Source organism: Loxodonta africana, unplaced genomic scaffold (genome assembly GCF_030014295.1).
Source record: "Loxodonta africana isolate mLoxAfr1 unplaced genomic scaffold, mLoxAfr1.hap2 scaffold_181, whole genome shotgun sequence".
NCBI lineage: Eukaryota > Metazoa > Chordata > Mammalia > Proboscidea > Elephantidae > Loxodonta > Loxodonta africana.
Window position 1 is genome coordinate 75,205 of NW_026974925.1, and position 72,089 is coordinate 147,293.

At 42.7% G+C, this 72,089-nt stretch overlaps 1 long non-coding RNA gene across 1 annotated transcript; it reads left to right on the plus strand.

Moving 5' to 3' along the window:
- The first annotated feature begins 2,306 nt into the window (after window positions 1-2,306).
- On the plus strand, window positions 2,307-57,995 carry LOC135229299 (uncharacterized). The gene is made up of 2 exons (XR_010320083.1): window positions 2,307-2,996; window positions 57,014-57,995. It is a non-coding gene; the product is annotated as an uncharacterized LOC135229299 (long non-coding RNA).
- Window positions 57,996-72,089: the final 14,094 nt, after the last annotated feature.

Consider the following 72,089-nt stretch of genomic DNA (forward strand, 5'->3'; position numbering starts at 1 on the left):
GATGGCTGCTTTCTAATGTTTAAGACGCCAGACGCCAGTCTTCAAATTGGGAAAGCATCCTTATTTTAATGCTAATTAATTTTAAAGAGAATGTCCCACATTTTCCCATGAACTATCATGCCAGTTGTATTTTTCCAACTTAAGGAACTCCTTTTCTGGTCCATGATTGCTCAGAGTCCTTATCTCTCAGTGTGATTGGATTTTATCAACTGCTTTGTCCCCATCTCTTGAGGTGAGCATGTCTTTTCTTCTTCCATCTATGCTTATGGTGAATTAAATTATTCAATCTTTAATGTTCACTCAAGCTTGCATGCTGACGATAACCCCCCTTGATGATGGCGTATTACCTGGTTTATACTTTGCTGGATTTCCTTTGCCAGTATTTTATGTAGGTTTTTGCATCTCAGTTACTTGGTGTGCTTGCCCTGTAACTCTTCTTCTACGATCCTTGTCTAATTTGGTGTCAATATTAAACTAGCCTTAGGGATGAAGTAGAGGAGCATCTCATCTTTTTCTCTTCTTTTCTGACTTTGCACAAGATTAAAATGCTCTGTTTCTTGCCTGTTTGCTGCAACCTGAATGAAAGTGGTCTCGGCCTCCTATTTTCTTAGGGAGATCTTGAACTACTGACCCATTTTGTGTAGTGATTAAAGGTCTTTTCTGGTGCTACTTAGAAAAATTTCCACTGCATGTTCTAGGCTGCTAGGATTTCATCTTTAAATGTTATGTTGTTATCACGATTTTCAGTCTCATCCACGTCAATTAATCAATCCCAGATTTTCCCTCATTTTTCCAAACTCAGACTCTACATCTATTCCTGGCAGCAATTCCCTTATCTAAGACTTGTTTGCAAACAAAAATACAACCCAGCATCTTTGAGTCCATGATGTGAGAATATAGTCCCATATAACTTTTTTGTAACTGTTGTTAAGTGTTTCTCCTTTTTTTTTTTTTTTTTTGTTCATTTCCCACCTATCTAGCAGTTTCAAAGTTGTGCACTTAAGGTTGAGGTCATTAGCTGGATTGACTCCGTGCAGGGCCATGGGGTGCTAGTTGCAAATGGGCATCAAAAGAGCACTCCTCTAGAACTAGGAGGCAGGAGGAGGTGGTTGGGCGGTTGCGGGAGGGGGGAGGGAACTGGGCAGGGCTGTGTGGAGAGGGACGCCCAGGGGAGGTGCCAGGTCGGAGGCTGCCCCACCACAATGCCCCACCACAATCTCACGTGCATCAGGAAGGAGCTGGCTGCAGGAGCCTTTCGCGAGAGTCCCAGCCCACCCAGCCTTGCCCTGAACTCAGATCCGCTAGGCTCACAGGTCCCACCAGAACTAGGGGGACCTGTGAGCTACCGATGTCAAGTCCCAGGGTACACCCCTGAGCCCAGTCACAGTGCTTATGCTGGGATAGTAGGGCAGAGGAGGCGTATGGGGACTTGGGTCCAGAGGGTGACCCAGAAAGGGTGGGAGAGTTGTGGTCACTCTAGGACTCTGGCTCCGCACGTGAAGGGCCCCAGGTTGCACTTCCAGGAGGAGAAGGCGAAGCCACAGAGGCCACACTGCTCACACAGCAATCCCCCACCCCCCTCTGCCCTTTCTCCAGGCGGGACGCCCCTCCTGTGCTGTCCTCAGAAGGGCTCTTCAGGGACCACACCCCTAGTTTGTGAAGCAGCAGAGCCTGCCCCAGTCTGGACCAGGGACTTTATTTCTTCCACTCTCACCACTGGCTGAAGGCAGACTCCTGTCTCCACAGACTAAAGAGGAATTATCAAAATGAGCTCGAAACTCTAGATTTGAGTTAAGGATCATAAATTAACACAGAAAAATACAACTTTAACAACAAAGACCTGTTTGGAGCCCCAGTTGGAATTAAAAAAAAAAAAAACTTGAACAGAGGGAGTGATAAAGTCTTCCTTCTTTTGCCACCCTCTCTCGGTGGTCCCAAGCTTTCTCATCTCCTACCTCACAAGACTCTATCAACTGCTTTGAGACTTTTAGAATAAAGATCCCCAGGCATATCACTGCTGTTACCCTGTGAGGATTTCCCCAGTGCTGGGTTAGACTAAGACAGAATCCTTCCAAGGCTTCCAGGGCCTGTGTACTGGACAGTCAACACAAGGAGCCTCAGAGCCCACTTCGTTTTTCCTGTAGTTGGGCATGACCCCAGGGACATGACCCTTGAGAGTGCTGACACTTCCTGAAGCCAGTGACCCTCCCCCTGGGCTTCTCTCTGCCTGGGTCTCAGAATCTCTGAGGCCAACTTGTACCCTCGGAAGTGTTTCTGCTGAAGGACATGTAAACAGCAGTGTGGATTTGTGTCCTGCAGTCTGCAAAACTGCCTCCCCTGAGTGGGGTGAGGAGCTACTGAAATACTGAAATCATTGAAACTAGCAGAAGCCACAGCTCATGGTGCTGGGAGAAAACTGGGAAGGACGGAGAGGTGAAGAGGCTATAAAGGCCCAGTCATGAAGGCGACCATGGGCCAGGATGTCCTGAAGTCGCAAAGCTGACCAATGCTGAGTGCCCTAAAACCTGCCACTCCTGTGCACATCTTTTCTTTCAATGGACAAAGTCTTCCCCTGCTCTTATGTGCCTGGGCTGGAAGGGCCTTTGACTTATAACATGAAGCAGCCTCCAGAGCCTCTTGGGGCAAGTGATGGTCAAGGAGGCTCTGCCTAACCCCACCCTGCCCTTCCCACTTGTCAGAGGACCAGGAATTTCAGTCTTCCAGCTCCTGGGCTGATCTAGTGACTTGTAACAGGATTTCGCTGGAACTGGAAGGTGTTGAAGACAGGAAGTACTCCTGGGTTTCTTCACCCAGCTGAATGCCTAGTTCCTGGTCTTATTACACGGCTTACATTCAGGATAAGAAGAGGCATTTGGAGCTTTACGCATGACCTCTTAGCAGAGGTTTCTGTTCAGGAGCGAAGAGGTAAAAAGAAAGCAGTGTCTACTAAGTCCTTTTCCAAGAGTCTCAGGAAATTCTCACGAAGACCTTCTCAGGTAAGGACTGACGGGAAATGCCTTGGTTTAATATTAAACTTTGCCCTTGACACATTTTGTTTATGGAGGGCATATACAAGGTTGTCCGCTCAAGGAAGCACTGTAGTTCTTATCTAGACTTTATGTAGAATGAGTATATATAAAACCTAAACTTGGTCCTTAAGCAAGGGGTTACCTCTCAGAGAAGGCCTATGGGAAGGTTTCTACCAAATTCTGTGGTGCTGCCATTGCTCCAAGGATCCCAGGTGGTGCCAAGTTTGAGCACTCGGCTGTTAACCGAAGGTTAGTTTTTTGAACCCACCAAAAGGCTCTAAGGAGTAAAGACCTGGCGAACTGCTTACGTTAAGATTACAAACCAGGAAACCCTATCGGGGAAGTTCTCCTTTTACACTAGGCCACAATGACTCAGAAACCCACTCGATGGCACCTAGCAATATCAACAGGAAGTCGTTGCCCCCCATGTGCTTGAACTGCCTCTCTGGGGAAGGTTGGCCTTCAGAGCCAGCTCATGGCCACACGGGAACTGAGGCTCATGTTTTGTTACCACACCTTAGTTTCAGTCAGTAAATTTATTTTCCAGTTTATTCACTAGACTTGACTACAGACATATCTCAGGTATTGTCAAAATTAATTCCATTCTCTAATAATGATTTGCCAGGATGTATTTCCAAGCGTTTCCAAGAGACTGGAAAAACTTTCCAAAGAGGCTTGTTCAGCGCCATGTTGTGCAGTAACTACAGTGTTGACATAGTATATTTATCCACATAGTTTCCACGTTTTCTGCTTTCCATAAATACAACTGAAATTCCAAGTCTACCACCTGAAGTACTTCCTTTAGTGTTTCACTTAGAAGTCTGGTGGTGATGAATTCTCTCAGTTTTCTTTCCCCTAAGAATGGCATTACTTGTGCTTTACTCCTGAAGGTAATGATTGGACATAGAATTCTGGGTTAATATTTCCATCTTTCAGGGTTGAAAAAATGATGTTTCACAATCTTTTTTTTTTTGGCTTCTATGGCTTCTGATAGTGAATACAGAGTCATTCAAATTATTTTTCTCAGGTGAAATGTGTTGTTTTCTCTCTACCTCCTTCCTGAGTATTTTCTTGACCTTTGTTATTCTGCAGTTGATTATGATGTATGGTATTTTTATGCAAGTAACCCATGTTCTATATATATATATGTGTGTCAACTGTTTTTCCCCTCCCGGGTATGTCTGTGAGTACAGTATACTGTTTTTTTTCTTTTTACATGCTGCTGTTAAAAAAAAAAAAAAATTAGAGTAATGTACTTACAAATATATTTGGGATGTGGGGTAAGGCCCACTGGGTTGGCAAAAAACCCATAACCCGCAGAATATTTTTGTGAAAATTCGGTATTGGGGCATGGAATTATTTAACTTGCTGTGGTTTGCTGAACTTCTTGAATCTGTAAGTTTATGTCTTTCACCACATTTGGAAAGTGTTCAGCCAGTATTTTTTCAAATACTATTTTCTTCACCACACGTTTTGTCCACTTCTTCTGGAGTTCCAATAAATAAGCTTTTTGTCTAGTTCTTGAGGCACTGTCCATTTTTTTCCATATTTTCCTCTCAGTTTGCAGAATGGATATTTTCTACTGATCTATTTCAAGTATTTAGTTTTTTTCTCTGTCATCACCATTCTGCTATTGTGAAAATATCAACTGAAATTTTGATTTCTACGATTGTACTTTTAACATGTAAAATTTTCATTTGCAAATAGCACCTATTATCTTTCCATTTATTTAAAAAGTGTCCCTGTTATTTCTTGGATTAGAATAGCATTTTAAAATCTGTTTCTTATGATTTTGAGAGTACAAGTCCTGCTTAAATTTTATGGAGAATTTTTTTGTTTTTAGCAGTCAATTGACCCAGTTATGTTCAGGCTCCAAGTTCTGTCCCATCTTCTGTATTCTATGGTTCAAATGTTAGTTCAATTTTTGAAGGCTTTGCAGGTGTATTTAGGTCTAATCTATGTGAGCGCCACTCAGTATGGAACCTCGATGGCATTCTAACCCATAGTGCGGGTCTTAAAGGATTTGATAATGCTTCTTAGGGTCAGGGCAATGGATACGCACCTGGGGGGTGAACCAGGAGTTCATAGCAAGTCTGCAGAATCTCTTTCTTGCACAGCCTCCTCTTTCTCTTTCTCTTCTGCTCTCTGAGTTCAGAAGGAGTGCTTTCCTGGCCCACTGGCGGGAATGCTGGGGCTTTAATCTCCTCATTCTGTTGTGCACATCAGTGACTGGTTCTGCCTATGGGGCCAAAGCACTGGACAACCAGCCAAAAGGCTGGCACTTTGAACGTGTCAAGAAGCGCCTCAGAAGACAAGCCTGGTGATCTGCTTTTGAAAAGTCTCACCCTTTGAGGCAGAATTGACTAGGTGCCAGTTAACAGCAGAGAGAGAGAAAATGTAATGGAGCTTTCTCTACAATATTTGGTTCTTCCATACTCTGGTCAGAGAGAAGGATTCTCCTCTGCCAGAGTTTCAGGCGTGTGCCCACCTGCCCAGCTGCTTGTCTCTCTCCTTTACGGACCTTCTATCCCATTTATATGAGAGAGGGCTTCTCTCGGGCCTGTTTCTGTCCACAACGGGCGTGCAGCTGTGAGATTTGGGCTCATTTAATTTCAGCCTCTGGAATGTTCATACTTTATGTTCTCTTCCCACCCCGCCCCCATCCACCTTCAACACTTTCCTTTGCAGAGTCCTGAGATAGTGTCCCATGCATTTGTCCAGATACTTAGTTGTCAGATACCAGCATAGCCACCGGGGGCAGTGCTGTTGTGGTTGAGGGGGGAGGGACTGTACACTGAAGGAGCTGCAAGACCTGGCTGCCTTGTGTGAGCAGGACGGGGGTGTGCTGAGGAGTGGGTGCTGAAGGTGCTGAGTCAAGGGGAGTTTAATATAAAGTTGGGTCAAGGATAGTTTGTTGACAAGGATTTATTGCCGTAGCAAGGGTTCTGGAAATGGGTTTAATATGCTGTGGGATTGCTTTTGGAAGCTTAGAAAAGGCAATGGCCCACATTCTCTGAAATGGAAATGCCAGACCTGCTAGGTCAGATGTTGGAAGAGGGATTAAAAGCCTCCAATATGTGGGCATGTCTGAGTTAGTCTTCTATAAGACCATTTTTTGGAGGTCCTGAAGGATACCCATTTCATCAAAAGAATAAGGAATGCGGAGATGAGGGGAGCACCAGCAACATAGAGCTTACCAATATGTATACTTTGTAGGGAGTCCCTGGACGCCACAAACAGTTAAGTGCTTGACTATTATCTGAAAGTCTGGCAGTTTGAACATACTCAGAGGGTCCTTGGAAGACAGTCCTGGCCATCAACTACTAAAGGATGAAAGCCTTAAAAACACTATTGAACAGTTAGTTCTACTATGCCCACATGGGGTGGTCATGAGTCAGAAATGACTTGATGACAACTAACAGCAACAATCGTCTATAGGCTCAGGTTGTTAGTGGGAGCTGGGCTGCCTAGTAGCAATGCAAATCATGGGATCCCAGCTCCACAGAGGCCAGGTGGAAGTACTTAACCGTTAGAAACAAGTTGTGTGTGATTCCAATAATGGTCAGCAGGTCAGAGTAGTAGTTATCTATTGGGGCATAATAGATTCTCCCCAAACTTAGCAGGTGTGAGATAAATGGAAAATTAATATTCAACTCATTCTGATAAATTTGGAACTAGACAAAAATTTTGGCATCACTCAACATAGTTTTCAGGTGAAGGAATAAACTAGAAAATTTAAATAACTAGTATAATAAGAGATTTTTCAAATAATGATGATATAATTGCATACCTGAATAAAAGACGAATACATCAAAATCAATGGTTTGTCTCCAGTATAGACACGAGGGTCTCAAATTGGCAAGGGTGAGAAGGGCAGACCCTTCTCTTTCCCCTACTACTTGACTGGATCAAACTGTGTTCAAAACTGTAAAATATTTAGGAAAACATTGTTTTGACCAGAGCATCAAAGGACCTCTATGATGAAAACTAATGTACTAAAAATACATAAAATGAAACCTGAATGTATGCAAAAAATATGCCATATTTTCAAATGAGAAGTCTTGTCAATCAAATGGAGGTCCCTAAAACTAATATATAAGTGGAATGTATTTCCAGTCGGAATATTAAGATAGTTGTTTTTGAATTGTATACAGTGATCATACGCTACAAATAGTACAGTAGATAGCAGAGGATGTTGCTGGTGTTAGGAGACTTGGAGTCCATTTCTGACTCATAGTGATCCCATTTCACTGCCCCATAGGGTTTTCTAGGCTGTGATCATTATGGGAGCAGAACAACAGGTCTTTCCCCTCAGTGCCCCCTGGTGGGTTCGACCTGCCAAACCTTCTTTGGATTAGCAGATGAGCACTTAATCACTGCAACACTACGGCTGCTTTAAAAGGTATAGAGAAGAAAAACATGAAAAAGCAGGATACTGACAGGTGTCTACCTCTTCAGGTAACAGAACAAATTGATATTACATAGCATAGAAACTGACAAGTCGACCAATGAAACAAAATCTGCTAAGAAGTCACAATAACCATTGATATAAAGGCGGTATTTTGAGAAAATTATATTTATTTAATAAACGGTGCTGACTCAAGTGACCGTTCTGGGGGACAAAGCTTGCAAAAATGTGATACACAAATGATAGATTTGGAAAATCATGTGAAATGGAGATGACAAGACTTAATAACAATTTCCATTTTACACAGAAGGATAAAAGTTAAGCACTTGAAAAATGAGCAGTGAATTCAAAAAGATCGTTCACAGGAAATCCACATGCCCAATAAACATAGTCCAAGTTGCTCAAAAACACTGGTAGTTAAGAAAATATCAAAGTCCCAGTGAAACTGGCACAATTTAAAAATCAACACCATCTATGACTGGCTGGGCTGTGGGGAGAAGGATACCCTGAGACATGGCTGGAAGGGTGCTTTAGGACAGCCTCTAGGGGAAAGACATGGCCATGGCTCTGTACTTTTAAAACATACTTTGAGCTGGAAATCTCACTCTATGGAGTCTATTGCACAGAAACAGATCCTGTAGTACACAAAGGATAGTTATTATTAGTGTTGACCAAACGTTGACTGTACATTGATGGTTGAATGATAGATAACTTATGGTAAAGCTACATCATCAATAAATGAGTTGTAGTAGTTGAGTGGGAAAAATATCTGTGAGGTATTATTGAAGTATTACTGAAAAAATCTAGTTGCAGAGAAGTGTATATAAAATGAGCACATCTGGGTTAAACAATATCAATTGTTTGAATATGCTTGGATACCTGTTTATGTTTATGAGTGTGTATAAGTCTGTGTCCTTGTTTAAGCAAGGATAAGAGAGACTACTTACCACATTGTTAACCTGAATTATCTTGGATTCACTTGCAGGAAAGAACAGGGGGAGGAGAGGTAGAACACGCAGGAAGAGTGGACTTAAAAAGCATGGATGATAATGTTTCCATTTTAGTAGTGTTATGTATGGACGAACAAATCTGTCTTAAAGGGAGAAAGCCAGAATATTCCTTAGAAGCAAGGATGGCTTTGGCCATGTTATCAAGAGGGAGGGACCAGTCCCTGGAAAAGGACATCATGCTTGGTAAAGGAGAGGTCCAGTGAAAAAGAGGAAGACCCTCAATGAGATTGATACAGTGGCTGCAACAGTGTGCTCAAATATAGCAAAGATTATTAGGATTGCACATGACCGGGTGGTGTTTTGTTCTGTGGTGCAAAGGGCCACTGTGAGTCAGAACTGACTTGATAGCTTCTGACAAGAACATGTAAAAGTCCAGATAAAGTGTACTGAATTGATATCATCTATTTAAATTATTCATGTAAGTTAAAAGATCAAAAAATATAGTGTCAGTGCCATATCTAATGACTTACAGAGAATCAAGGTAGAATATCAAGTGAAATAAGGGGCGAGAGCAATGTGGGTGGAGTGTGACCAGGCTTTCATAAAAGTAAACACCCCAGCAGATATACCTGTGTACCTGTGACTGTGTATATGTGTCCCTGCAGAGAGGTGTAGGGAAGGTTACACATGTGTCTATTAACATTGGATACCCTGGGGGAGCAGGACCAAATTACATATGAGGGTGGGACCCTGACATAAATTTTTTTGTCATACAAATCTGTGATCTTGCAAATGTGATAAAAAACAATTTCAGAGCTTTGGAAATTCATAAACATCATAGATATATGTATATTTTAACGTGTTTTGTTAGATGTTTAAAATAGGTGAAAATCCTCCAGAATGACAGACAAAAGATTTGAATCACTGGCAGGAGAGCACACCGCAGAAAGTAATAATCAGATCCAGTGGATTTCTTGTTGTTCTTGGAGCCAGTGAGTTCCTCTGGTCTCTATAACTGGAAATGACCAAAAATAATTTTGGGAAGTCAGTAGAGTTACCCCTCAAACACGTCTTGCAAGCACACGTCTACAGCTAAATGTAGAAGGCTGGACGCCATGTGCAATTCACTAGGTAACTCATGCGCCTCTAGAAGATTCTCTTTCCTGGATATGCTGCTTCCACCTCCTCCCTGCCTAGCCCCACTGGATAACCCACCTTTGTGCATTTTAGGCCCCATTCAGGTCTGAGCATAGATCATAGAGGACATCAACTGGGAAGGTAGCTTTTAAGAAGAAAGATGTTGATGAAAAGATTTCAGAAAGCAGCACCTCCCCAGCCAGCCTCTCCCCAGCCTGGGAATACCAACCCCTCCCACCCTGATACCTCTGAGAATCTCTGAGTTTTCGTTTTGGATTCTTAGGAGACTGCAGAATTTACCTGGTCTGAACACCTTGGTTCTTTTCTGCCTGTGACCCTCTGCCTCGCAGGAGCCGTCTCTGTCACTCTGAGGAATACACACAGGACAGACTGTGGACGGAGATGCCCATCCTAGAGGCCCTGCCCTCCATTCCTCTGCCCCTGGGGGTTCCCTGTGATACTTGTGGTCTCATTTCCTAGAGAGATGGATACACCCCTGTCATGTCCAGGGCTTCCCCAGACTTGGGATTTGATGTTGTGACTGAGACTGGGGCTTTGTTGTCCACTGTTGAGTCTGGGCCTGAATCTGCCCCTTCCCACCATTACCTCTGATCACCTGTGTTCTCGCTGTTCTCCCCGGGTTTGAAGCCTGTCCTCTCTTTTGGTTCTTTCACCTCAGAGGGCCTTTTTCTTCCAGTTCTTTGACCTCGGGACAGGTCAGATCGACCACAGGAAAACAAAAAAAAAATTAGCATGTTTGTTTGACATGTCAAGAACCGGAATGTACAGCTTGATTTAGGAGAAGAAAAAGTTCCAAAGCTCTACCCCTTCCCCTAGGACATGCTCTACAGGAAATATCCTGCAAGCCCTGGATCAACTCTTATCCAGAAATGGTTAACACCCAGGGGGATTTTTCTACACCACCTCCCACTTACATTCCCCTAATGTGGCAAAAAGGATGCATCCCAATCATAAACCCAAATTCACCCTAGGAGACCAGAAGACATGGATGGGGTGAGTTCATTTTCCTTCCACCTGCCCTCCTCTCCTCCTACCAAGCCCTGTCTCTTTCTCTGCCTCTATACTGCTGGGAAGGGACCCAGAGTTGTTTGTTTAGGGCTTTATGTCCACTGCTCACCTGCAGACATGTTTCCCAACAGCCTGCCATCTCTCTGATTCCTTCTCCTCCAAAGAACTCAGTGACACCCCCTTCACCATCACACCTCAGCAGGGCCCCCCCCAATCCTCCCAAGTCCCCCGAAATCCCATTTCCCTTTCCCTATTTATGCTGCGCTCATCCTTAGGGTCCCAAGATCTCACCACCCAGATGAGGCCTGTCCTGTCCTCTCCTGGGCCAGGGGAGCCTCTGAGGGGACCTGGTGTCTGCGGTCAGCTATCTGGGACTTCTTCCATCCAGATCCCCCTTAGGGCTGGAGTTCTCTGTGCACTTGGGTTGGGAGGGTTGGGGTCACAGGGGGAAGGACGGTATGATCTTCCAGGGGAGCTGGGTTAAACGAACCTGAATGGAGGTCTCTCCTGAAGGGCCCACGTGTCCAGCCCAAAGGCCCTGCTCCTCCTAGTCCCGGGGTTCTAGCTCGTCTTCAGGCGCTTCCCCCTCTGGCCTCGGTGGTGCGCCTGCGCCTTCTGCAGCCTGGTCTCCTGCCTCTGCAGCCTGTCCAGCTGGTGCCTCAGCCTCTTCAGTTCTTCTCTCTGCTTCTCCAGCTGCTCCTCGAGGAGTCTGCAGACCGCTCTCTTCTCCCTCACCTCCCTCTTCTTGGCGGCCATCAGGCAACGCCTGGCCAGCTGGTGGCAGCGTCTGGGCCTGCGCTGCACTGAGCGTGGCAGCTGCCTCTCCAGCAGCTTTTCAAAGAAGACCCGGCAGCTGAAGCCCTGAGTCACACCATGCTCCGCGTGCGCAACCAGGGCCTCCCGGGACTCGAACACGCGGCAGCAGGCCACGCAGCGGAAGCCGTGCTTACGGGTCACCAGCCACTCCGGGGTGGTTGCGCGGGGTCTCTCCCCATGCTCCTCCCCTTGGTCGGTGGGCTCCTGGGTACAGGTCTGGGGCCCCTCCTGCCAGGGCTCCAGGTTGCTGACCAGGGACTCAGTATTGGCCAGACTTGGGGCAGAGCCGATGGTGCTCTCCTCAGAGAGCTCGGCTTCAAAGACCTGGGGCATCTTGCCCACAGGGGCAAAGGAGGTTTTGGTCTGCCAGGAGACCGCCACCCCCTTGACCGTGCGCACCTTGGTGAAATATGCACACCTGACCCATGGCTTTCCTGGGGCAGCCCCGTAGCTGGAGGAGTGAGAGGTCTGCTCCGTGAAAGATGACAGAAAAGAGTTCTCAGATTGTTTTGGAATCTTCCTGGGCCTGGAGCTTCGACTTTTTTCATGGGATGTTGTTGACTGTTGTGCATTTTCCTCTTGGATAGAGACCTCTGAGAATAGAGAGTTAATTTCCTTGAGCTTTCAGGGTCCTTATTCTCACCTGTGACCCCAAAGCTTTGGTCATAGGGACCCCTGGAGGCCTCTCCATCACCACATCCTCCACCTCTGCAGACCCCATGCTTTCTTTCTTCTTCCCCAGAGACCCACCACCCTTTGGGGGCACTGCTGTGGAAGACAAAGTCTCCATTGTAAAGTGGCACTGTTTATGGTAGTTCATTTTTTAAGAAGTTATTTTTCTTTAATTCCACATTTATTGAATTCCAATGAATTTGTTCCTTTGGAACTTAGAAATGACCTCATTCCCATGAAGCTTCATAATAAATGTGTGACTTGATGTTTTGTATGCGGGTGATATTCTTAGTAAATTTGGAGGGTAAACACTCCAGAGCAATGGTCACCTCTTTTCATCCTCTTTTTACTGAAAGGCTTTTTATAGAGGAGTTATACGTAAAGAGAAGAATGTGTATATTTAGTTATGATTCTTACATGTGTACCTCTTCCTTGCACCCTTCTTAACCCAGCCACAGTAGAAGATGAAAATTGTTTTTCTCAGAATAGAAGCCCAGTCCTTAGTAGATGAAGTGAGGCAGAAAGAGATGGCCGTATCTGAGAACCTTGATGCAAGAACTTCAGAGAGAGAACACACAGCCTCCTCCGCTGTGTATGTCTCAGTGGGTTGTCTGTGTCAACCTAAAGGTCTGTGTATGTTTCTGAATCTGTGGGAAGGACTGCAGAGTTCAGGATGCAGAAAGAGATGGAGCTCGGTCGGGTGCGTTGGATGGAGGGAAAGCTCGAGAGAGAGACAAGATTCAGAGATGGAACATGCCAGCAGTTGGTTAGAAGGATACAGAGATCAAGGAGGGGGCAGAAAGCAGGGCTCAGCCACTGAAGGGCAGAATGGGGCAGCAACCAAGAAGACAAAGGGGGGGCAGACTAGTCGGAGAAAGAATGGATAACTAAGAATGATAGCAGAAACTGAGGTTAGCTATAGTTGGAATTTTAAAATTCTTTCCTGCTAGACTTTGAAAACATCATGCTAAATGGAATAAGTTAGTATTTGCCCTAAGTATAGGGCAAATACTGTACGATCTGACTTACATGAAATAAGCAAATATATAGAAAGCAAGGATTATTGGTCGTTGCCAGGTGTGGGCAGGGGGAAGGGGAAGTTTTTCCACTGGGGCATTGAGGTTGTGTTAATGGTTGTAGAAAAGTTTGGAGAAGGATATTGAGAATGGTTACACGACTTGAAGAATGTAATGAGTATCACTGACTCATACATTAGAAATCATTCAGTTATGTTTTATGTATATTTTCAACACAATTTAAAAAAATAAAACTTTGCAATTACAGGAGAAAAAAAAAAACAATCTATACTATAGCTGTCTTTACCTAGAAGAAATGTTAAACCCTTAGGTAAAGATGGTCAGGAGACCTTGGAGGAGAAGGGAAATCCCTAGAGCTAGAGGGGCAGGGCCTTCCTGGACCTTCTTCCGCCTGAGTCCAGGCTGAGGACTGTGGCAGCTTACATTGACTGGGAACTCTGAATGAATGTGTCGTACTGTGCTCCATCACACCACCCACTCCCAAAACCTCCTGATAAATTTGATATATTTTTTTAATTCGCATGATATATTAATTCATTCTCTTGAAAAAATTAAGTACAAGTCTCTGTAACCACCCTTCTCCCTGGTTCTATACCCACTGCCCCAGTTGCCCACCTGCGTTCTTTCCACTAACAAAGCAGGAGAGTTCACAAATCTGACTTGTCTGCTACTGTTATGGAAGCCCCTCAGATGACAGTAGAATTCTATACTTCACTCACTTATTTATTCCTTCATTTATTTATTCACACTATAATTTCTTACTGTTTACTAATAGACAGGAAGTTTTTTCAGGTGAAAGCCTCGGTGATCCCTTGTGGTCCTTGTCTCCGGGGTGAATCAAACCCCTTGCTGCCCAGCACCCATCACACAGACTGAATTTTCCTCCCACCCTTACCTCGGGCCTTGGAGAAAGGCCTCTTCCTCATGTATTGCCGCTCCATTCTGGCTGGGTGAAGATGAACCACGAAGGATGGTCAACGGCAAGATGTTTCTTCTCCTCCCACGTAGAGATGATGTCCCAAACTCTCACAAGTTGGGGACCTTGATTTAGGCAGAACCGTTTGTAATTTGGTATCCAAAGTCGCTCTCCCACAGGAGACCTCAGACCCACAAAGAGCAGTTGGGATCTGAGTGAGCACCAAGGTTTCCAGTAACTCTTGTGTGACATCATCGCTGACATCGCTCAGTTCCAAGGGCCCAGTTTGAATCTAAACAGCGCACTAGGAAAAAATATGGCAACTGTTGTGGGAGAGGCTAGGAGGCTGGGAGGAGGGAAATTATATCTTAAAAATGAATTGAAATGTTCACTTAAAGAAGTCAACATCTAAGAGGAAGGAAACTGTGAGTTGAGGAAATAGAAGAGTATAATGAGTCGCTATTTCTCCCAAACCTCTTCTCTGGCCCTGAATCAAATCTCTCCAGCCCTAGAAACACAATGTCCACTCTGAACACCTCTCAGGCCTCCTTTGCCACTTAGGCTTCACACAGGCTGTTCCCTCTGACTAGTAGACGTTCTCTCCCTTCCTGTTGACTGGTTCCTCCTCCAAGGTACCCAGTCTGTGCTTCTGGTTTATGTATTCAGAGGACCTAGTAATCTTTTAGTAATCCTCCATCATAGCACTGAGTCATAGGAGATGCTCAATTTCCAATTTGTGTCTTCCAAATGTGTTGTAAATAACTTGGGCACAAAGACGAGGTCTGCCTCATATTTGGCAGTCCCAGAAACTGAGACAGAACCCCACCCATAGGAGATACCCAATATATATCTATTGATTAAATAAAAGAAAACTCTTCCAAAAGACTCACCCTTCGTAGCCATCCGTGCAGAATGGAGTTTTTGGTCTGTTGCCTGGAGGTACCATCACTCAGTGGTGGTGTCTAGGCCACTCTCTCTTGACCTCCTGACTCTCAACCCTGTGAAGCCTCTTGGCCTGTCCACATGCTTCTCCCTTGGGGCCACTAAAAAGGGTAGGATTACATCGTCACAGAAAAGCACTGAGACTCCGGACGACGTCTATGGTCAACCTGCCTGGGAGGCTTAGGAGAGCCCTCGGGGAAAGGTCCACTGTCCTCTGCTTGATCTCCTTTTTTGTCCAGGGGGCAATTAGAAAAGGAAGAAGCAAATTGTTGAAACATTTTAAGGCAGGGTTTGGGAAGTTGTGCTTGGTAGGTAGAGGAGAGCCTGAGGATTTGAAGGAAAAATAAAGATGTCAACATGGGAGCAGAGGGCTCGCTTTGTGTGACGACAGATGGTAGAATGTGGGCAAGTGGTTGGAAATATAAAAAAAAAGAAAATCTCCTAACCATCCACTCGTATTTCACAATTTAGGTCAAGCATCACTTCCTGGTGGAAGCCTTTCCAACCCTACACCTGGTAGAATTTCCCACCCTGCTCCACACTCTATTGTATTTAAGAAACGCTTCTGCCACAACTAGGGACAAACTTGATTGCATTTACATGTTGTGATGGATAGCAAAAATGGCCACATGTTCTAATATGTATGTATCCATACATATTATATGACCTACAGCTCCCTTTCTCAAGAGCAAGATTCTTCCTCCAGTCCTTGAATTTGGACTGATCTATGATTGCTTTGGCCTTTGGGACAGTGTAAAGACCAATAGAAGCAGAGACCGAATATAATTAGACACATCGTGACTTGCTCTCTTACCAAAAACGAAACCCATCACTCTCAAGTATATTCTAACTCATAGTGACCCTGAAGGACAGAGTAGAACTGCCCCATAGGGTTTCCAAGGCTGTAATCTTTACAGAAGGAGAGTGCCATGTCTTTCTTCTGCAGAGCAGCTGGTGGGTACAAACTGATTACCTTTCCTTTAGCAACTGAGCCCTTAATCACTGCACCACCAGGGCTCCTCCTTGCCCTCTTGCTGCTCTTCAAACACTGAGAACCCATGGGAACATCCCAGGGCACCCTCATAAATGACAAGAGACCATTAGAAAGAGAATCCAGCAGAGAAGATTTCAGGCCCTCTGCCTGCCAGCTGACATGGTGGCTGATTCCCGATACATGAGGGAGCCCAGCCGAGAGCGGCTGAGTCTGCCCCAGACCAGAAGAACCCCAAACTGCCAACCCGGAAACCTGTGAGCGAAGTAACTGCTTGTTCTTTTAAGGCACTTCATTTTTGGGTCATTTCTTATACAGCAATTGATAACTGATTTGTTAACTGGGCTGTTTCTCTCACCAGACTGCAAGGAATCTTTTCTTAGTCATTTCTGTATCTGGCAGAGGGTTGTTCATGTAGTCATTAGACAGTAGAAATTTCTTCATTTACATCATTTAAAAGTTTCTAACATTATGTTTTAACTTTCTTTTATAAATAAGATATGGGTGGATTTGCAAGTCTAACCTGAGTGTACATGTTTTTTCCTTAGGTATTAATCCCTTTTTCTTGCTATTACTCATACATTTAGACATAATTCCAATATTATACTTCATATTCACTGTTCTTTTTTTTATTATTATTATTCTGCTTTTCCTGTTTCTTTTTTTATTGGAATGATGAAATTTCTCTTACTTTCTTTTTCCTTCTAGAGATTTGAAAGTTGTATTTTCAATTCCTATTCTTTTATAGTAAACATGAGATCTTTGAACATTTTAATATTTGGTATATTGTATCAAGTTCATATCTCAGTTCTCCTCTCAAACAGTAATTTTTTGCTAGCTGCCATTGAGGTGACTCCGACTAATGGTGAACTTAGGTACCACAGAACTAAAGGTTGCCAGGTCCTGTGTCATCCTCACAAGTGCCAGCAATTTAGATTCCATCATTATGGCTAATGTGCCAGTCCATGTCACCAAGGGTCTCCTACAGCCTTGTTGGCCTTCTTCTTCACCAACCATGATATTCTCCTCTAGGACTGATTAATCTGTCCTGATGACATGTCCAAAGCAAGTGAATTGGACAGTATTCTCTTGTGATCTGTAAGGGTTTAATTGTCCAATTTTCAGAAGTAAATCTCCAGGTCTTTCTTCCTAGTGTGTCTTAGTCTTGAAGCTCCACTGAAACCTGTCCACCATGGATAACCCTGTTGGTATTTAAAATACTGGTGGCCTAGCTTCCAGCATCATAGCAACATCCAAACCACCACAGTACAGCAAACTAAGAGACAGGCAGTGAGCCGAACAGGGTATTGTTGTTGTTAGGTGTCATCAGGTCAGTTCTAATTTATCGTGACCCTATATACAGCAGAACAAAACACTGGCCAGTCTTGTGCCATCCTCACACTTGTTATTATGCTAGAGCCCATTGTTGCAGCCACTGTGTCAATCCATCTCACTGAGGGTCTTCCTCTTTTTCACTTTCTACTTTACCAAGCATAATGTCCTTCTCCAGGGCCTGGTCTCCCCTGATAACATGTCCAAAGTATGTGAGACAAACACTCACCATCTGTGCTTGTAAGGAATATTCTGGCTGTACTTCTTCCAAGACAGATTTGTTTATTCTTCTGGCAGTCTATGGTATATTCAATATTGTTCACCAACACCATAATTCAAAGGCAGCACTTCTCTTCGGTTTCCCTTATTCATTGTCCAGCTTTCACATACGTATGAGGCGTTTGAAAATGTCATGGCTTGTGTCAGGCACACCTTAGCCTTCCGAGTGACATCTGTGCTTGTCACCAGCTTAAAGAGTTCTTTTGCAGCAGATTTGCAATACATCATTTGATTCCTTGATTGCTGCTTCCATGAGCATGGACTGGGGAACCGAATAAAATGAGATCCTTGATAACTTCAATCTTTTCTCTGTTTATCATGATGTTGCTTATTGGTCCAGTTGTGAAGATTTTTGTTTTCTTTATGTTGAGATGCAACCCATACTGAAGGTTGTAGTCTTTGATATTCACCACTAAGTGCTTCAGGTCCTCTTCACTTTCACCAAGTTTGTGTTATCTGCATATCGTAGGTTGTTAATGAATCTTCCTCTAAACCTAATGCCACATTCTTCTTCATAGAGTGCAGCTTTTTGGATTATTTGCTCAGCATACAGATTGAATAAATGTGATGAAAGGATAGAACCCTGACACAAACTATTCCTGATTTTAAACCACATAGTGCCCCTTGTTCTCTCTGAAAAACTGCCTCGTGGTCTATGTACAGGTTTCAAATGAGCAAACTTAAGTGTTCTAGAATTTCCGTTCTTTGAAGTGTTACCCATAGTTTGTTATGATTCACACAGTATAATGCGATTTCATAGTCAATAAAATGCATGGAAACATCTTTCTGGTATTCTGGTATTCTCTGCTTTCAGCCCAGATCCATCAGACATCAGTAATGATATTCCTGATTCCATATCCTCTTCTGAATCTGACTTGAATTTCTGTTGCAACTTCTTTTTAATGATCTTCAGCAAAATTGTACTGGGTTTTGATATTAATGATATTGTTTGATAGTTTCTGAATTTTGTTGAATCACTTTCTTTGGAATGTGCACAAACATGGATCTCTTCCAGTCGGTTGGCTAAATTATTCAGCCAGTGCTGCATCTGTTTGTTGAAACATCTCAATTGGTACCTGTCAGTTCTTGGAGTCTTGTTTTGTGCCAATGCCTTCAGTGAAGCTCGGAGTTCTTCCTTCAATACCATCAGTTCTTGATGACATGCTGCCTCCTGAAATGGTTGAACATCGACCCATGCTTTTGTGTGTGTGTGTATGTCTGTGCCGTGACCCTGTGTATTCTTTCCATCTTATTTTGATGCTTCCTTGTTGTTCAATATTTTGCCCGTACAATCCTTCACTACTGCATCTCGAGGCTTGGATTTTTTTCTTCAGTTCCTTTAGCTTGAGAGATGCCAAGCATGTTCTTCCCGTTTGTTTTTCTAACGCCAAGTCTTTGCACATGTCATTATCATACTTTGTCTTCTCGAGCCGCCCTTTGTAAATCTTCTCTTCAGCTCTTCTACTTCATCATTTCTTTCATTTCCTTTAGCTACTTTGCGTTCAAGAGCAAGTTTCAGAGTATCTCTGACATTCATATTGGTCTTTTCTTTCAGTATAAGGGCTGTATTTGAGGGTACCATCATTTTTATAACTTGCTAGTATCCTCTGTCAGGGCAGTTATTGACTGTAGCTGCACGCCACCTAGTTCTTCTGGTTTCAGGCTGATGGCGTCTCTGGTTTATGTGGCCATTAAGGGAAGACCTGTTATTCAAAGAATTATACGTAGAGGAAAATTTGTATATTTATGTATAACTTAAAGCTTCTCCTTTAAGATTGCCTTTCCCTGAAGAGAAAGCTCTCACCATGTCATTATGAGAAATACTCTTTCAGTGTGAGGCAGAAAGAGATGTCCATATTTGAGAGTCCGATGGTACAAATCTCAGTAGCCAAGACACAACCACATCAACTGTGTGTGTGGGTGGGTTGTATATGTCAACATAAGGGTCTGTATTTTTCTGAGTATGAAGGTAGGATTGGCGAGTTAAGGAAGAAAGAGATGGAAGCATCTTGGGAGTGGAGTGCAAACTCCGTGACAGAAGTTGCAGCAGGGGATCTCTCAAGAGGGTTTTAGAGGCCAGTTAGAAACCTAGGAAGCAAAAGGAAATAGGGCCAGTGGAGGGCAGCACTACAGTAGTGGTGGGGGGTAGCAAAAATAATGGTAGTGGAGAGGGCAACAAAACTGCCCTGAAACGAGTGGCAAATTAAAGATTCTAGACAAAATTCAGGTTCAGAAAAGTAGGAATGTAAAAAAATTCTATCCTATAGCTCTCTTTGCTGTGAGAGTTTTTTAGGCCCTTCGGGAGATGTGGGGAGAAGACATAGGAGGAGAAGGGGAGTTCCTGAATCTAGGGGAGGAGTCTGCAAGCCATCTTCTGCCCTCAATGATGTGGGCTCTGGGCTCCTTCAACTTCTCACTCCCAGAACCTCCTGAGATATTTTCTTAATTCTTCACATAGTACATTAATATCATGTCATTAGAAAATATAATAAGTACGCTTCTCTCTAACCACCCTTTCCCCCATCCTATACTCTCTGCCCTAGTTATGCACTGGCTTCCTGCCTTTCCACCAGGTACAGATCCTAAACAACAGAGTGCCTGGAAAGCTCTCGAACTCCCAGTGAATTCTGTAGCTTGATCCCTCACTTATTCCTACATTTCTTATTGATATAAGAATTTGGTTAATTGCCCACCAAATGACAGGAAATGCTTTCGCAGGACGCTCCTTCTTATGACCTTATCCATTCCCAATTCCTTCATCTTGTCCTATCATGGCTCTCTTTTCTGGTGGAAACCAGACCCTTTGTTCCATAACACACATCAATCTGGGACAATTTTTCCTCTCACCCTTATCTAGAGTCTTAGAGAAAGGCCTCTTCCTTCTGTATCACTGTTTCATCCTCTCTGGGTGAAGATGTCCAATCATAATGATGTTCTGAAGGATCTTTATCCCTTTTCCCAATTCTTCATGATGCATGACCGTTTGATGACTGGGGGACCCCGGTTTAGTCCAGAATTTCTGTGATAGAGTAGTTCCAGGTGCTCTCCCACAGGATCTCAGATCGACACCCTCTCCAAAAGAGTAGGTGAGATCAGCATGAACGGCATGGCTTCCATAACCCTGTGTGACATCATTCCTGACATTGCTCAGTTCCATGGGCCCACTTTAAATAGAAACACAGCAAAAAGAAAAATATGAAACAGTTCAAGTAGGAGCTTGAATACTGCCAGTCCCAGACTGGGAAAAGGGGGCTTAGATATAAAAAAGGAATTGCAACTTTTCTCTGCACTCCATGTCGTTACTATCCCTTGGTGGGGAGAGAGAGAGTACAGGGAATCGTTACAGTGTGACCAGCAGTTGATTTCTCCAAAACTTCTCATTTGACTCTCTTGGAATCATGTCTCTCCAGCCCTGGTCATACAATGTCCGCTCTGAACACCTATCAGGTCTCCTTAGCCTGTGAGGCTTCACACAGGCTCTTCCCTGTGACTAGAAGATTTTCTCTCCCATCCCATCTGATGGCCTACTCTCTGGTGAAGCATGGTGGTTAAGAGAACTGACCCCATTGGAACAGACTGGGGGTCACCATAAAATGCTAAGACTCACCATAAAATGCTAAGACTCAGGAACTTGTGGTCAGCCAGAATGGGAGGTTTAGGAGTTGACTTGGGGAAAGTCCATGACCTCTGCATCTTCCAGGCTCTGCTTTCACTCTGGAGCCCATATAGAAAAGGAGCTGGTAAATGGAGACAGCATTTGAGGAAGCAATTAAGAACATTGGGGTGGTGATGACTTCTCAGAGGAAAATAAAAGTTTCAACAGGGAAATGCTAGGGTCTACTCTTGTATGACTCCAAACTATAAATAGGGATGAGTGGTTGGAAAACAGTAGAACAAAAGATGATCTGCATCTGGTCACAAATGTTTCAAATGCCTCAGTGACTTCAGCCTGTCTCCTCAGACTTCTCTCTGGAGAAGACATGGGGCTTCCTGGACCCGGACCTTTTGTCACCCCTTAACTATCCAATCATATTCCCAACTTGGTTCAGGCATCAATTCCTGGTTGTGCTCTTCCGTAAATATTCTCCTGGTAGATTTGTTCACTTCTTGCTCCCTACTCCATTGTACCTGCAAAACCCTTTACCACAGCATAAAACACAATTGCATTTACTTTTTGTGGTTGATGTAAGAAATGTCTACACATTTATCCGCTGTCTGTGCCCATGCCTTCTATGAGACTCTGGAGCGCCTTTCATTAGCAGTAGGAGTCTTTCTCCATCCCTTAGTTGGGGCTGACATTATTGTTTTGAACATTGGGATGGTAGAAAACCTGATAAAATGAGAGAGTTGGAAGACTTTTTTACACTGGAGAAAAATATAGAACAAAATCCTAATTCAAAAAAAAAAAACCCAGAATTCTAGGTTGACAGAGACTGGAGAAACCCTGAGAATATGACCCCCAGACATCCTTTTAGCTCAATAAAGAAGTCACTCCTGAGGTTCACCCTTAACCAAAGATTAGACAGACCCATAAAAGAAAATGAGACTCCAGGGGCATACCAGCCAAGGAACAAGGACTAGAAGGCAGGAGAGGACAGGAAAGCTGGTAATAGGGGACCCAAGGTCAAGAAGAGAGAGTGTTGACATGTCTTAGAGTTGGTAACCAATGTCATAAAACAATATATGTCCTAACTGTTTAATGAGAAGCTACTTTGCTCTGTAAACCTTCATCTAAAGAACAATTAAAAACAAAAGTTAGGCATTCAGAAGGAGGGTGTTCATTCCTTAGCAGATGGTTAGACTTATGTGTTTTGGTGAACATATGTACCCATTTCTATTGGGTATGTATCTAGAAGTAGAATTGCTGGGTCATAGAATATATGGATGTTCACAGCTTTAGTAGATATGGCCAAAGCATTTTTAAAGTGGTCGTACCAAATTACACTTTCACTAGCAGTAGATTAGAATTCCAGTTGCTCCATGTTCTACCAAATAGTTGGTATTTCCATTTTTTTTTATTTTTTTATTTTAGCCATTCTGGTGTGCAGGATTAGGATCACATTGTGAGCTTTTATTAGAATTCCTCTGATAACTGATGTAGTCCCTTTCCATATGGATGTTGGCCATACAGAAATCTTTTAGAGAGCGTTCAAGTATTTACTTGTCTTTCTATTGAATTCTTTTTTTTCTTTATGAATCATCCTTTGCATATTTTAGAACCAAGTTTGTAGTAGGATGTATGTATTGCAAATAACTTCTGCTTCCACATGAATTCACCCTTGTAGCTTGTCATGAACTTTCAAATTAAAAAGCATGCCTTTTACAAAAACAGGCAAATGTATAGAGATGAAAGTTCATAGGGGTTCCCAGGGGCAGGAGGGAGGGAATAAAGGGGTGTTATTGTATTTTTTTTTTTATTGCATATGGAAACTGAGTTTCTGTTTACAATTATGGAAAAATCACACAGATTAAGGGTAGGGTTGCACAGCCGATTAATGTAATTCCTGTCAATAATGTGTACACCTGTACAACTCGTTCACTTGGCAAAGGTTGTGTGTTATATTTACATCAACAACAAAAATGTGTAGCTGCTGAGGCAAAATGATAGTACTGAATTGATGAGATGTTTTCTTTTTTTATTTTATTGTACTCTTTTCTATTTTCTCATTTGTTTTTGTAAGAAGTTACTGTTAAAATTAAAGATAATAAAATGTTTGCATGATGAAAGTGGATAGCAATGTCTATTCCACCCATTGTGTCCCTCTGAAGTTTAAATGAGGAACTACATGCCACTAGCAGACGCCCAGCCTTACTTAGCACTCAGGAAATATTCATTTCTCCTACTCCTCTGGCTCACGGTCTTCTCCCCGTCTTTATTTGCTCTTTTCTGTTTCCAACTGGTTGCATGTGACCACCAGGCTTCCTGACTCCATCATTCTGCTTTCCATACCAATGTTATTGTAACCTTGGAATCTTGGGCAGTGGTGAAAGTTACACACTGTCCCTGCCATTAGGAAGGGGACAAGCCAGTGCAGGTGGGAGGGGCAGTGGGGAAATTTGGCCTAGAGAAAGGACAGACCACCTTCCAGGAACCACACTGGCCTTCAGAGAGCTTTGTTGGCTGTGGTTCACCTGGCCAGCTTGTAGGCGTCAGGGTGCCCTAGGGCTCGGTGTTTAGTCCTCTCTCTGTGTTGACACCCTCTCTCTGAGATGCCTCAGTGAGTCCACAGCCATCGGTCTGTAGCTGAGGATGTGAGATTTACACCTCCAGCCATTTCAACTCCTCCTGGGTCCAGACTTATACTCAAATAGAAGCTTAAATCTCTGTATCGGCCTCTTCATGTATAAAATGTGCATTATAATGGTACATTCCTCATAGGGCTATCATGCAGAACAAATATCTTAGGAAAGGAGAAGCCCTTACAAGAATCCTGGCACCAGTGCATGTACTCAGTAAGTGTTAGCTGTTAGTATTATTACCTGACATCTCCATGTGGGTATCTAACAGCTATGCCATGTTATCAAGGCCACGAAACAATTCTGGTCCCAACTCCATTCCCCACACTTATCAATGAATTTCCCAAGGCTTCAGTGATGGGAGTCTGTGTGTTTTTCCACACAATGGACATGGGTACAAAAGGTTGGTCAGGGTCTTCATAAAAGTTGCTCCAAAGTTCATATGGGTGACCATTGAGACAAGTTACAAACAACTAATGCAGAAAAAAAAATAGAACCACTCTCAACTGCTCACGCTAGTATTCTCAGTCCAGAGTATCTGGTGAGGGCACTATTATGGACTGAATTGTGTAACCCCAAAAGGTATGTTGAAATCCTAACCACTGTACCAGTAAATGTGACCTGATTTGGATATAGGGGATTTTAAAATTATATTAATGAGGCCATAGCAGTGTAGGGTGGGTCCTAAACCTAGTCCCTTCTGAGTTATAAAAACAGCAGAATAGACACAGCCACACTCAGTGGCAGAGGAAGACAGACAACGGAGCAGATGCATCTACAAGACCAGGAACACAAAGGGTGGCTGGAAGCTGCTAGAAGCTGAAGTAGACGTGAGCCATGCCCTGAATTCAGACAGGTAGCCTCCTGAACTGTGAGAAAATAAATTTCTGTTCTTTAAAGCCACCCAATTGTGTTTTTTTTTTTTTTTCTTACGGCAGCACTAGGTAACTAACACACATACCTGTGCTTATAAATCCAGCCCAGTGTAAAATAGTGCTTTCCGCTCCGTGGTCTAGCCCAGCTGGATCCCGCTGTTTCCCTGTCAGTGTCCTCTGCTTTCAGAGAGCTATGACACAGTTGCCTTGATGCTGCTGCATAGACATTCACTTTATTTTTTACTTTGTATTTATAAAAAAAAAAAATTTATGATTAACTAATATTAATTCTGGTTTTTTTTTAATATTAATTCTAATATTTTCTATGGTTTTTAAATTTTTCTGTGGAGACATTCCTATAATCTATGAATAATAAGAGTTATATGTTTTTCTTTTTGTACTCCAGTGTTAAATATTTAATAGAAATAATGAGAGAAAGCATCCTTATTTTATTTCTAATTAATTTTAAAGAGAATGTCACACATTTCACCAGGAATTATCATGCGAGTTGTAGTTTTCCATATTCGGGAACTCCTTTTCTGTTCCATGTTTGCTCAGAGTTCTTATGTCTCAGTGTGTTTGGATTTTATCACTGCTTTTTCACCATTTCTTGAGGTGAACCTATGTCTTTTCTTCCTTAACCTACACATGTGGTGAATTAAATTATTAAATCTTTAAAGTTCACTCAAGCTTCTTTGCTGACACTAAACCCCCTTGATGCTCGCATATTACGTGCTTTATACCTTGCTGGATTTCTTTGCCAGCATTTTATGTAGATTTTTGCATCTCAGTTGCTTAGTGTGCTTGTCCTGTAACTCTTCTTATACCTTCCTTTTCTAATTTGGTATCAATATTAAAGTAGCCTTAGGGAACAAGTTGGGGAGCATCTCATAGCTTTCTCTTCTTTATTGACTGTGTACAAGGTTGAAATGATCTGTTTTTTGCATGTTTGCTGGAACCTGCCTAAAAGTGATCTACCAAACCCAAAACCAGTTGGCCATCGAGTTGATTCCATCTTTGTAGGGAGATCTTGAACTACTGACCCATTTTGTGTAGTGATTAAAGGCCTCTTCTGATGCTACTTTACTTAGAAAAATTTCCACTGCATGTTTTAGGCTGTTAGGATTTCATCTTTAAATATTATGTGGTTATCTCTGTTTTCTACCTCATCCAGGTCAATTAATCCCAGATTTTCCATTTTCCTGAACTGAGAGTGTATATCTACTCCTGGTACCAATTCCCTAATCTAAGGCTTATTTGCAAAGAAAGATACAACCCAGCCTCCTTGAGTCCATAATGTGAGGTTACTGTCTCATATTATGTGATTTTTTTGTAGTTGTTTTTTTGTTTTGTTATTTTTTTCTTTTACATATTCTGTAATTGTTTTTTTTTTCTTAAATTTTTTTATTTTCCTTTTTTTTTCTTTTTTCATTTCACACCTATCTAGCAGTTTTAAGAAACCTTGTGGAGTAGTGGTTAAAAGCTACAGCTGCTAACTAAAAGGTTGGCAGTTCAAGTCCACCGGGCACTCCTTGGGAACCCTATAGGGCAGTTCTACTCTGCCCTTTATGGTTCCTATGAGTTGGAATGGATTAGATGACAACAAGTTATTGGTTCTAGTGGTTTTAAGGTTGTGCATTTCAGGTTCAGGTCTATAATCTAGCTGAGAACTGACTTCGGGTTCAGTGCGGTGAGGTGCCCAGTTGCACCTGTGCATCAAGAGAAGGCGCCTCAAGAACTAGGGGAGGGGGCGGCAGGGATGCTCAGAGAGGGGCACCCGGGGGAGGCGCGAGGTCCCAGGCAGCCCTGCCACAAGCTGGCGGGGAGCAGGAAAGAGCTGGCTTCAGGAGCCTTTTGTGACAGTCCCAGCCCACCCAGCCCCACCTGTTCCTCAGACCCACCAGGCTGGCAGGTCCCAACAGAACTAGGGGAAGCATAAGGCCATAGAGGACAAGACCCAGGGTACACACTTGAGCCTGATCACAGCGCATATGATGGGATAGGAGGACAGAGGAGGCATGTGAGGACTTGGGTCCAGACAGTGGACACAGAAGGGTGGGAACTTGTGGTTAGCGTCAGGATCCGAATGTGGAGGCCTTCGAGATGCACTTCCAGGAGAAGAAGGTGAAGCCACAGAAGCCACACTGCCTGGCACCCACCCCATCCCCCTCCCAGGGCCCCAGAGTGGACTCACCGCCTGCGCTGCCCTAGGAGAGCTCCCCAAGTGTGGTACTCTTAGTTTGAGGAGCAAGAGGAATTTATTTCCTCTGCTCTCATTATGGGTGTGAGCGGACTCTTGTCTGCACAGACTAAAGACGAATTATCAAAATGAGCTCCAGACTCCAGATTTGACTTAGATATCATAAATTAAAACAGAGAAATACAACTTTAGCAATAAGTGCCTGCCTGGAGCCCAAGTTGCATTAAAAAAAAAAACCTGAACAAGACCCCAGAGGGAGTGAGTGATAAGAGGCTCCTTCTTTTGCCACCCTCCTGTGGTCCCAAGCTTTCTCTTTTCCTACCTCAAGACTGTATCAACTGCTCTGAAAATGTAGAATAAAGATTCCAGGAATATCACTGCTCCCACCCCATGAGGATTTCCCCAGTGCTGGGTTAGACTAAGACAGAATCCCCCTGAGGCTTCCGGGGCCTGTGTACTGGTTCAGAGTCAGTTCATTTTTCCTGCAATTGGGCATGACCCCAGGACATGACCCTGAGAGCGCTGACACTTGCAGAAGCCAATGACCCTTTCACTGAGTTTCTCTCTGTCTTGGTCTCAGGATCAGTCAGGACAGCTTGTCACCTCAGGAGGGTTTCTGTTGAAGGACACCTAAGCAGCACTATGGGTTTGTCCCTCACACCCTGCAAACCTGCCTCCTCTGAGCGGGACGAGGAGCTACAGAAACACTGAAATCTTTGAAACTAGCAGAAGCCACAGCCCATGGTACTGGGAGAAAAATGGGAGAGAGGTGAAAAGGTATAAAGGCCCAGCTGTGAAGGTGACCAGCGGCCAGGATGTCCTGAAGCCGCAAAGCTGACAGAAGCTGAATGGCCTCAAACCTGCTGCTCCTGAGCCCATCTTTTCTTTCAATGGAAAAAGCCTTTTCCTGCTCTTATGCGACTGGCCTGGAAGGGCCTTTGACTTCTAACATGAAGCAGCCTCCAGAGCCTGTTGGGGCAAGTGATGGTCAAGGAGGCTCTGCCCAATCCCACCCTGCCCTTCCCACTTGTCAGAGGACCAGGAATTTCAGTCTTCCAGCTCCTGGGCTGATCTAGTGACTTGTAACAGGATTTCACTGGACCTCGAAACTTTGAAAGATGGGAAATACTGCCTGGGTCCTGGTCTCATTACAGAACTTACATACAGGATAAGAAGAGGAGTTGGGAATTGACACCTGACATCTTAGCAAAGGTTTCTGTTTGTTTAGGAGGGAAGAGGTAAAAAAGAAGGCAGTGTCTACTACGTCCTTTGCCATGTGTGTCAGGAAATCCTCACGAAGAGCCTCTCAGGTAAGGAGTGATGGGAAATGCCTTGGTTTACTCTTAAACTTTGCCCTTGAGGCATTTTCTTTATGGAGGCATGTAAAATGTTGTCCATTCAAGGAAACACTCTAATTCTTATGTAGACTTTGTTTGTTGACAAGGATTTATTGCCATAGCAAGGGTTCTGGAAATGGGTTTAATATGCTGTGGGATTGCTTTTGGAAGTTTGGAAAAGGCAGCGGCCCACATTCTATGAAATCGAAATACCAGACCTACTGTGTCAGGTGTTGGAAGAGGGAATAAAAGCCTCCAATATGTGGGCATGTCTGAGTTAGTCTTCTATAAGACCATTTCTTGGAGGTCCTGAAGGACACCCATTTCATTAAAAGAATAAGGAATGTAGAGCTGAGGGGAGCACCAGCAACATGGAGCTTACCAATATGTACCTTTGCAGGGGGTCCCTGGATGCCACAAACAGTTAAGTATTCTATACTAGCTGAAAGTTTGGTGGTTTGAACCTACTCAAAGGCACCTCAGAAGACAGTCCTGACGATCTGCTTTTAAAGGATCACAGCCTTGAAAACCCTATTGAACACTTCTACTATGCCCACATGGGGTGGTCATGAGTCAGAAATGACCTGATGACAGCTAACAAGAACAATTCTCTATAGGCTCAGGTTTTAGTGGAGGCTGGGCTGCCTAGTAGCAATGTAAATCATGGTATCCCAGCTGAACAGAGGCCAGGTGGAAGTACTTAACTGTCAGAAACAAGTTGTGTGTAGATCACCATAAAGGTCAGTAGCTCAGAGTATTAGTTATCTATTGGTGCATAACAAATCCCCAAACTTATCAGGTGTGAGATAAATGGAAAAATATTAAACCCATTCCGATAAATTTGGAACTAGACAAAAATTTTGGTATCACTCAACAGTTTTTAGGTGAAGGAATGAACTAGAAAATTTAAATAACTAGTACAAGTATTAAAAGATATTTAAAATAATGATGATATAGTTACATACCTGCATAAAAGACAAATGCATCAAAATCAATAGTTTCTCTCCAGTATAGAATAAGGGTCTAAAATTGGCAACGGTGGGAAGGGCAGACCCTTCTCTTTCCCCTACTACTTGACTGTACCACACTGTGTCCAAAAGTGTAAAATATTTAGCAAAACATTGTTTTAACCAGAGCAGCAAAGGACCTCTATGAGGGAAAACAATGTATTAAAGTACATAAAATGAAACCTGAATATATGCAAAAATATGCCATATTTTCAAACGGAACGTCTTGTCAATTAAATGGAGGTCCCTAAAACTAATACATAAGTGGAATGCATTTCTAGCCGGAATATTAAGATAGTTGTTTTGAACTGTATACAGTAATCATATGCTACAAATAGTACAGTAGATAACAAAGAATATTCCTGTTGTTATGAGACTTGGAGACGATTTTTGACTCAAAGCGATCCCATCTGACTGCCCCATAGGCTTTTCTAGGTCGTAATCATTACGGGAGCAGAACACCAGGTCTTTCTCCCTTGGAGCCACCTGGTGGGTCCGACCTGCCAAACTTTCTTTGGATTAGCAGTTGAGCACTTAATCGCTGCAAAACCAGGGCGGTTTTACCAAAGTAAAACATGAAAAAGCAGGATAGTAACAGGTGTCTATCTCTTCGGGTAACAGAACAAATTGATATTATATAGCATAGAAGCTGACAAGTCGACCAATGAAACAGAAAATCTGTTAAGAAGTCACAATAACTTACAAAGGTAGCATTTCAAGAAAATTATATTTATTTAATAAATGGTGCTGACTCAAGTGATTGTTCTGGGGGACAAAGCTTGCAAAAATGTGATACACAAATGATAGATTTGGAAATCATATGAAATGGAGATGACAAGGCTTAATAACAATTTCCATTTTACACAGAAGGATAAAAGTTAAGCACTTGAACAATGAGCAGTGAATTCAAACAGTTCATTCAGAGCAAATCCACGTGCCCAGTAAACATAGTCCAAGTTAAGAAAATATCAAACTGCCAGTGAAACTGGCAGAATTGGAAAATCAGCACCACCTATGGCTGGCTGGGCTGTGGGGAGAAGGATACCCTGAGACGTGGCTGGAAAGGTGCATTATGGCAGCCTCTAGGGGAAAGACATGGCCATGGCTCTGTACTTTTAACATTCTTTGAATTGGAAATCTCACTCTGTGGAGTCTATTCCACAGAAACAAATCCTATAGTATAGAAAGGATAGTTATTATTAATATGAGGAAACTTTGTCCATTGATGGTGGAATGATAGAGAACTTATGGTAAAGCTACATCCTCAATAAAACAGGGAGTCCTTAGAATGAAAAAGAGTTGTAGTAGTTGAGTGGGAGAAATCTCTATGAAGTATTATGGAAGTATTACTGAAACAATCAAGGTGCAGAGAAGTGTATATAAAATGAGCACATCTGGGTTAAACAATAACAATTGTTTGAATATGCTTGAATACCTGTTTATGTTTATGTGTGTGTATAAATGAGAAGATGAGGATACATGTATGTCTGTGTGTGCTTGTTTAAGCAAGGATAGGAGAAACAACTTACCACATTGTTAACCTGAATTACCTTGGATTCACTTGTGGGAAAGAACAGGGGGAGGAGAATTAGAACATGCAGGAAGAGTGGACTTAAAAAGCATGGATGATAATGCTTCCGTATTAGTAGTGTTGTGTATGGACAAATAAATCTGTCTTGAGCAGAGAAAGCCAGAATATTCCTTAGAAGTAAGGATGGCTTTGGAGATCTTATCAAGAGGGACCAGTTCCTGGAAAAGAACATCATGCTTAGTAAAGCAGAGGTCCAGGGAAAAAGAGGAAGACCCTCAATGAGATTGATACAGTGGCTGCAACAGTGTGCTCAAATATAGCAACGATTATTAGGATTGCAATGACCGGACCGAGTTTTGTTCTGTGGTGCCTAGGGTCACTGTGACTCAGAACTGACTTGATAGCTTTTAACAACAACATATATAAGTCCAGATAAAGTGTACTGAGTTGATACCATCTATTTAAATTATTCATGTAAGTTAAAGACCCCAAAATATAGTGTTAGTGCCATATCTAATGACTTACAGAGAATCAAGGTAGAATGTCAAGTGAAAGAAGGGGCGAGAGCAATGTGGGTAGAGTGAGACGAAGTCTCCATAAAAGCAAACACCCCAGCAGATGTACTTGTGTACCTGTGACTGTGTGTATGTGTCCCTGCAGAGAGGTGTAGGAAAGGACACATGTGTCTATTAACATTGGATACCTTGTGGGAGCGGGAGCAAATTACATATGAGGGTGGGACCCTGACATAACTTTTTTGTCATACAAATCTGTAATCTTGAAAATGTAATAAAAAATAATTTCAGAACTTTGGAAATTGATAAACATTATAGATACATGTATATTTTAATGTGTTTCGTTAGATATTTTAAATAGGTGAAAATTTTCTATAATGACAGACAAAAGATTTTAATCACTGGAAGGAGAGCACACCACAGACAGTAATAATCAGATCCAGTGGATTTCTTGTTCTTGGAACCAGTGAGCTCTTCTGGTCTCTATAACTGGAAATGACCAAAAATAATTTTGGGAACTCAGTAGAATTAACCCCCAAACACGTTTGCAAGCACATGTCTACAGCTAAATGTAGAAGGCTGGACACCATGTGCGATTCACTAGGTAACTCATGGCGCTCCAGAAAATTCTCTTTCCTGGATGTGCTGGTACCACCTCCTCCCTGCCTTGACCCAGTGTATAACCTGCCTTTGTGCATTCGAGGCCCTTTGAGGTCTGAGCCTAGAGCATAAAAGAGGACATCAACTGGGAAGGTAGCTTTTAAGAAGATGTTGATGAAAAGATTTCAGAAAGCAGTACCTCCCCAGCCAGCCTCTCCCCAGCCTGGGAATGCCAACCCCTCCCACCCTGATACCTCTGAGAATCTCTGATTTTTGTTTTGGATCCTTAGGAGACTGCAGAATTTACCTGGCCTGAACACCTTGGCTTTTCTCTGCCTGTGACCCTCTCCCTCACAGGAGCTGTCTCTGTCACTCTGAGGCATACACACAGGACAGACTGTGGATGGAGGTGCCCATCCTAGAGGCCCTGCCCCCTCCTTTCCTCTGCCCTCTGCGGTCTCATCGCCCAGAGAGATGGATGCATCCCTGTCATGTCCAGGGCTTCCCCACACCTGGGATTTGATGTTGTGACTGAGACTTGGTCTTTTTTGTCCACTGTTGAGTCTGGTCCTGAATTTGCCTCTTCCATCCATACCTCTGGTCACCTGTGTTCTCGCTGTTCTCCCCAGGTTCAGAAGCCTCTCCTCTCTTTTGCTTCTTTCACCTCAGAGGGCCTTTTTCTTCCATTTCTTTGACCTCGGAACAGGTCAGATTTGACCACAGGAAAAAAAAAAAAAATTAACAACATTTATTGACGTGTCAAGAACCGGAATGTACAGCTTTATTTAAAGGAGATGAAAAAGTTCCAAAGCTCTGCCCCTTACCCGAGGACATACTCTACAAGAAATACCCTGCAAGCGCTGGATCAACTCTTATCCAGAAATGGTTAACACCCAGGGGGATTTTTCTACACCACCTCCCAGTTACATTCCCCTAATGAGGCAACAACAATGCTTCCTAATCATAACCCCAAATTCACCCTAGGAGACCAGAAGACATGGCTGGGGTGAATTCATTTTCCTTCACCGGGCCCTCCACTCCTCCTGCCAAGCCCTACCTCTTTCTCTGCCTGTATGCTGCTGGGAAGGGACCCAGAGTCCTTGGTTTAGGGCTTTATGCCCACTGCTCACCTGCAGGCAGGTTTCCTGACACCCTGCCATCTCTCTGATTCCTTCTCCTCCAAAGAACTCAGTGATACCCCCTTCACCATCACACCTCACCAGGGTCCCCCTTAGCCTCCCAAGTCCCACTGAAATCCCATTTCCCTTTCCCTACTTATGCTGTGCTCATCCTTAGGGTCCCAAGATCTCACCATCAAGATGAGGCCTGTCCTGTCCTCTTCTGGGCCAGGGGAGCCTCTGAGGGGACCTGGTGTCTGCGGTCAGCTATCTGGGGCTTCTTCCATCCAGATCACCCTTAGGGCTGGAGCTCTTTGTGCCCTTGGGGTGGAAGACTGGTGATCAGAGGGGAAGGAGGGTAGGATCTTCCAGGGAAGCTGGGTTAAACGAACCTGAATGGAGGTCTCTCTTGAAGGGACTGGGTTTCCAGCCCAAAGGCCCTGCTCCTCCTAGTCCCAGGGTGCTAGCAGGTCTTTAGGCGCTTCCCCCTCTGGCCTTGTTGCTGTGCCTTCTGCGGCCTGGCCTGCCTCTGCAGCCTGTCCAGCTGGTGCCTCAGCCTCTTCAGTTCTTCTCTCTGCTTCTCCAGCTGCTCCTCCAGGCGCCTGCAGACCTCTCTCTTCTCCCTCACCTCCCTCTTCTTGGAGGCCATCAGGTAACTCCTGGCCAGCTGGTGGCAGCGTTGGGGCCTGCGCTGGACTGAGCTTGGCAGCCGCCTCTCCAGCAGCTCTTCAAAGAATACCTGGCAGCTGAAGCCCTGGCTCACAGCATGCGCCGCGTGCGCAACCAGGGCCTCCCGGGACTCGAACACGTGACAGCAGGCCACGCAGCGGAAGCCGTGCTCACGGGTCACCAGCCACTCTGGGGTGGCTGCGCGGGGGCTCTCCCCATGCTCCTCCTCTTGGTCGGTGGGCTCCTGGGTACAGGTCTGGGGCCCCTCCTGCCAGGGCTCCAGGTTGCTGACCAGGGACTCTGTTGGCCAGTCTGGGGCCAGAGCCGATGGTGCTCTCCTCAGAGAGCTCGGCCTCAAAGACCTGGGGCATCTTTCCCACAGGGGCAAAGGAGGTTTTGGTCTGCCAGGCGACCGCCACCCCCTTGACTGTGTGCACCTGGGTGAAATGTGCACACCTGACCCATTGCTTCTCTGAAGTAGCCCCGTAGCTAGAGGAGTGAGAGGTCTGCTTGGTGGAAGATGAAGGAAAAGAGCTCTCGGATGGTTTTGGAATCTTCCTGTGCCTGGAGCTTTGACTTTTTGTTTGGGATGTTGTTGACTCTTGGGCATTTTCCTCTGGTAGAGACCTCTGAGAATAGAGAGTAGATTTAGTTGAGCTTTGAGGGTACTTATTCTCACCTGTGAGCCCAAAGCTTTGGTCATAGGGACCCCTGGAGGCCTCTCCATCACCACATCCTCCACCTCTGCAGACCCCATGGTTTCTTTCTTCTTCCCCAGAGACCCACCACCTTTTGGGGGCACTGCTGTGGAAGACAAAATCTCCATTGTAAAGTGGCACTGTTTATGGTAGTTCATTTTTTAAGAAGTTATTTTTCTTTAATTCCACATTTATTGAATTCCAATGAATTTGTTCCTTTGGAACTTAGAAATGACCTCATTCCCTTATAACTTCATTATAAATGTGTGACGTCATTGAAAGAAGTTTTCTATAAGGGTGATTTTCTTAGTAAATTTGGGGTATAAGCACTCAAACGAGAGCAATGCTCACCTCTTTCAACCTCTTTTACTGAAAGGCTGTTTTACGGAGAAGTTATACTTAAGAGAAGAATGCGTATATTTAGTTAAGACTCTTACATGTATACCTCTTTCTTGTACCCTTCTTAACCAAGCTACAGTAGGGGATTAAAATTGCTTTTCTCAGAATAGAAGCCCTTGTCCTTATTAGAGAAACTCCTTCAGCGTGAGGCAGAAACAGATGTCCGTATCTGAGAACCTGATGCCAGAAACCTCAGATAGCCAGCACACAACCACCTTGACTGGTTGTGTCTAGGTGGGTTGCCTATGTCAACCTAAAGATCTGTGTATGTTTGTGAATATGTGGGAAGGACTGTAGACTTCAGGATCCAGAAAGAGATAGAGCTAGGTCGTGTGTGTTGGATGGAGGGAAAGCTCCAGAGACAAGATCCAGAGACGGAACCTGCCAGCAGTGTGTAAGAGGGATACAGAGACCAAGGAGAGAGCAGAAAGCAGGGCTCAGCCACTGAAAGGCAGAATGGGGCAGCAACAGAAAAGACAAAGGGGGTACACTAGTTGGAGAAAGGATGGAGAACTGGGAATGATAGCAGAAACTGAGGTTAGCTATAGTTGGAATTTGAAAATTCTTTCTTGCTAGGCTTTGAAAACATCATGCTGATTGAAGAAAGTTAGTCACAAAAAGACAACTACTGTATGATCTTACTTATATGAAATAAGCGAATTTATAGAAACCGAAGATTATTGGGGGTTGCCAGCTGTGACAGGGAGGCGGGAAGGGCCTGAAATCTTTCACTGTCTCATCTCATGCTCTCATTCTTAATCTCTTTATACTCTCAATACTTTTTCTTTTTAAATTTATAACATTTCTATTACTTAATTATCATATAACTTGAGTTTTAAATAAAAAAAAAAATTCAAAAAAAGAGAAATGAGTAAGAGAAGGCGCCACTGTGCAATACTTTGTGTCAGCTGGGCATCAGGGAACCAGAGTGACAGAATGCACTTCTTCTTTGCGCAAAGCTTGAGCAGAGTCATGGCAGCTACAATCACCATGTCATATAGACACTCCGGTAAAAGGTCTGGTTAACTAGAACTTTGGAAATTGGGTGAGGGGGTAGAAAGGAATGCATAGCAGAGAAACTGAAGATATATATATATATATGTATATATATGTTAATTAAAATAACTTTGTGTAGCTAGTAATTGCGAATGATAATTCATCTTGGATTTCTGAGCAGAAGATCCAGGTAATGATACCTGACTTCAAGAAAGTTTGCTTTGGCATTATTGTGCACAGAACACCCAAGGAAGAAATACAGCTCCTCAATGGGAGCTGATGCACTGCTTCAGCAAATCTTAGGATATAAAGTTAGAAGAAAAGCATCATCTCCTGAAGGTCATAAAAGTTGTTTATGAGTCTATACTAGATTTTCTTTTCTTTTTTTTTATTGTGCTTTAAGTGAAAAGTTACAATCCAAGTCAGTTTCTCATACAAAAACTTATGTACATTGTTATATGACCCTAGTTTCTCTCACTACTATGTGACAGCACACTCCTTCTCTCCACCTGTGTTCCCTGTGTCCATTCAACCAGCTTCTCTTCCCCTCTGCCTTCTCATCTTTACTCCAGATAGGAGCTGCCCATATAGTCTCATGTGTCTACTTAAGCTAAGAATCACACTCCTCACCAGTATCATTTTAGGTCCTATAGTCTAATCTTTGAAGAGTTGGTTTCAAGAATGGGTTTTAGTTTTGGCTGACAGACAGTCTGGGGGTCATGACCTCTGGGGTACCTCCATCTCAGACCATTATGTCTGGTCTTTTTACTGGAATTTGAGGTCTGCATCCCACTTTTCTCCTGCTTCATCAGGGATTCTCTGCCATGTTCCCTTTCAGTGCAGTTATTGGTGGTAGCCAGGCACCATCTGGTTCTTCTGGTCTCAGGCTGATGGAGTCTCTGCTTTATGTAGCCCTTTCTTTCTCTTGGGCTAATATTTTCCTTGTGTCTTTGGTGTTTTTCATTCTGCTTTGCTCCAGATGGCTTGAGAGCAATTGATGCATCTCATATGGCAGTTTGCTAGCTTTTAAGACCCCAGATGCCACTCAACAAAGTGAGATGCACAACGTTTTCTTAATATGCTTTGTTATGCCAATTGACCTAGATGTTCACTGAAACCATGGTCCCCAGACCTCCGCCCCTGCTACTCTGTCCCTCAAAATGTTTGGTTGTATCCTGGAAACTTCTTAGCTTTTGGATAAGTCCTGTTGTGCTGACTTCCCCTGCATTGTGTGTTATCCTTCCCTTCACCTAAAATAATTCTATCTACTATCTAATTAGTGAAAACCCTCTCCATCCCTTCCCACACTGGCAACCATCGAAGAGTGTTTTCTACTGTGTTTAAATCTTTTCTTGAGTTCTTATAAAAATGGTGTTATACAATATTTGTCCTTCTGTGACTAATTTCCCTCAGTATAAAGCCTTCCAGATTCCTCCATGTTATGAGATGTTTCATGGATTCATCGTTGTTCTTTATCACTGTGTAATATTCCATTATGTGAATATACCATAATCTGTCCACTCATCTGTTGATGGGCATCTTGGTTGTTTCCATCTTTTTGCTTTTGTAAACAGTGCTGCAATGAAATATTCCATTATGTGAATATACCATAATCTGTTTGTCCACTCATCTGTTGATGGGCATCTTGGTTGTTTCCATCTTTTTGCCTTTGTAAACAGTGCTGCAATGAATATAGCTGTGCACTAATCACTAAAAAGAGCATTTCAAGATCTATCCAGAAGTACAACACTGCCAGTGATGGCATAATATTCATACGCCTACAAGGAATACCAGTTAATACAATCTATTCAAATTTACACACCAACCACTAAGGACAAAGATGAAGAAATTGAAGATTTTTACCGACTTCTACAGTCTGAAATTTATGGAATGTGCAATCAGGATGCATTGATAACTACTGGTTACTGGAATGAGAAATTTGAAACAAAGAAGGATCAGTAGTTGAAAATATGCCCTTGGTGATAGAAATGATACCAGAGATCACATGATAGAATTTTGCAAGACAAACGACTTCTTCATTGCAAATAACTTTTTCACAACATAAACAGCAAGTTTTGTTTTTTTTTTTTATAAGTGTGGGCCTCACCGGATGGAATACACAGGAATCAAACTGACTACCTGTGTGGAAAGAGATGATGGAAAAGCTCAATACCATCAGTCAGAACATGGCCGGGACCAACTACAGAACAGTCAACTACACATATGCAAGTTCCACTTGAAGCCAAAGAAAATCAGAACAAGTGTATGAGAGCCAAAGTATGACCTTGAGTATATCCCACCTGAATTTAGAGACCATCTCAAGAATAGATTTGACATGTTGAACACTAATGACCAAAGACCAGATGAGTAGTGGAGTAACATCAAGGACATCAGACATACAAAGAAAACAAGAGGTCATTAAAAGGGGAAGAAAGAAAAGATCAAAATGGACGTCATAAGATTTATGACTCTGAAATGTGCTCTTGAACATCTAGTAGCTAAAAAGAACAGAAGAAATGATGAAGTAAAAGAGTTAAACAGAAGATTTCAAAGAGCAGCTATGGAAGACAAAGCAAAGTATTATAATGACATATACAAAGATCTGGAGTTAGAAATCGAAAGGGAAGAACACCCTTAGCATTTCTCAAGCTGAAAGAGCCAAAGAAAAAATTCAAGCCTCAAGTTGCAATAGTGAAGGATTCTACAGAGAAAATATTGAACAACTCAGAATGTACCAAAAGAAGATGGAAGAAATACACTGAGTCACTACACCAAAAAGAATTGGTAGATGTTCAACCATTTCGGGAGGCAGCATATGATCAGGAAGCAATGGTACCGAAGGAAGAGGTCCAAGCAGTACTGAAGGCATTAGAGAAAAACAAGGCTCCAGGAATTGATGGAATACTAATAGAGATGTTTCAACAAACAAATGCAATACTGGAAGTGCTCATATGTCTATGCCAAGAAATTTGGAATACAGCTACCTGGCCAACTGACTGGAAGAGATCCATATTTATGCCTATTCCAAAGAAAGGTGTTTCAACCAAATGCAGAAATTATCATCAATATCACATGCAAGTGAATTTTTGCTGAAGATCATTCAACAGTGGCTGCAGCAGTGCATTGACAGAAACTGTCAGAAATTCAAGCCAGATTCAAAAGAGGACGTGAGAACAGGTAAGTCATTGTTGATGTCAGATGGATCCTGGCTGAAGGCAGAGAATATCAGAAAGATGTTTACCTGTGTTCTATTGACTATGCAAAGGAATTTGACTCTGTGAATCATAACAAATTATGGATAACATCACAAAAAACAGGAATTCCAGAACACTTAATTGTGCTCATGGGGAACCTCTGCATAGATGAAGAGGCAGTCATTCAAACAGAACAATGGGCTACTTCATGGTTTAAAGTCAGGAAAGGTGTGCATCATCCTTTCACTATAATTATTCAATCTGTATGCAGTCCACATAGTCCAAAAAACTGAACTATATGAAGAACAGAGCATCATGATTGGAAGAAGACTCATTAACATCCTGTGATATGCGGATGGCACAGCCTTGCTTGCTGAACGTGAACAGGACTTGAAGCACTTACTGATAAAGACCAAAGACTGTAAAGACTTAGGTATGAATTACACCTCAACATAAAGAAAACAAAAATTCTCATCAGTGGAGCAATAAGCAACATCATAATAAATGGAGAAAAGATTGAAATTGTCAAGGATTTCATTTTACTTGGATCCACAATCAACACCCATGGAAACATCAGTCAAGAAATTAAATGATGCATTGCATTGGGAAAATCTGCTGCAAAAGAAATTTTTAAAGCATTAAAAAGCAAAGATGTCACCTTGAAGACTAAAGTGTCCCTGATCCAAGCCACGGTGTTTTCAATTGCCTGATATGCACGTGAAAACTGGGCAATGAGTAAGGAAGACCTAAGAAGACACAGGACCTGGCAGTGTTTCATTCTGTTGTACATAGTGCCACTATGACTTGGAACTGACTTGAGGGAACTAACAACAACAACAATGCAAGGCAATACATGTCATGATGATATGTAATTTATTTCAAACTTGGAAGCCATTGGAGGATATTCCTTTACATAATATGTACACCCTGACTTACTAAGGAGACAATATGGGTGTTTCTTTGTAAGCAAAATCTCCTAAGAACAGATACTTTTGAATTGGGAGCAATACTTTAATTGGAGTTCGTTAGGAGGCTCTGAGAAGCCATTTTTCTGTGATAGTGTATATGTCTTCTTCTATCATTCATTTGTTTTAGAATAACTCACTGTTGAATGAGAATATGTTAGAGCCAGGACATATGATGAAATATAAACACAAGAATTTGTTAAAATGAATAAATTTTTAACACTAAAACAATTTCATCTGGGAGTAAAAATTCATTTATATATATATTGTTGATCATCTACTATATACAGATAATTTCTATTTTAATAACTTACTTTTCTTTCTTCCTAGCTTCCTTCCGTCCTTCCTCCCTCTCTCTTTCTCTTCCTCCCTCCCTCCCTTCCTTTACTTCTTTCCTTTCTCTCTCTCTTTCTGTTCTATGTCATTAAAAAGTGTACCACCCTTTAGATTCACCAGTTTCAAATAGTTGAGAGATAATATAGGGTAGCTGTGAGTTGGAATCAACTCTATGGCAATGGGTTTGGTTTACAGGGTATGTATTTTAAAAGGTTTTATATACATATATAATTAAGCTGGACATTTAGGGAAAACTACTTAAAATCTCCTCATATCAGTTTTATCATCTATAAAATGTCAGTGGTGATATCAACCTTAAGAGGTTGTGTGAAGTATAAACTACAATTTAATCCTGACACAAATCCTGAAATATTTTAGGTGTCACCCAGCGAAGGTGGTGAATAAAAGTTTTACCTTCCATGTATGGTCATGGTCCAGATTTAAGGCTTGTTTCTCCCACTTTTGTTTCTTCTCTGAAATTATCATCAGAATTTTTTCTCCTTGTCCTTTCTTTTTGCGTATAATGTAATAAATGCTAATACCCATATCACAAAATTATGGGGGAAAATTAAAAATAAAGACAGGTGAAAAAGTTTTGTAAATAGACTACAAATAAATATTTATTTCTCTTTCAATGGATAAAATAAAAATAAAAGGGACAAAAAAAACCTATTTGGATTTCTTTTTGCAGAAGAAAAAACATCCTCTTCTATTTAGACCTGGGGAAAATGCTGAAAGCTGCTTCCGGGTCAGGCACACAGCCCTTGAAATGAGTTCACAGGACAGGATACTAGCACATAAACAGGGAGACATGGATAAAAAACAATATGTTCCATTGGCAGTCATAAGACATGGCATCAAATAACTGATCTGATGTGGCATTCATTATTTCTGTATTGTGCTGTTTTCCCCACTTCTTTAATTTAGGAAAATATTGGCTACCTCATGGGCAAAATCATTTTAAAAACGTGATTGTAAATATGACGTACATATATTCACAAAACGTGGAGGAATTCTATCCCTTCAAAAATATAGGAAAAAACATTTGGGGAACTAGTGACTAAAAACAATGAAACATATCAATCCTTAGATTAGGGAAGGCAAAGATATCCCAAGAGGGCAAAGTAAAAATAAATCTGAATCAAGATATAATGTAGTGAAACTTCAGTACATAAATACAATAAAAAATCTTAAAAAGAACCAGAGAGTAAAGAAAGACGTATATAGTTATATATATATAATAAATAAACAAAATAAGACTAATAGTTTATTTCTTAAAAAAAAAAAAGGTGGAGTTTTTTAGATGAAACAGATCATCCAACAGTTTTAAGTTCAAACCTTTATTTAACAGAAGAAACGAGAAAATAATATCTGCTATTAACACTTCGATTCATAATTATATTTCAGATTTAAACACCTCCCCCCCAAAAAAGAAAAAGAAATTATAATGGTTGTGAATTGATATAAAAATTATTATTGAAGTTTATACAATAGTCTAAGCAGAAAACCTAATAGAAATTAAATGCAATTGAAGAATTGTAACAGAAAGCTTAGCAATGATTTTAGATGAATTTTCAAAACCATTTAATTAAACAAAAGCTTTATAAGATTTATTTTAAAAGATACAAGTTACAGAAGAACAAAACCGCGCACACTCCTCTAAGTAGAGTTGACCTCAATGACATGCATGGAATCAAGCTTTCGAGACCTGCATTTGCTGATGTGGCATGACACAAAAGGAGAAGAAACAGCTGCAAACATCCATTAATAATAGAAACATAGAATGTATGAAGTATGAATCTAGGAAAATTAGAAATCATTAAAAAATGAAATGGAACACATAAACATCAATATCTTAGGCATTAGTGAGCTGAAATGGACTGATATTCACCATTTTGAATTGGACAATCATATGGACTTTTTTTTTTATGGACTACTGTGCCAAATCGAAGAGAGTTCATCATAAAAAGAACATTTCAAGATCTATCCTGAAGTACAGTGCTGTCAGTGATAGGATAATATCCATATGCCTACAAGGAAGACCAGTGTCTTAGTCATATACTGATGCTATAACAGAAGTACCACAAATGGGTGGCTTTAACAAAGAGAAATTTATTTTCTCACAGTCTAGTAGGCTAGAATTCAAAATTCAGGGCGTCAGCTCCAGGGGAAACCTTCTCTGTCAGCACTGTGGGAAGGTCTCCATCATCAATCTTCTCCTGGTCAAGGGGCTTCTCAGGTGCAGGGACCCTGGGTCCGAAGGACATGCTCTGCTACTGGGGATGCTTTCTTGGTGTTATGAGGTCCTCATATCTCTCTGCTTGCTTATCTCTTTTATACCTCAAAAGGTATTAGCTTAAGACACTATCTAATCTTATAGATCTCATCAACATAAGTGCGACTAATCCATCTCATCACATCATTGTGATAGGATTTACACCACATAGGGAAATCACATTAGATGACTAAATGGTAGACAATCATACAATACTGGGAATCATGGCCTAGCCAAGTTGACAGATATTTTTTAGGGACACATTTCAATCTATGACAAGCAGTTAATATGACTATTATTCAAATTTGTGCACCAACTGCTAATGCCAAAGATGAAGAAACTGAAGATTTTTTACCAACTTCTGCAGTCTGAAATTGATCAGACATGCAATCAAGATGCATTGATAATTACTGATGATTGCAATGTGAAAGTTGGAAACAAAGAAGAAGGAACAGTAGTTGGAAAATCTGGCCTTGGAGACAGCATGATAGAATTTTGCAAGACCAATGACTTCTTCATTGCAAATACCTTTTTTCAACAACTTAAATGGTGAGTATACACATGGGCTTCACCAGATGGAATATACAGGAATCAAATGTCTACATCTGTGGAAAGAGACAATGGAAAAGCTCAATATCATCAGTCAGAACAAGACCAGGGGCTGACTGTGGAACAGACCATCAGTTTCTCATATGCAAGTCTACGAGAGCCAAAGTACAACCTTGATTATATCTTACCTGAATTTAGAGACTATCTCAAGAATAGATTTGATGAATTGAAGGCTAATGATTGAAGGCCAGATGAGTTGTGGAATGACATCAAGGACATCATACTTGAAGAAAGTAAGAGGTCATTGCTCTGACAGGGATCACAATAGAGGGTCTGAGAGCTGGAGAAAAAATGTAGAACAAAATTCTAACTCACAAAAAAGACCAGATTACTCGCCTGACAGAGACTGGAGAAATGCTGAATATGTCCCCTGGACACACTTTTAGCTCAGTAATAAAGTCACCCCTGAGGTTCACCCTTCAGACAAAGATTAGACAGACCCATAAAGCAAAACTAAAGGGGCACACCAGCCCAGGGGCAAGGGCTAGAAGGCAGGAGGGGACAGAAAACTGGTAATAGGGAACCCAGGGTCAAGAAGGGGAGAGTGTTGACATATTGTGGGGTTGGTAATTAGTGTCACAAAACAATATGTGTACTAATTGTTTAATGGGAACCTAGTTTGTTCTGTAAACCTTCATCTAAAGTATGACAATAAAGATATGAAATAAAATATATATGTATATCTGTCAGAAAAAAAAAAAAACAAGAGGTCATTAAAAAGACAGGAAAGAAAAAAAGAAGACCAAAATTAATGTCAGAAAAGACTCTGAAATTTACTCTTGAATGTAGAGTAGCTAAAGGAAAAAGAAAATGATGAAGTAAAAGAGATGAACAGAAAATTTCAAAGGGCACCTCAAGAAGACAAAGTAAAATATTATCATGAAACGTGCAAAGACCTGGAGTTAGAAAATCAAAAGGGAAGCACATGTTCAGTATTTCTCAAACTGAAAGAACTGAAGAAAAAATTCAAGCCTTGTGTTGCAATATTGAAGGATTCTACAGGGAAAATATTAAATGACGCAGAAAGCATTCAAAAGAAGATAGAGGGAGGTGGAGTCAAGATTGCACAGTAGTCAGACACTTCCAGTGATTCCTCTTACAACAAAAACCAAAAAAAAAAAAAAAAAAACAAATACCTGAAAAAACAAGTGGAACAATTTTATACATGACAAGATAAGGGCCCTGAACATCAAAGGCAAAGTTAGGAAATCAGACTGAGTGGCTGGGGGAGGGAGACACGGTTCAGAAGTGGCGAGCAGTTGCCGGACCTGACTTGGTGAGAAATGGCGCCCCTTGGACACAGTCCCCTGGAGGGACAGTGGCAGGGCTGGCAGTAGCATTCAGGATGCAGTCTCCTCAGGGGGAGACAGCAAGTCACACAGTCTACTCACAACTCTGGAATCAGAGAAGAGCAGTGCTGTTGGCAAAAGCTAAGTCCTTGCATTTGTTTTACTGTGCGCTCAGCCCCCAAGACAGCTTCAGTAGCTGTAGATTTCCCTGCACCTGAGATAGGTGTTGCTGTGCACTGAGCCATTCTCCTGGCCTTGGAGAAGGAATAAATTAACAATTGGGGGAAAAGATAATCTGCCAGCTCCACTAAGCTGGGAAGCTCAGGACAGAAGAAGCTCCTTTCCAGGCACGAATGGTCCACGGACTTTGAATACCTCTCATCCCTGCATGGACCTGTGTAGGCCCATTTCGGGAGATTAGGCCCTTGTTACTGCAATGGTGTATGTGCTGGGTATCCAACTTCAACTGTTTTACCTTGCAGTGGAGAGGTGTGTTTTTGATGTTTGACACTGCTCTGCCTATTAAACAGGGTCCTTACCTACCTACACTGGGGGCCTGAGAACTGGTGGCTCCGCCCACATCATCTAGACACCCACAACAGGGGTCCAAGGATAACAGGTGCCTCCCAGTCCTTACAAACAAAAGCATAGGGTGCCTGTGGTCTGACTGCAGAACCCACCTACCTGTGCACTATAGAAAACAGGGGTGCACTTTCCTCACAGACACTTGGGAGATGGTTGTCAGCCCCCTGCCTTTGTTCAGAGTGTGACCCCCTGCTGCAACCAGATACCTGTGTCTCCAACAATCACCCCTCCCCATCTTAGACTATAGGACTTGATGACCTACAATTGATGACCAGCTACCTAGACACCTGAGCTGAATTATACAAGAAAAGTGAATGGACTCTTAGGCTCATATACCTGGTAACAGCTCTAGCCATCTGGTGACAGGATGTTAAATCTTGAAAGTTGCAAATGATCAAGCGAGCTCACTCAAGCACCCTATTTGGGCATATCAAAACAAAAGAAAGCAAAAAGCTAGGATACAGTAGGCAAAAGTAAAAAATAAAATAAAATAACTTATAGATGGCTCAGAGACAGCAGTCAATATCAAATCACGTAAAGAAGCAGACCATGATCACTTCAACAATCTCTCAATACAAAGAATCAAGGAATCGTCCAGATGAAGGTGTTTTCCTGGAATTACCAGATGTTGAATACAAAAGGTTAATATACAGAACTTTCAAGAGATCAGGGAGATCAGGCAAAATGCAGAACAAGCCAAAGATGTAGGATGATGAAGAGGGAGTGTTTGTTGTGTCATAATCTGCAGAAGGCTGCAAAGTGCACATGGGGTCCATTCCCCCGATGCTCACACTAGAGCACCCCACCCATGTGGAAATCTCTGCAAGTGTTACTGAGTCCCTCGCACATCCACAGTGAACAGCTTTCAGATTCTTATAAGAGGGAATTGTGTCCCAACACCAGCTGCTCCCTGGAAACCCTATGGGGCAGTTCTACTCTGTCATATAGGGTCTCTGAGTCAGAATTGACTAGATGGCTACAGGTTTGGCTTTTTCTTTCAGCCGAGTGGTGAGTGTTTGATGTCAGCTCCATAATCATGTTATTAAAAAATAATGACAGGGTAGCAGGTGAAAGCAACAAAACAAAACTGAAATGTAATGGCTTTTTCACATTTATTGGCCCCACAGAGTTCCTTCGAGGTGTTTACTTTTCACTAGATTCGGAGAAATGTTTGTGAGAGAGACAACAGCTTGAGATAGCTCCAAAATTACGTTTCCCTCCTTAATGTTAGGTTACATTAAGAGCTGGTTGGCTGGTTTATGATCTGCCTGCTTCACAAAAATAGAAGGCCCATGCAGGGAGGAACTTGTCTGTTGTGTCTGTCAGAGTATCCTGGTACCTGGTGCCTAAGAAGTGCTAAAAAATGATTTGAGTGAATGTGGGTGGGTTTGTATAAAAAACACTGTGTTGCTGTCTTTATTTAGTTAAATAGTGAAAACAGGGATAAGGAAAATGGAGACAATTATTTGTATAATTTAGAGTTACATAAGATGAGAATAGAACTTGAATAATGAAGAGATAAAAAAATAAGCTGTACGGATGGAATGTACCCCCTTCCCTTTGCTTTGGAGGGAGACATTTTAAAATTGGATTGTTTTTTCCCTACTGATTTATAGGTTCTATATGTGAATTGAAAGGTAGTCTTTTAGGAATCACAAATATTTCTATTGAGATACAATTCACCTGCCGTAACACTGCCTTTGAAAATATGCACAATACCTTGGCTTTTAGTATATGGGCAGACTTGGCACAACAGTCACCACTGTCTAGCTTCAGAATATTTTCAGTGCCCAGTAAATAAAGGCCCTTGTTAATAAAGGCGTATTAACAGCCATCCTCATTACTCCTTTCCTCCAAGCCGTAGCAACCACTAATCTACTTCTGTCTGTGTTGGTTTGTCTGTTCTGGACATTTCATGTAAATGGAATCATACACGATGCGGTCATTTGTGTTTGGCTTCTTTCATTTAGCGTAATGTTCTCAAGGTTCGTCCGTGTTGTGGCATGTATCAGTACTTGGTGCCTTTTTGTGGCTGAGTAATATTCCAGTCTATGAGTATACCACATCCTGTCTATCAGGTCATGACATTTGGGTTCTCTGCACATTCTGGCTGTTACGAATAACACTACTAGGAATCCTCTGTGTGAGTTTGTATGTGAACATGCTTTTGATTCTCCGGGTACAGACCTAGGAATGCAACTGCAGTGTTGTATGGGAATTCTCTGTTTAACTTTCTGCAGAATTGCCAAACCGTTTTCCAAAACAATTGGATCATTTTACATTTCCACCAGCGGTATTCCAGCTTCTCCACATCGTCGCCGACACTTGTCCATCCTGTTGAGTTTAGCCATCTTAGTGGTTTTGAAATAATAGTGCACTTTAGTTTAGATTTGCATTTCCCTGATGACTAATGAGGTTACGCTTCTTTTCCTGTGCTTGTTGAGAGTTTCTGTATCTGCTTTTGAGAAATCTCTATTCAAATCCTTAGCCTGCAAACTTTTTTTCAGCTTTTTGCCTGTATTTTTACTCCCTTCATATACTTTTTGATATGCCAAAGATCTATAGATCTTAACAGTTTTAGCCTTCATATTTTGGGATTTTTGAAAAGTCTTTCTCTTTTATCAATAAAAAGAAAATAAAAACTTCTAAAATTTTTATGGTTGCATATTTTAATTTTAAATATTCGATCCATCTGGAATTTTTTTTTGTGTAAGGTTGTTTTGTGTAAGGTATGAGAAAAAGGATGAAAACATTTTTACAGGTGGTCTGAGTGATTACCAGATTGCTACAAACGCTCCTTTTCCCATGACCCATATCTTCACTGCATTTTCCCGTAGTCCGTACAGAGAAGCCTTTTTACAAAGGGAGGCCACCATTCCCAGCCATTTCATTTTAAGGTTTGTTTTCTGCAATTAAATCCCTTGTGTATCTTATCTACACACCTTTTCTTTTAAGCTAATACAAATTTTGTGTGAGTAGGACCTTGTCGAGTGTAAGATGGGCTTGAATTTCATAACTGGTTCCGTGTGGTGCAGCCCAGCAGACGGACAGACAGAAGCAGGGGCTGCAGAGGCGACAGAAGCTATGAGAACAGGAGCCTCTAGAGATTTGCTGTGGAATTTCACATAAAGCTCTAGACTTTTCTGTGTAAACTTATCATCATATATGGACATCACCTTAGAACAGACAGAGAATAATGCTTTAAAAGTTAGACATTCCTAAGGAAGGTGTTCATTCCTTAGCAGATGCTGAGAAGTGTATGTGTTTTGGTGAAGATATGTACCCATTTCTACTGGGTATGTATCTAGAAGTAGCATTGCTGGGTCCTAGGATATATGTATGTTCACAGCTCTTGTAAATACAGACAAAACATTTTTAAACTGGTTGTATCAAATTACACTTCCAGTAGCGGTAGATTAGAGCTCCATTTACTCCACGTTATACCCAATAGTTGGTATTTTCCATCCTTTCCATTTTAGCCATTCTGGCGTGTAGGGGATAGTATCACATTATGGCTTTTTATTAGAATTTCTCTGATAACCAGTGAAGTTTTGTCACTTTTCATATGTTTCTTGGCCATATAGAAATCTTTTATACAGTGTACAAGTATTCGCTCATTTTTCTATTGAACTGTCCGCTTCCTTTTTCCTTTTTGGATTGTTCTTTATGTATTCCAGAACCAAGTCAGTATTAGGATATATGTATTGCAAATAACTTCTGCTGAATTCACCCTTGTGGCTTGTCGTGAACTTTCAGATGCAAACACCCGTCTTTTACAAAAACAAGCAAATGGTGTAGACATAAAAGTTTATTAGGGGTTACCAGGGGCAGGAGGGAGGAAATAAAGTGGTGTTCCTGCATATGGAGACTGAGTTCTGGTTAACAGTGGTAGGAAAGTCACATTGATTAAGGGCAGGGTTGCACAGCCAATTAATGGTAATTACTGTCAGTTGTTCAGTCACCAAAGGTTGTGTGGTATGTTTACAACAACAACGATGAGCAGCTGCTGGGGCAACATAATAGTACTCAACGGATGAGGCGTATTCTTTTATTATACTTTTCTCTATTTTCTAATTTGTTTTTATAACATGCTACTGTTCAAATTTATAAAATGTTTGCATGATGAAAGTGGATAACAGGGTCTATCCCACCCATTACATCCTTCTAAGGTTTAAATGAGGGAGTACATGCCATCAGTGGAGGCTCAGCCTTAGTTGGCGCTCGAGAAATGCTTCATTTCTCCCACTCTTCTGGCTCACTGTCTTCTCCCCTGGTTTATTTGCTCTTCTCTTTAGAGCTGGAAGCATGTGACCACCAGGCTTCCCGACACCATCATTCTGCTTTCCATACCAATGTTATTGTAGTCTTGGGTTCCTGGGCAGCCTCTCCGCAGGTTTAATTCTTTCATTTCTATTAATTTATTATTTAAATATATCCCTTTAATTTTGTCTTACTTATAGAAGTATGTTCTAGTCATTGAAAATTTGGAGACTACCCTAACACACATGGGAACACCATGAGTAAGAATAGACTCCACGGCAATGGGTTTTATATGTGTGTCACACACATTTATGTATATTCACATAAATATTATATCCTGCTCCTTTCACTCAATATTATATTTCCATGATAAAGTTTTGTTTATTTTACAGACAACATCAAATTGTTTTATTATATTCTGCTGTGTGCAAGGAGTATATAATTTTAGCAATTTGAGTATAGTTGAAATATTAAATGTGCATGTTTCTAGTAATCTTCAACCTATACTTAAATCTTTTAACAAAAATCTTTGCTATTGAACCTTTTTTTTTATTTGTTATTCAGCATTCTTTAACACTAGGAGATAGTCTCAGGATCAACTCAGATCATATTTTCTCCCTCTTACACACGAAGGCCCTTAAAGTATTCAAAGATTGTCGTTGTTGTTGTTAGGTGCCGTCGGGTCGGTTCTGACTCATAGGGACCCTATGCACAACAGAACGGAACACTGCCTGGTCCTGCGCCATCCTTACAATCATTGTTATGCTTGAGCTCATTGTTGCAGCCACTGTGTCAATCCCCCTCATTGAGGGTCACCCTCTTTTCCACTGACCCTGTACTCTGCCAAGCATGACGTCCTTCTCCAGGGACTGATCCCTCCTGACAACATATCCAAAGTATATAAGACGCAGTCTCGCCATCCTTGCCTCTAAGGAGCATTCTGGCCGCACTTTTTCCCAAACAGATTTGTTCGTTCTTTTGGCAGTCCATGGTATATTCAATATTCTTCACCAACACCACAATTCAAAGGCGTCAACTCTTCTTCCGTCTTCCTTATTGATTGTCCAGCTTTCACATGCATGTGATGTGATTGAAAATAGCATGGCTTGCGTCAGGCGCACCTTAGTCTTCAGGGTGACATCTTTGCTCTTCAACACTTTGAAGAGGTCCTTTGCAGCAGATTTGCCCAATGCAATGTGTCTTTTGATTTCTTGACTGCTGCTTCCATGGCTGTTGATTGTGGATCCAAGTAAAATGAAATCCTTGACAACTTCAGTCTTTTCTCCATTTCTCATGATGTTGCACATTGGTCCAGTTGTGAGGATTTTTGTTTTCTTTATGTTGAGGTGTAATCCATACTGGAGGCTGTGGTCTTTGATCTTCATTAGTAAGTGCTTCAAGTCCTCTTCACTTTCAGCAAGCAGGGTTGTGTCATCTGCATAATGAAGGTTGTTAATGAGTCTTCCTCCAATCCTGATGCCCCGTTCTTCTTCATATAGTCCAGATTCTCGTATTATTTGTTCAGCATACAGATTAAATAGGTATGGTAAAAGAATACAACCCTGACGCACACCTTTCCTGACTTTAAACCAATCAGTATCCCCTTGTTCTGTCTGAACAACTGCCTCTTAATCTATGTAAAGGTTCCTCATGAGCACAATTAAGTATTCTGGAATTCCCATTCTTCCCAGTGTTATCCATAGTTTGTTATGATCCACACAGTTGAATGCCTTTGCATAGTCAATAAAACACAGATAAACATCCTTCTGGTATTCTCTGCTTTCAGCCAGGATCCATCCAACATCAGCAAGGATATCCCTGGTTCCACGTCCTCTTCTGAAACTGGCCTGAATTTCTGGCAGTACCCTGTTGATATACTGCTGCAGCCGTTTTTGAAAGATCTACAGCAAAATTTTGCTTGTGTGTGATATTAATCATATGGTTCTATAATTTCCACATTCGTTTGGGTCACCTTTCTTGGGAATAGGGATAAATATGGATCTCTTCCAAAAAAAATATATATATATATATATTTCTTTTTTTTTTTTTTCCAGTCAGTTGGCCAGGACGCTGTCTTCCATATTTCCTGGCATAGACGAGTGAGCATCTCCAGTGCTACATCTGTTTGCTGAAACATCCCTATTGATATTCCATCAATTCCTGGAGCCTTGTTTTTCGCCAATGCCTTCAGAACAGCTTTGACTTTTCTTCCTTCAGTACCATTGGTTCCTGATCATAGGCCACCTCTTGAAATGGTTGAATAGTGACCAATTATTTTTGGTATAATAATTCTGTGTATTCCTTCCATCTTCTTTTGATGCTTCCTGCGTCGTTTAATATTTTCCCCATGGAATCCTTCACTTTCGCAACTCGAGGCTTGAATTTTTTCTTCAGTTCTTTTAGCTTGAGAAACACCGAGCATGTTCTTCCCTTTTGGTTTTCCATCTCCAGCTCTTTGCACATGTCATTATAATACTTTACTTTGTCTTCTTGAGAGGCCCTTTGAAATCTTCAGTTCTTTTATTTCATCAATTCTTCCTTTTGCTTTAGCTGCTCGAGGTTCGAGAGCAAGTTTCAGAGTCTCCTCTGACACCCATCTTGGTCTTTTCTTTCTTTCCTATCTTTTCAGTGACCTCTTGCTTTCTTCATGGATGATGTCCTTGATGTCATTCAAAAACTTGTCTTGTCTTCGGTCACTAGTGTTCAATGTGTCAAATTTATTCTTGAGATGGTCTCTAAATTCAGGTGGGATATTTTTGCTCTCATGGACTTGCTCTGATTTTCCTCAATTTCAGCTTGAACTTGAATATGAGCAATTGATGGTCTGTTCCACATCAGCCCCTGGCCATTTTGTGACTGATGATATTGAGCTTTTCCATCGTCTCTTTCCACAGATGTAGTCAATTTGATTTCTGTGTGTTCCATCTGGCGAGGTCCATGTGTATAGTCACCGTTTATGCTGGTGAAAGAAGGTATTTGCAATGAAGAAGTCGTTGGTCTTGCAAAATTCTATCATTTGATCTCCGGCATTGTTTCTATCACCAAGGCCCTATTTTCCAACTACTGATCCTTCTTTATTTCCAGCTTTTGCATTCCAATAGCCAGTAATTATCAATGCATCTTGATAGCATGTTCGATCAATTTCGGACTGCAGCAGCTGAAAAAAATCTCCTATTTCTTCATCTTTGGCCCTGGTGGTTGGTGTGTAAATTTGAATAATAGTTGTGTTAACTGGTCTTTCTTGTAGAAGTGTGGATATTATCCTATCATTGACAGCGTTGTATTTCACGATAGATCTTGAAATGTTCTTTTTGACGATGAATGCAACATCATTCCTCCTTGAGTTGTCATTCCCAGCGTAGAAGACTATATGATTGTCTGATTCAAAATGGCCAGTACCAGCCCATTTCAGCTCACGAATGCCTAGGATATTGATGTTTGTGCATTCCATTTCATTTTTGATGATTTCCAATTTTCCAAGATTCATAATTCGTACATTCCAGGTTCCAATTATTAATGGATGTTTGCAGCTGTTTCTTCTCATTTTGAGAAGTGCCATATCAGCAGATGAAGGTCCTGAAAGCTTTACTCCATCCATGTCATTAAGGTTGACTCTACTTTGAAGAGGCAGCTCTTTCCCAGTCATGTTTTGAGTGCCTTCCAACCTGGGGGGGTCATCTTCCGGCCATGTATCAGACAGTGTTCCGTTGCTGTTCATAAGGTTTTCACTGGCTAATGCTTTCCAGAAGTAGATTTCCGGGTCCTTCTTCCTAGGCTCTCTTGTCTGGAAGCTCAGCTGAAACCTGTCCTCCATGGGTTACCCTGCTGGTATCTGAATACCGGTGGCATAGCTTCCAGCATCACAGCAACACACAAGCACCCACAATATGACAAACTGTCAGACACGTGGGGGTAGCAAACTATGATTTCATTCATCATTTTCATTTTTTCATTCAATCAATATTTAGAAAGATTCCATGTGCCAGGAATAGTCTACATCATGTAGACGCAGTGGTGAAAGGTACACATTGTCCCTGCCATTGTGAAGGGGACACCCAGTGCGGGTGGGAGGGGGACTGGTAAAATGCAGTCCAGAGAAAGGACAGACCATGCTCCAGGAACCACACTGGACTTCAGAGAGCTTTGTTGGCTGCCGTTCATCTGTCCGGCTTCTAGATGTCAGAGTGCCCTCAGGCTCAGTGCTTAGTCCTCTCTCTCTATATAGACACCCTCTCTCTAGGATGTCTCAGTGAGTCGGTGGCTGTCTGTAGCTGAGGATGTGATGTTTACACCTCCATCCATTTCAACTCCTCCTGGTTCATGACTTCTATTCAAATGTCAGCGTAGCTCTCTGTACCGAGTTCTTCATCTGTAAAATGTGCCTTATAATGATACATTCCTCACATGGGTATCATGCAGAGCAAGTATCTTAAGAAAGGAGAAACCCTCACAAGACTCCTGGCACCAGTAAGTGTTAGCTGTCAGTATTATTACCTGACATCTCCACGTAGATGTCTAACAGCTATGCCATGTTATCAACGCCATGAAACAATTCTTGGTCCCAACCCCATTCCACCCTTATCGATGAATTTCTCAGGGCTTCAGTGATGGGAATGTGTGCGTTTTTCCACCTAATGGACATGGCTAATAAAGGTTGGCCTGGTCCTTCATAATAAGTTGCTCCAAAGTTTATATGGGTGGACTCAGACAAGTGATAGCCAACTAATATAGACAAAAAAATAGAACTCTCAGCTGCTCATATTTGTACTCTCAGCCTAGAATATCTGGTGAGGGTACTATATGGACTGAATTGTGTAACCCCAAAGGTACGTTGAAATCCTAACTACTGTACCTATAAATGTGACCTGATTTGGATATAGGGGATTTTTTAAATTATTTTAATGAGGCCATACCAGTGTAGGGTGGGTCCTAAACCTAATCCCTTCTGAGTTACAAAAAGAACAGAATAGACACAGACACAAACAGGGGAAGAGGGAGACAGACAAAGGGGAAGATAATCTACAAGGCCAGGAACGCAAAGGGTGGCTGGAAGCTGCTAGAAGCTGAAGTAGACATGAGCCATGCCCTGAATTCCTACTTCTAGCCTCCCGAACTGTGAGAAAATAAATATCTGTTCTTTAAAGCCACCCAATTGTGTTATTTTTTTCTTATGGCAGCCCTAGATGACTAACACATACCCATGGTTATCCATGAAGCCTGGTGTAAAATAGCGTTCTCCCCTCCTTGTCTAGCCCACCCGAATCCTGCTATTTCCTTATCAGTGTCCTCTGCCTTCACTAAGAGCTACAACAGAGTCGGCTTGATGCTGATGCATAGAAATGCAGTTTATTTTTTAGTTTATATTTATGATTGACTAGCTTTAATTTCAATGGTTTGTTAATTTTTCTGTGGAGGCATTTCTGTAATCTATGAGTAACAGCAGTTGCAGCTTTTCCTTCTTTTTGTTGTCGCTTTGTTCTAGCTTGGGCCTCCAGTGTTAAATATTTAATATAAATAATGATAGAAAGCATCCTTATTTTTTTAAAGAATTTTTTTGTGTGCTTTAAGTGAAAGTTTTCAAATCAAGTCAGTCTCTCACACAAAAACGCGTATGCACTTTGCTACACACTCCCAATTACTCTCCCCCGAATGAGACAGCCTGCTCTCTCCCTCCACTCTCTCTTTTCGTGTCCTTTTCGCCAGCTTCTAAACCCCCTCCACCCTCTCATCTCCCTTCCAGGCAGGAGATGCCAACATAGTCTCAAGTGTCCACCTGATTCAAGAAGCTCACTCCTCACCAGCATCCCTCTCCAACCCATTGTCCAGTCCAATCCATGTCTGAAGAGTTGGCTTCGGGAATGGTTCCTGTCCTGGGGCAACGGAAGGTCTGGGGGTCATGACCACTGGGATTCTTCCAGTCTCAGTAAGACCATTAAGTATGATCTTATGAGAATTTGGGGTCTGCATCCCACTGTTCTCCTGCTCCCTTAGGGTTTCTCTGTTGTGTTCCCTGTCAGGGCAGTCATTGGTTGTAGCCGGGCACCATCTAGTTCTTCTGGTCTCAGGATGATGTAGTAACTGATTCACATGGCCCTTTCTGTGTCTTGGGCTCGTAATCACCTCGTGTCCTTGGTGTTCTTCATTCTCCTTTGATCCAGGTTGGTTGAGACCAATGGATGAACCTTAGATGGCTGCTTTCTAATGTTTAAGACGCCAGACGCCAGTCTTCAAATTGGGAAAGCATCCTTATTTTAATGCTAATTAATTTTAAAGAGAATGTCCCACATTTCACCATGAACTATCATGCCAGTTGTATTTTTCCAACTTAAGGAACTCCTTTTCTGGTCCATGATTGCTCAGAGTCCTTATCTCTCAGTGTGATTGGATTTTATCAACTGCCTTGTCCCCATCTCTTGAGGTGAGCATGTCTTTTCTTCTTCCATCTATGCTTATGGTGAATTAAATTATTCAATCTTTAATGTTCACTCAAGCTTGCATGCTGACGATAACCCCCCTTGATGATGGCGTATTACCTGGTTTATACTTTGCTGGATTTCCTTTGCCAGTATTTTATGTAGGTTTTTGCATCTCAGTTACTTGGTGTGCTTGCCCTGTAACTCTTCTTCTACGATCCTTGTCTAATTTGGTGTCAATATTAAACTAGCCTTAGGGATGAAGTAGAGGAGCATCTCATCTTTTTCTCTTCTTTTCTGACTTTGCACAAGATGAAAATGCTCTGTTTCTTGCCTGTTTGCTGCAACCTGAATGAAAGTGGTCTCGGCCTCCTATTTTCTTAGGGAGATCTTGAACTACTGACCCATTTTGTGTTGTGATTAAAGGTCTTTTCTGGTGCTACTTAGAAAAATTTCCACTGCATGTTCTAGGCTGCTAGGATTTCATCTTTGAATGTTATGTTGTTATCACGATTTTCAGTCTCATCCACGTCAATTAATCAATCCCAGATTTTCCCTCATTTTTCCAAAGTCAAACTCTACATCTATTCCTGGTACCAATTCCCTTATCTAAGACTTGTTTGCAAACAAAAATACAACCCAGCATCTTTGAGTCCATGATGTGAGAATACAGTCCCACATAAGTTTTTTTGTAACTGTTTTTCTTGTTAAGTGTTTCTCCCCTTTTTTTTTTTTTTTTTTTTTGTTCATTTCCCACGTATCTAGCAGTTTCAAAGTTGTGCCCTTCAGGTTGAGGTCATTAGCTTGATTGACTCTGTGCAGGGCCATGGGGTGCCAGTTGCAAATGGGCATCAAAAGAGCACTCCTCTAGAACTAGGAGGCAGGAGGAGGTGGTTGGGCGGTTGTTGGGGGGGAGGGAACTGGGCAGGGCTGTGTGGAGAGGGGCGCCCAGGGGAGGTGCCAGCTCGGAGGCTGCCCCACCACAATCTCACGTGCATCAGGAAGGAGCTGGCTGCAGGAGCCTTTCGCGAGAGTCCCAGCCCACCCAGCCTTGCCCTGAACTCAGACCCGCTAGGCTCACAGGTCCCACCAGAACTAGGGGAAGCCTGAGGCTACCGATGTCAAGTCCCAGGGTACACCCCTGAGCCCAGTCACAGTGCTTATGCTGGAATAGGAGGGCAGAGGAGGCGTATGGGGACTTGGGTCCAGAGGGTGACCCAGAAAGGGTGGGAGAGTTGTGGTCACCCTAGGACTCTGGCTCCGCACGTGAAGGGCCGCAGGTTGCACTTCCAGGAGGAGAAGGCGAAGCCACAGAGGCCACACTGCTCACACAAACAATCCCCCACCCCCCTCTGCCCTTTCTCCAGGCGGGACGCCCCTCCTGTGCTGTCCTCAGAAGGGCTCTTCATAGACCGCACCCCTAGTTTGCGGAGCAGCAGAGCCTGCCCCAGTCTGGACTAGGGACTTTATTTCTTCCACTCTCACCACTGGCTGAAGGCAGACTCCTGTCTCCACAGACTAAAGAGGAATTATCAAAATGAGCTCGAAACTCTAGATTTGAGTTAAGGATCATAAATTAACACAGAGAAATACAACTTTAACAACAAAGACCTGTTTGGAGCCCCAGTTGGAATTAAAAAAAAAAAAACTTGAACAGAGGGAGTGATAAAGTTTTCCTTCTTTTGCCACCCTCTCTCGGTGGTCCCAAGCTTTCTCATCTCCCACCTCACAAGACTGTATCAACTGCTTTGAGACTTTTAGAATAAAGATCCCCAGGCATATCACTGCTGTGACCCTGTGAGGATTTCCCCAGTGCTGGGTTAGACTAAGACAGAATCCTTCCAAGGCTTCCAGGGCCTGTGTACTGGACAGTCAGCACACGGAGCCTCAGAGCCCACTTCATTTTTCCTGCAGTTGGGCATGACACCAGGGACATGACCCTTGAGAGTGCTGACACTTCCTGAAGCCAGTGACCCTCCCCCTGGGCTTCTCTCTGCCTGGGTCTCAGAGTCTCTGAGGCCAACTTGTACCCTCAGAAGTGTTTCTGCTGAAGGACACGTAAACAGCACTGTGGATTTGTGTCCCGCAGTCTGCAAAACTGCCTCCCCTGAGTGGGGTGAGGAGCTACTGAAATATTGAAATCACTGAAACTAGCAGAAGCCACAGCTCATGGTCCTGGGAGAAAACTGGGAAGGACGGAGAGGTGAAGAGGCTATAAAGGCCCAGTCGTGAAGGCGACCATGGGCCAGGATGTCCGGAAGTCGCAAAGCTGACCAATGCTGAGTGCCCTAAAACCTGCCACTCCTGTGCCCATCTTTTCTTTCAATGGACAAAGTCTTCCCCTGCTCTTATGCGCCTGGGCTGGAAGGGCCTTTGACTTACAACATGAAGCAGCCTCCAGAGCCTCTTGGGGCAAGTGATGGTCAAGGAGGCTCTGCCTAACCCCATCCAGCCCTTCCCACTTGTCAGAGGACCAGGAATTTCAGTCTTCCAGCTCCTGGGCTGATCTAGTGACTTGTAACAGGATTTCTCTGGAACTGGAAGGTGTTGAAGGCAGGAAGTACTCCTGGGTTTCTTCACCCAGCTAAATGCCTAGTTCCTGGTCTTATTACACGGCTTACATTCAGGATAAGAAGAGGCATTTGGAGCTTTACGCATGACCTCTTAGCAGAGGTTTCTGTTCAGGAGCGAAGAGGTAAAAAGAAAGCAGTGTCTACTAAGTCCTTTTCCAAGAGTCTCAGGAAATTCTCACGAAGACCCTCTCAGGTAAGGACTGACGGGAAATGCCTTGGTTTAATATTAAACTTTGCCCTTGACACATTTTGTTTATGGAGGGCATATACATATTGTCCGCTCAAGGAAGCACTGTAGTTCTTATCTAGACTTTATGTAGAATGAGTATATATAAAACCTAAACTTGGTCCTTAAGCAAGGGGTTACCTCTCAGAGAAGGCCTATGGGAAGGTTTCTACCAAATTCTGTGGTGCTGCCATTGCTCCAAGGATCCCAGGTGGTGCCAAGTTTGAGCACTCGGCTGTTAACCGAAGGTTAGTTTTTTGAACCCACCAAAAGGCTCTAAGGAGTAAAGACCTGGCGAACTGCTTCCGTTAAGATTACAAACCAGGAAACCCTATCGGGGCAGTCCTCCTTTTACACTGGGCCACAATGACTCAGAAACCCACTCGATGGCACCTAGCAATAACAACAGGAAGCCATTGCCCCCAATGTGCTTGAGATGCCTTTCTGGGGAAGGTTGGCCTTCAGAGCCAGCTCATGGCCACACGGGAACTGAGGCTCATGTTTTGTTACCACACCTTAGTTTCAGTCAGTAAATTTATTTTCCAGCTTATTCATAAGACTTGACTGCAGACATCTCTCAGGTATTGTCAAAATTAATTCCATTCTCTAATAATGATTTGCCAGGACGTATTTCCAAGCGTTTCCAAGAGACTGGAAAAACTTTCCAAAGAGGCTTGTCCAGCGCCATGTTGTGCAGTAACTACAGTGTTGACGTAGTATATTAACCACATAGTTTCCACGTTTTCTGCTTTCCTTAAATAACAACTGAAGTTCCAAGTCTACCACCTGAAGTACTTCCTTTAGTGTTTCACTTAGAAGTCTGGTGGTGATGAATTCTCTCAGTTTTCTTTCCCCTAAGAATGGCATTATTTGTGCTTTACTCCTGAAGGTAATGATACATAGATACATGATACATAGAATTCTGGGTTAGTATTTCCATCTTTCAGGGTTGAAAAAATGTTGTTTCACAATCTTTTTTTTTTTGGCTTCCATGGCTTCTGATAGTGAATACAGAGTCATTCAATTTGTTTTTCTCAGGTGAAATGTGTTGTTTTCTCTCTACCTCCTTCCTGAGTATTTTCTTGACCTTTGTTATTCTGCAGTTGATTATGATGTATGGTATTTTTATGCAAGTAACCCATGTTCTATATATATATATGTGTGTCAACTGTTTTTCCCCTCCCGGGTATGTCTGTAAGTACAGTACACTGTTTTTTTCTTTTTACACGCTGCTGTTAAAAAAAAAAAATTAGAGTAATGTACTTACAAATATACTTGGGATGTGGGGTAAGGCCCACTGGGTTGGCAAAAAACCCATAACCCGCAGAATATTTTTGTGCAAATACGGTATTGGGGCATAGAATTCTTTAACTTGCTGTGGTTTGCTGAACTTCTTGAATCTGTAAGTTTATGTCTTTCACCACATTTGGAAAGTGTTCAGCCAGTATTTTTTCAAATACTATTTTCTTCACCACACATTTTGTCCACTTCTTCTGGAGTTCCAATAAATAAGCTTTTTGTCTAGTTCTTGAGGCACTGTCCATTTTTTTCCATATTTTCCTCTCTGTTTGCAGAATGGATATTTTCTACTGATCTATTTCAAGTATTTAGTTTTTTCTCTGTCATCGCCATTCTGCTATTGTGAAAATATCAACTGAATTTTTTATTTCTACCATTGTACTTTTAACATGTAAAATTTTCATTTGCAAATAGCACCTATTATCTTTCCATTTATTTAAAAAGTGTCTGTGTTATTTCTTGGAGAATGATTAGAACAGCATTTTAAAATCTGTGTCTTATGATTTTGAGACTACAAGTCCTGCAAAAATTTTATGCAGAATTTTTTTTTTTTTAGCAGTCAATTGACCCAGTTATGTTCAGGCTCCAAGTTCTGTCCCATCTTCTGTATTCTGTGGTTCAAATGTTAGTTCAATTTTTGAAGGCTTTGCAGCTGTATTCAGATCTAATCTATGTGAGCGCCGCTCAGTATGGAACCTTGATGGCATTCTAACCCATAGTGCGGCTCTTAAAGGATTTGATAATGCTTCTTAGGGTCAGGGCAATGCATATGCATCTGGGGGGTGAACCAGGAGTTCATAGCAAGTCTGCAGAATCTCTTTCTTGCACAGCCTCCTCTCTGTCTTTCTCTTCTCCTCTCTGAGTTCTGAAGGAGTGCGTTCTAACCCATAGTACGGCTCTTAAAGGATTTGATAATGCTTCTTAGGGTCAGGGCAATGCATATGCATCTGGGGGGTGAATCAGGAGTTCATAGCAAGTCTGCAGAATCTCTTTCTTGCACAGCCTCCTCTCTCTCTTTCTCTTCTGCTCTCTGAGTTCAGAAGGAGTGCTTTCCTGGCCCACTGGCGGGAATGCTGGGGCTTTAATCTCCTCATTCTGTTGTGCACATAAGTGACTGGTTCTACCTATGGGGCCAAAGCACTGGACAATCAGCCAAAAGGCTGGCAGTTTGAACCTGTCAAGAAGCGCCTCAGAAGACAAGCCTGGTGATCTGCTTTTGAAAAGTCTCACCCTTTGAGGCAGAATTGACTAGGTGCCAGTTAACAGCAGAGAGAGAGAAAATGTAATGGAGCTTTCTCTACAATATTTGGTTCTTCCATACTCTGGTCAGAGAGAAGGATTCTCCTCTGCCAGAGTTTCAGGCGTGTGCCCACCTGCCCAGCTGCTTGTCTCTCTCCTTTACGGACCTTCTATCCCATTTATATGAGAGAGGGCTTCTCTTGGAGCTATTTCTGTCCACAACGGGTGTGCAGCTGTGAGATTTGGGCTCATTTAATTTCAGCCTCTGGAATGTTCATACTTTATGTTCTGGTTCCGCCCCTTCCCCATCCACCTTCAACACTTTCCTTTGCAGAGTCCTGAGATAGTGTCCCATGCATTTGTCCAGATACTTAGTTGTCAGATACCAGCATAGCCATCGGGGGCAGTGCTGGTTGTGGTTGGAGGGGGGAGGGACTGTACACTGAAGGAGCTGCAAGACCTGGCTGCCTTGTGTGAGCAGGACGGGGGTGTGCTGAGGAGTGGGTGCTGAAGGTGCTGAGTCAAGGGGAGTTTAATATAAAGTTGGGTCAAAGAGAGTTTGTTGACAAGGATTTATTGCCGTAGCAAGGGTTCTGGAACTGGGTTTAATATGCTGTGGGATTGCTTTTGGAAGCTTAGAAAAGGCAATGGCCCACATTCTATGAAATCGAAATGCCAGACCTGCTGTGTCAGATGTTGGAAGAGGGATTAAAAGCCTCCAATATGTGGGCATGTCTGAGTTAGTCTTCTGTAAGACCATTTCTTGGAGGTCCTGAAGGATACCCATTTCATCAGAAGAATAAGGAATGCGGAGATGAGGGGAGCACCAGCAACACAGAGCTTACCAATATGTATACTTTGTAGGGAGTCCCTGGACGCCACAAACAGTTAAGTCCTGGACTATTATCCAAAAGTCTGGCAGTTTGGCAGTTTGAACGTACTCAGAGGGTCCTTGGAAGACAGTCCTGGCCATCAACTACTAAAGGATGAAAGCCTTAAAAACACTATTGAACAGTTAGTTCTACTATGCCCACATAGGGTAGTCATGAGTCAGAAATGACTTGATGACAACTAACAGCAACAATCGTCTATAGGCTCAGGTTGTTAGTGGGAGCTGGGCTGCCTAGTAGCAATGCAAATCATGGGATCCCAGCTCCACAGAGGCCAGGTGGAAGTACTTAACCGTCAGAAACAAGTTGTGTGTGATTCCAATAATGGTCAGCAGGTCAGAGTAGTAGTTATCTATTGGGGCATAATAGATTCTCCCCAAACTTAGCAGGTGTGAGATAAATGGAAAATTAATATTCAACTCATTCTGATAAATTTGGAACTAGACAAAAATTTTGGTATGACTCAACACAGTTTTAAGGTGAAGGAATAAACTAGAAAATTTAAATAACTAGTATAATAAGAGATTTTTCAAATAATGATGATATAATTGCATACCTGAATAAAAGACGAATACATCAAAATCAATGGTTTGTCTCCAGTATAGACATGAGGGTCTCAAATTGGCAAGGGTGAGAAGGGCAGACCGTTCTCTTTCCCCTACTACTTGACTGGATCAAACTGTGTTCAAAACTGTAAAATATTTAGGAAAACATTGTTTTGACCAGAGCAGCAAAGGACCTCTATGATGAAAACTAATGTACTAAAATACATAAAATGAAACCTGAATATATGCAAAAAATATGCCATATTTTCAAATGAGAAGTCTTGTCAATCAAATGGAGGTCCCTAAAACTAATATATAAGTGGAATGTATTTCCAGTTGGAATATTAAGATAGTTGTTTTTGAATTGTATACAGTGATCATATGCTACAAATAGTACAGTAGATAGCAGAGGATGTTGCTGGTGTTAGGAGACTTGGAGTCCATTTCTGACTCATAGTGATCCCATTTCACTGCCCCATAGGGTTTTCTAGGCTGTGATCATTATGGGAGCAGAACAACAGGTCTTTCCCCTCAGTGCCCCCTGGTGGGTTCGACCTGCCAAACCTTCTTTGGATTAGCAGATGAGCACTTAATCACTGCAACACTACGGCTGCTTTAAAAGGTATAGAGAAGAAAAACATGAAAAAGCAGGATACTTACAGGTGTCTACCTCTTCAGGTAACAGAACAAATTGATATTACATAGCATAGAAACTGACAAGTCGACCAATGAAACAAAATCTGCTAAGAAGTCACAATAACCATTGATACAAAGGCGGTATTTTGAGAAAATTATATTTATTTAATAAACGGTGCTGACTCAAGTGATCGTTCTGGGGGACAAAGCTTGCAAAAATGTGATACACAAATGATAGATTTGGAAAATCATGTGAAATGGAGATGACAAGAAAGGATAAAAGTTAAGCACTTGAAAAATGAGCAGTGAATTCAAACAGATCGTTCACAGCAAATCCACATGCCCAATAAACATAGTCCAAGTTGCTCAAAAACACTGGTGGTTAAGAAAATATCAAAGTCCCAGTGAAACTGGCACAATTTAAAAATCAACACCATCTATGGCTAGCTGGGCTCTGGGAAGAAGGATACCCTGAGACATGGCTGGAAAGGTGCTTTAGGACAGCCTTTAGGGGAAAGACATGGCCATGGCTCTGTACTTTTAAAACATACTTTGAGCTGGAAATCTCACTCTATGGAGTCTATTCCACAGAAACAGATCCTGTAGTACACAACGGATAGTTATTATTAGTGTTGACCAAACATTGACTGTACATTGATAGTTGAATGATAGATAACTTATGGTAAAGCTACATCATCAATAAATGAGTTGTAGTAGTTGAGTGGGAAAAATACCTGTGAAGTATTATTGAAGTATTACTGAAAAAATCTAGTTGCAGAGAAGTGTATATAAAATGAGCACATCTGGGTTAAACAATATCAATTGTTTGAATATGCTTGGATACCTGTTTATGTTTATGAGTGTGTATAAGTCTGTGTGCTTGTTTAAGCAAGGATAAGAGAGACTACTTACCACATTGTTAACCTGAATTATCTTGGATTCACTTGCAGGAAAGAACAGGGGGAGGAGAGCTAGAACACGCAGGAAGAGTGGACTTAAAAAGCATGGATGATAATGTTTCCATTTTAGTGGTGTTATGTATGGATGAACAAATCTGTCTTAAAGGGAGAAAGCCAGAATATTCCTTAGAAGCAAGGATGGCTTTGGCCATGTTATCAAGAGGGAGGGACCAGTCCCTGGAAAAGGACATCATGCTTGGTAAAGCAGAGGTCCAGTGAAAAAGAGGAAGACCCTCAATGAGATTGATACAGTGGCTGCAACAGTGTGCTCAAATAGAGCAAAGATTATTAGGATTGCACGTGACCGGGTGGTGTTTTGTTCTGTGGTGCAAAGGGCCACTGTGAGTCAGAACTGACTTGATAGCTTCTGACAACAACATGTAGAAGTCCAGATAAAGTGTACTGAATTGATATCATCTATTTAAATTATTCATGTAAGTTAAAAGATCAAAAAATATAGTGTCAGTGCCATATCTAATGACTTACAGAGAATCAAGGTAGAATATCAAGTGAAATAAGGGGCGAGAGCAATGTGGGTGGAGTGTGACCAGGCTTTCATAAAAGTAAACACCCCAGCAGATGTACTTGTGTACCTGTGACTGTGTATATGTGTCCCTGCAGAGACGTGTAGGGAAGGATACACGTGTGTCTATTAACATTGGATACCCTGGGGGAGCAGGACCAAATTACATAGGAGGGTGGGACCCTGACATAAATTTTTTTCTCATACAAATCTGTGATCTTGCAAATGTGATAAAAAACAATTTCAGAGCTTTGGAAATTCATAAACATCATAGATATATGTATATTTTAACGTGTTTTGTTAGATATTTAAAACAGGTGAAAATTCTCCAGAATGACAGACAAAAGATTTGAATCACTGGCAGGAGAGCACACCGCAGAAAGTAATAATCAGATCCAGTGGATTTCTTGTTGTTCTTGGAGCCAGTGAGTTCCTCTGGTCTCTATAACTGGAAATGACCAAAAATAATTTTGGGAAGTCAGTAGAGTTACCCCTCAAACACATCTTGCAAGCACACGTCTACAGCTAAATGTAGAAGACTGGACGCCATGTGCAATTCACTAGGTAACTCATGCGCCTCTAGAAGATTCTCTTTCCTGGATATGCTGCTTCCACCTCCTCCCTGCCTAGCCCCACTGGATAACCCACCTTTGTGCATTCTAGGCCCCATTCAGGTCTGAGCCTAGATCACAGAGGACATCAACTGGGAAGGTAGCTTTTAAGAAGAAAGATGTTGATGAAAAGATTTCAGAAAGCAGCACCTCCCCAGCCAGCCTCTCCCCAGCCTGGGAATACCAACCCCTCCCACCCTGATACCTCTGAGAATCTCTGATTTTTCATTTTGGATCCTTAGGAGACTGCAGAATTTACCTGGTCTGAACACCTTGGTTCTTTTCTGCCTGTGACCCTCTGCCTCGCAGGAGCCGTCTCTGTCACTCTGAGGAATACACACAGGACAGACTGTGGACAGAGGTGCCTATCCTAGAGGCCCTTCCCTCCATTCCTCTGCCCCTGGGGGTTCCCTGTGATACTTGTGGTCTCATTTCCTAGAGAGATGGATACACCCCTATCATGTCCAGGGCTTACCCAGACTTGGGATTTGATGTCGCGACTGAGACTGGGGCTTTGTTGTCCACTGTTGAGTCTGGCCCTGAATCTGCCCCTTCCCACCATTACCTCTGATCACCTGTGTTCTCGCTGTTCTCCCCGGGTTTGAAGCCTGTCCTCTCTTTTGGTTCTTTCACCTCAGAGGGCCTTTTTCTTCCAGTTCTTTGACCTCGCGACAGGTCAGATTTGACCACAGGAAAACAAAAAGAAAATTAGCAAGTTTGTTTGACATGTCAAGAACCGAAATGTACAGCTTGATTTAGGAGAAGAAAAAGTTCCAAAGCTCTACCCCTTCCCCTAGGACATGCTCTACAGGAAATATCCTGCAAGCCCTGGATCAACTCTTATCCAAAAATGGTTAACACCCAGGGGGATTTTTCTACACCACCTCCCATTTACATTCCCCTAATGTGGCAAAAAGGATGCATCCCAATCATAAACCAAAATTCACCCTAGGAGACCAGAAGACATGGATCGGGTGAGTTCATTTTCCTTCAACCTGCCCTCCTCTCCTCCTACCAGGCCCTGCCTCTTTCTCTGCCTCTATACTGCTGGGAAGGGACCCAGAGTTGTTTGTTTAGGGCTTTATGTCCACTGCTCACCTGCAGACATGTTTCCCAACAGCCTGCCATCTCTCTGATTCCTTCTCCTCCAAAGAACTCAGTGACACCCCCTTCACCATCACACCTCAGCAGGGCCCCCCCCAATCCTCCCAAGTCCCACTGAAATCCCATTTCCCTATTTATACTGCGCTAATCCTTAGGGTCCCAAGATCTCACCATCCAGATGAGGCCTGTCCTGTCCTCTCCTGGGCCAGGGGAGCCTCTGAGGGGACCTGGTGTCTGTGTTCAGCTATCTGGGGCTTCTTCCATCCAGATTCCCCTTAGGGCTGGAGTTTTCTGTGCACTTGGGTTGGGAGGGTTGGGGTCACAGGGGAAGGAGGGTATGATCTTCCAGGGGAGCTGGGTGAAACGAACCTGAATGGAGGTCTCTCCTGAAGGGCCCACGTGTCCAGCCCAAAGGCCCTGCTCCTCCTAGTCCTGGGGTTCTAGAACGTCTTCAGGCGCTTCCCCCTCTGGCCTCGGTGGTGTGCCTGCTCCTTCTGCAGCCTGGTCTCCTGCCTCTTCAGCCTGTCCAGCTGGTGCCTCAGCCTCTTCAGTTCTTCTCTCTGCTTCTCCAGCTGCTCCTCCAGGCGTCTGCAGACCACTCTCTTCTCTCTCACCTCCCTCTTCTTTGCGGCCAACAGGCAACGCCTGGCCAGCTGGTGGCAGCGTCTGGGCCTGCGCTGCACTGAGCATGGCAGCCGCCTCTCCAGCAGCTCTTCAAAGAAGACTCGGCAGCTGAAGCCCTGAGTCACACCATGCTCCGCATGGGCCACGAGGGCCTCCTGGGACTCGAACACGCGGCAGCAGGCCACGCAGCAGAAGCCGCGCTCACGGGTCACCAGCCACTCCGGGGTGGTTGCGCGGGGTCTCTCCCCATGCTCCTCCCCTTGGTCGGTGGGCTCCTGGGTACAGGTCTGGGGCCCCTCCTGCCAGGGCTCCAGGTTGCTGACCAGGGACTCAGTGTTGGCCAGACTGGGGGCAGAGCCAATGGTGCTCTCCTCAGAGAGCTCGGCTTCAAAGACCTGGGGCATCTTGCCCACGGGAGCAAAGGAGGTTTTGGTCTGCCAGGAGACCGCCACCCCCTTGACCGTGCGCACCTTGGTGAAATATGCGCACCTGACCCATGGCTTTCCCGGGGCAGCCCCGTAGCTGGAGGAGTGAGAGGTCTGCTCGGTGGAAGATGACAGAAAAGAGTTCTCAGATTGTTTTGGAATCTTCCTGGGCCTGGAGCTTCGACTTTTTTCATGGGATGTTGTTGACTGTTGCACATTTTCCTCTTGGATAGAGACCTCTGGGAATAGAGAGTTAATTTCCTTGAGCTTTCAGGGCCCTTATTCTCACCTGTGAGCCCAAATCTTTGGTCATAGGGACCCCTGGAGGCCTTTCCATTACCACATCCTCCACCTCTGCAGACCCCATGCTTTCTTTCTTCTTCCCCAGAGACCCACCACCCTTTGGGGGCACTGCTGTGGAAGACAAAGTCTCCATTGTAAAGTGACACTGTTTATGGTAGTTCATTTTTTAAGAAGTTATTTTTCTTTAATTCCACATTTATTGAATTCCAATGAATTTGTTCCTTTGGAACTTAGAAATGACCTCATTCCCATGAAGCTTCATAATAAATGTGTGACTTGATGTTTTGTATGCGGGTGATATTCTTAGTAAATTTGGAGGGTAAACACTCCAGAGCAATGGTAACCTCTTTTCATCCTCTTTTTACTGAAAGGCTTTTTATAGAGGAGTTATACGTAAAGAGAAGAATGTGTATATTTAGTTATGATTCTTACATGTGTACCTCTTCCTTGCACCCTTCTTAACCCAGCCACAGTAGAAGATGAAAATTGTTTTTCTCAGAATAGAAGCCCAGTCCTTAGTAGATGAAGTGAGGCAGAAAGAGATGGCCGTATCTGAGAACCTTGATGCGAGAACTTCAGATGGAGAACACACAGCCTCCTCCGCTGTGTGTGTCTCAGTGGGTTGTCTGTGTCAACCTAAAGGTCTGTGTATGTTTCTGAATCTGTGGGAAGGACTGCAGAGTTCAGGATGCAGAAAGAGATGGAGCTCGGTCGGGTGCGTTGGATGGAGGGAAAGCTCGAGAGAGAGACAAGATTCAGAGATGGAACATGCCAGCAGTTGGTTAGAAGGATACAGAGATCAAGGAGGGGGCAGAAAGCAGGGCTCAGCCACTGAAGGGCAGAATGGGGCAGCAACCAAGAAGACAAGGCGGGGGCAGACTAGTCGGAGAAAGAATGGATAACTAAGAATGATAGCAGAAACTGAGGTTAGCTATAGTTGGAATTTTAAAATTCTTTCCTGCTAGACTTTGAAAACATCATGCTAAATGGAATAAGTTAGTATTTGCCCTAAGTATAGGGCAAATACTGTACGATCTGACTTACATGAAATAAGCAAATATATAGAAAGCAAGGATTATTGGTCGTTGCCAGGTGTGGGCAGGGGGAAGGGGAAGTTTTTCCACTGGGGCATTGAGGTTGTGTTAATGGTTGTAGAAAAGTTTGGAGAAGGATATTGAGAATGGTTACATGACTTGAAGAATGTAATGAGTATCACTGACTCATACATTAGAAATCATTCAGTTATGTTTTATGTATATTTTCAACACAATTTAAAAAAATAAAACTTTGCAATTACAGGAGAAAAAAAAAAACAATCTATACTATAGCTGTCTTTACCTAGAAGAAATGTTAAACCCTTAGGTAAAGATGGTCAGGAGACCTTGGAGGAGAAGGGAAATCCCTAGAGCTAGAGGGGCAGGGCCTTCCTGGACCTTCTTCCGCCTGAGTCCAGGCTGAGGACTGTGGCAGCTTACATTGACTGGGAACTCTGAATGAATGTGTCGTACTGTGCTCCATCACACCACCCACTCCCAAAACCTCCTGATAAATTTGATATATTTTTTTAATTCGCATGATATATTAATTCATTCTCTTGAAAAAATTAAGTACAAGTCTCTGTAACCACCCTTCTCCCTGGTTCTATACCCACTGCCCCAGTTGCCCACCTGCGTTCTTTCCACTAACAAAGCAGGAGAGTTCACAAATCTGACTTGTCTGCTACTGTTACGGGAAGCCCCTCAGATGACAGTAGAATTCTATACTTCACTTACATATTTATTCCTTCGTTTATTTATTCACACTATAATTTCTTACTGTTTACTAATGGACAGGAAGTTTTTTCAGGTGAAAGCCTCGGTGATCCCTTGTGGTCCTTGTTTCCGGGGTGAATCAAACCCCTTGCTGCCCAACACCCATCGCACAGACTGAATTTTCCTCCCACCCTTACCTCGGGCCTTAGAGAAAGGCCTCTTCCTCACGTATTGCCGCTCCATTCTGGCTGGGTGAAGATGAACCACGAAGGATGGTCACTGGCAAGACGTTTCTCCTCCTCCCACGTAGAGATGATGTCCCAAACTCTCACAAGTTGGGGACCTTGATTTAGGCAGAACCGTTTGTAATTTGGTATCCAAAGTCGCTCTCCCACAGGAGACCTCAGAGCCACAACCTCTCCAAAGAGCAGTTGGGATCTGAGTGAGCACCAAGGTTTCCAGTAACTCTTGTGTGACATCATCGCTGACATCGCTCAGTTCCAAGGGCCCAGTTTGAATCTAAACAGCGCACTAGGAAAAAATATGGCAACTGTTGTGGGAGAGGCTAGGAGGCTGGGAGGAGGGAAATTATATCTTAAAAATGAATTGAAATGTTCACTTAAAGAAGTCAACATCTAAGAGGAAGGAAACTGTGAGTTGAGGAAATAGAAGAGTATAATGAGTCGCTATTTCTCCCAAACCTCTTCTCTGGCCCTGAATCAAATCTCTCCAGCCCTAGAAACACAATGTCCACTCTGAACACCTCTCAGGCCCCCTTTGCCACTTAGGCTTCACACAGGCTGTTCCCTCTGACTAGTAGACGTTCTCTCCCTTCCTGTTGACTGGTTCCTCCTCCAAGGTACCCAGTCTGTGCTTCTGGTTTATGTATTCAGAGGACCTAGTAATCTTTTAGTAATCCTCCATCATAGCACTGAGTCATAGGAGATGCTCAATTTCCCATTTGTGTCTTCCAAATGTGTTGTAAATAACTTGGGGACAAAGACGAGTTCTGCCTCATATTTGGCAGTCCCAGAAAGTGAGACAGAACCCCACCCATAGGAGATACCCAATATATATCTATTGATTAAATAAAAGAAAACTCTTCCAAAAGACTCACCCTTCGTAGCCGTCCATGCACAATGGAGTTTTTGGTCTGTTGCCCAGAGGTACCATCACTCAGTGGTGGTGTCTAGGCCACTCTCTCTTGACCTCCTGACTCTAAACCCTGTGAAGCCTCTTGGCCTGTCCACACGCTTCTCCCCTGGAGCCACTAAAAAGGGTAGGATTACATCATCACAGAAAAGCACGGAGACTCCGGACGTCTATGGTCAACCTGCCTGGGAGGCTTAGGAGAGCCCTCGGGAAAGGTCCACTGTCCTCTGCTTGATCTCCTTTTTTGTCCAGGGGGCAATTAGAAAAGGAACAAGCAAATTGAGGAAACATTTTAAGGCAGGGTTTGGGAAGTTGTGCTTGGTAGGTAGAGGAGAGCCTGAGGATTTGAAGGAAAAATAAAGATGTCAACATGGGAGCAGAGGGCTTGCTTTGTGTCACGACAGATGGTAGAACGTGGACAAGTGGTTGGAAATATATAAAAAAAGAAAATCTCCTAACCATCCACTCGTATTTCAAAATTTAGGTCAAGCATCACTTCCTGGTGGAAGCCTTTCCGACCCTACACCTGGTAGAATTTCCCACCCTGCTCCATACTCTATGGTATTTAAGAAACGCTTCTGCCACAACTAGGGACAAACTTGATTGCATTTACATGTTGTGATGGATAGCAAAAATGGCCACATGTTCTAATATGTATGTATCCATACATATTATATGACCTACAGCTCCCTTTCTGAAGAGCAAGATTCTTCCTCCAGTCCTTGAATTTGGACTGATCTATGATTGCTTTGGCCTTTGGGACAGTACAAAGACTAATAGCAGCAGAGACCGGATATAATTAGACACATCATGGCTTGCTCTCTTACCAAAAACCGAACCCATCACTCTCAAGTATATTCTAACTCATAGTGACCCTGAAAGACAGAGTAGAACTGCCCCATAGGATTTCCAAGGCTGTCATCTTTACAGAAGGAGAGTGCCATGTCTTTCTTCCGCAGAGCAGCTGGTGGGTACAAACTGATTACCTTTCCTTTAGCAACTGAGCCCTTAACCACTGCACCACCAGGGCTCCTCCTTGCCCTCTTGCTGCTCTTCAAACACTGAGAACCCATGGGAACAGCCCAGGGCACCCTAATAAATGACAAGAGACCATTAGAGAGAGAATCCAGCAGAGAAGATTTCAGGCCCTCTGCCCGCCAGCTGACATGGTGGCTGATTCCAGATACATGAGGGAGCCCAGCCGAGAGCGGCTGAGTCTGCCCCAGACCAGAAGAACCCCAAACTGCCAACCCGCAAAACTGTGAGCGAAGTAACTGCTTGTTCTTTTAAGGCACTTCATTTTGGGGTCATTTGTTATACAGCAATTGATAACTGATTTGTTAACTGGGCTGTTTCTCTCACCAGACTGCAAGGAATCTTAATCATTTCTGTTTCAACAGTATCTGGCAGAGGGTTGTTCATGTAGTCATTAGACAGTAGAAATTTCATTTACATCAGTTAAAGTTTCTGTCATTATGTTTTAATTTTGTTTTATAAATAAGATATGGCTGGATTTGCAAGTCTAAGCTGAGTGTACATGTTTTTTCCTTAGGTATTAATCGCTTTTTCTTGCTATTACTCAT